Source organism: Falco punctatus, assembly GCF_963210335.1.
Source record: "Falco punctatus genome assembly, chromosome: 17".
NCBI lineage: Eukaryota > Metazoa > Chordata > Aves > Falconiformes > Falconidae > Falco > Falco punctatus.
The window spans coordinates 5,766,453-5,833,916 of record NC_137597.1 but is presented as its reverse complement, the minus strand read 5'-3'; the positions used below and the strand labels follow the sequence as shown (position 1 = coordinate 5,833,916).

General features: G+C 50.9%; 5 protein-coding genes and 1 long non-coding RNA gene across 9 annotated transcripts in view; 4 read left to right on the top strand and 2 right to left on the bottom strand.

Annotated features, from left to right (window-relative positions):
- The window catches only part of RHEX (regulator of hemoglobinization and erythroid cell expansion), a 10,250-nt gene extending 3,551 nt beyond the window's left edge, over positions 1-6,699 (bottom strand). Inside the window, exon 1 of one of the 2 annotated variants that reach the window (XM_080367636.1) lies at positions 1,888-6,699. The gene's annotated coding sequence lies outside the window, so the exon portion shown is untranslated. The other variant, XM_080367637.1, reaches the window with a different exon arrangement.
- On the top strand, positions 6,628-13,729 carry CTSE (cathepsin E). Of its 2 annotated transcripts, XM_080367616.1 has the most exons (8): positions 6,628-6,957; positions 7,751-7,868; positions 8,795-8,913; positions 9,006-9,205; positions 9,474-9,596; positions 9,693-9,834; positions 9,935-10,033; positions 10,199-13,729. In XM_080367616.1, the coding sequence occupies exons 1-8, from the start codon at positions 6,838-6,840 to the stop codon at positions 10,361-10,363; spliced, it is 1,086 nt and encodes a 361-aa protein (XP_080223742.1). In that variant the 5' UTR covers positions 6,628-6,837; the 3' UTR covers positions 10,364-13,729. The 2 variants fall into 2 exon arrangements, with proteins under 2 accessions (XP_080223742.1, XP_080223741.1); XM_080367615.1 differs by lacking the exon at positions 6,628-6,957 and having other exon boundaries at positions 6,992-7,868.
- On the bottom strand, positions 12,689-14,081 carry LOC308054576. Its single transcript, XR_013924150.1, has 2 exons — positions 13,736-14,081; positions 12,689-12,939 (listed from the first exon to the last, which is right to left on the bottom strand). It is a non-coding gene; the product is annotated as an uncharacterized lncRNA (long non-coding RNA).
- A 24-nt stretch (positions 14,082-14,105) lies between these two features.
- Positions 14,106-18,310, top strand: RAB7B (RAB7B, member RAS oncogene family). Its single transcript, XM_080367619.1, has 6 exons — positions 14,106-14,276; positions 15,762-15,823; positions 15,957-16,083; positions 16,367-16,582; positions 16,978-17,103; positions 17,560-18,310. The coding sequence occupies exons 1-6, from the start codon at positions 14,265-14,267 to the stop codon at positions 17,638-17,640; spliced, it is 624 nt and encodes a 207-aa protein (XP_080223745.1). The 5' UTR covers positions 14,106-14,264; the 3' UTR covers positions 17,641-18,310.
- Positions 18,311-23,676: 5,366 nt separating this feature from the next.
- On the top strand, positions 23,677-49,171 carry SLC26A9 (solute carrier family 26 member 9). The gene is made up of 20 exons (XM_080367639.1): positions 23,677-36,013; positions 36,957-37,096; positions 37,417-37,527; positions 37,824-37,999; positions 38,454-38,618; positions 39,199-39,351; positions 39,748-39,830; positions 40,116-40,263; positions 40,999-41,112; positions 41,545-41,622; positions 41,954-42,049; positions 44,284-44,390; positions 44,963-45,032; positions 45,273-45,365; positions 45,823-45,939; positions 46,514-46,831; positions 47,041-47,095; positions 47,460-47,605; positions 48,395-48,472; positions 49,103-49,171. Exons 1-20 carry the CDS (start codon positions 35,763-35,765, stop codon positions 49,148-49,150), a joined length of 2,547 nt encoding a protein of 848 aa, XP_080223765.1. The 5' UTR covers positions 23,677-35,762; the 3' UTR covers positions 49,151-49,171.
- Positions 49,172-52,894: 3,723 nt separating this feature from the next.
- PM20D1 (peptidase M20 domain containing 1) lies at positions 52,895-65,702 on the top strand. Of its 2 annotated transcripts, none has more exons than XR_013924147.1 (13): positions 52,895-53,203; positions 54,576-54,662; positions 55,259-55,491; positions 56,917-57,003; positions 57,799-57,932; positions 58,371-58,490; positions 59,257-59,332; positions 59,566-59,627; positions 59,885-59,963; positions 61,059-61,130; positions 61,946-62,114; positions 62,815-62,927; positions 63,743-63,881. XR_013924147.1 is itself a non-coding variant. In XM_080367601.1 (13 exons), the coding sequence occupies exons 1-13, from the start codon at positions 52,999-53,001 to the stop codon at positions 63,870-63,872; spliced, it is 1,554 nt and encodes a 517-aa protein (XP_080223727.1). In that variant the 5' UTR covers positions 52,895-52,998; the 3' UTR covers positions 63,873-65,702. The 2 variants fall into 2 exon arrangements, 1 of the variants encoding a protein (XP_080223727.1); XM_080367601.1 differs by having other exon boundaries at positions 62,828-62,927; positions 63,743-65,702.
- The last annotated feature ends 1,762 nt before the right edge of the window (positions 65,703-67,464 follow it).

Below are 67,464 nucleotides of genomic sequence, written 5' to 3'. Positions count from 1 at the left end.
CACATGTAACATAGCGCACAGACATAAGTAGTTTTTTGAACTGTAATGAGTATGCTAATAGTTTCTCAAAATGCCACTAATATGTGTAGATCGGCCCTATAAAGATGAACCACGAACAAAGTCGGTGTGCATGTTGGGTGGAACCTATCCCTCCACATTTGGCACCGAAATGCTGTCGAACACTCAAAATCAGGCATTAGAGAGTTTTGTCTTTGATTTTCCAGTATCACCACTGGGCTTCATGCTGCTCCACATCAATTTGAAAGCAGCGGTCTGACATCGTGGAGCTAAAATAAAAGTACCCAGCCTTCCCTCTGCGGGAGGCTCCTACCGTGCGGGCGAGCATCTCTCATCGCCACAGGCTCTCCCTGCCGTTACCACTGAGCTTAATGGTTCCATATACCACCCTGGTGTACCTGCAACATGCCTGGAGCTTCTGGGCTCCACCGGGGTGCTGATAGTAACAAGAACTGAAATTTACTCTTCTTTCTTTAATCCTCTCTCACATTTCTTTTTTTTTTTTTTTCTTTTTCTTTAAAACCCACAAAAAAATACTTGATAATTCTAATCCGGAAAAAAAACCCCAACCCATAGAAGAAAGTAACCAAAAGAAGGACACGGGTTTGGTGTCAAGCTCTTGCATCAGTCAAGATCCAGACAGAAAGTTCAGGGGCCCTTCACCACCTCTGCATTTGGAACACCTCGGATTTAATTCCAGGTGAGCGCTTAAATCCTATTGAAGTTCAGGAGACTTAAGGCACATAATCAGAAAACACACACACCTGAACTGGGCCCCTTGGCTTGGGGCTTTCGGCCAGGATCCTGAAGAGATTTACAATAAGGGACAGCAACTGAGGACACTCGTTTTGTGAGCTTTCAGTTGCAAAAAGGCGCTTCACATTTTCACTCAGTGCCTATATACTTATTAATCATATATGGCTAACATGAGGAGATATTTGCAACTAAAGCTTTGATACGATGATTAAAGGAGCCATAATAATACGATTGATAGGCTGATAGATAGATAGATAGTTAGAGCAAAGGCATCACCTGTCCTATGGACCAGATTCTATAATTTCCTCTATGACACATTTCTAAGAGTAATTCATCAAAAGCTTTTTACGATAAGCTCCCCAATCTCCTGTGGAATTCCACTTACCCCACCAGGCTGGCCACTGCCAAGCTAAAAGTCCGTTTCTTGCCGGAATTTTCCCCCTCCCTTATTGAACTGCTCTGTCCCCCAATATCCTTCTCAGCCGGCTGTCATTCTTAAATGGCTCATTTCCTACTGTGGGGCGGGAGACGCTGCTGCGGCAGATAACAATCTGAAAAATGAGCTGTTCAAAAGGAAATTGCAAAAGAAGACCCGAATCCAAATATCAGTAGCAGGCAGCTTCTTTGCTGAGATGGGGTACGGCCAGATCGAAGAGATGATATGCATACGCGTATTGAAATGTCTATTTTGAAGATAACAACTAGTAAGATGCTGGCAGCATGTACTTTTTTGGTGTGCCAGGTAATTTGCTGTGAGCCTCCCCCCCGCCTCCAGCCCCCAAGATATTAACCCTTTCTCAAGCAAAACGCCTTATTGAAATCAATCAAGGCTTGTAAAAAGCTCCTACTCGGCTGGTTACCGACTAGTAAATTCAAGATGTCTACCCTACGTCTAAAGGTAAGCAAAATTGTGGAAATGCCTCAAATTATTTTAATCCTGTTGGAGTCCAGCTTTGCTGCCCCAGGTTAAGGCTAAAGCTCGGGCTGGCGGTGACACATCCCTGCAGGCATCCTTCAGACGCAGACACCAAACCCAGCTCTCGCCCTGATGAACAACCCCGCTGCTTCCCAAGTCATCCCGTCGATGGAGCGCAATATCCAGCCACGTTTTACCTGGGAGACCAGAGCTTTCTGCACCTTCCCTCTCCTGCAGGACTGGAGCAGCCAGGGCCTTGGAGGGAGCCGGAGTTAAGGATGTTTTGGCAGCATTTTCGGTGGCCGTGCAGCTGGAGGGGTCCGGCAGGGAAGAAGGGCTTGCCAGCTCGGTGCCGGATGCGGTCTCGCTCTACCCCGATGGTGATGGCAGGAACAAGCCCACATGAGGCTCCATGACGCTTCCTCTCTGTCAACTGGCTCATTTAAATATATTTGGGTGTTTCTGTGCTGTTCTGTGGCCATTTCTGCTCCAGGGCAGAAGCGTATCCCTCTATCACAGGAGTATATCCGTCTATCCCAGGAGCTGATCACTGTATCCCTCTCTCCCGGGCATTTCTCCCTCTCACTCCATCCTCCAGCATCTTTGTGCTGAGATGCAGCTGAGCTTCCTTGGAGCAAAGCATCCCTGAGGGCAGAGAGCCCTGACCAGCGGCAGCGTGGCCGGCTCAGCCCACAGCAATTCAGCTGCCACCCAAAAAGTGCTCTGGGTGCTTCCAAGTAAAAGTCTTCTAGAGGGGCAAAACATTTTAAATCATAAGGGACATGGTGGCAGAGCCTGGCATGGCTCGGTGCCTGCTGGGGGTGAATGGGCCTCCACCTGCCTGTTTTTTGGGAAAATTTTCTGGTCAGTTACAACTTGCGGCATCACGTATTATCTGGTGCTGGAGGTGCCCTGCCACAGCCCGACCTCTCTTGTGCTTCTTTGCTGGCAGGAGATGGGCAGGGAGCAGAGGGACCCCACTTCTCACAGGGTCCCTGGCTCATGGGGACGGTGCCCACTGGTGTTTAAACATGTCCGCCACCCCCACGTTCCCATAGCAATCCTCTCCCAGGGGGATAACACCCCAGCATCTCAGCAAATCCCCCCAACTTCATAAAGACAAAGAGCAGACGGGCTCCTGAGAAGCCCTACGTACCCCCAGTTGCCAGGCACTGTCGGGGTTCGCCCCCAGGAGCTGCATCACGAGTTGGGGTCCCCTGCCAGGTCCCCGCTGCGAGCTGCCCACATCTCCCCCACCCCCTGGGACCATGAGCACCACATCATCCCCCTGCTCCATCCCAGGGGGCTTGGTCCTGCTTCACCCACCGCTTCTGTGACACAGGTGAGGACTGAGCTGAAGCTTGCTTGGCTTTTTATGGGTTTTTTTTGAAGTCAAAGTTTGCCATTGCAGGGTTTCAGTCCTTCAAGTGTTCAGTGATGTACAAACAGATTAACAGGTGGAAAAAGCATTTGACAGAGAAAAAAAAAAGGCTTTTCAGAAAATGCTACTTGGGTGCGATTCGAATCAGTCAAAGCTAATTGTGGAAGTGGCTAAACTAAAGGAAATACGAAGAAAGAACACAGATAACATATTTTTAGCCTGAAACCAGATTACTTAAAATGAGTAAAGCGCCGCACGCCGAACTGGTGAGGGGTATGCTTTCCGCATGAGGTGCCTATAAGTAACCTATTTCTAACGTATCTGAGGGCACGGATGCAAAGCTGGACGGGGTAAGATGCACTTTATGACAGCTGCTGCCTGGAGCGATACACGACCCTATAGAAGCTATATTAACTTACAAGACTTGGGACGTTCCAGTGGCTGGCAGTCACCTCTCATTACATTTCTACCGAACGCAAGCCTTTTTTCTGCTGTTTTATTAACAAGACGGATTCAAAGGCTCCCAGTCTTATAAATAATTCTGTACGTTTGGCTCCCTCACTCTGGGCTGTCCCCAGTGTGCCGGGAGGTGCCGTCATGCCGCAGGAGCCGGAGGATGGGCAGCGCCGGGCAGGGATGGGCAGCACCATGGCAGACCCCAGCTGAGGTGAGAGGCATCGTATATCGGTACATTTATAACACATAAAGTGTATTTCAAACATCAAGGTGCAGCTGGAAGGATGTATGAAGCAAAGCCTTTTTTCCCAATTTTCTGGACAAATATTGCTCAGTCTTGCATTGGCTCCTGAAAGAAAGAGGGGAAAAGCCATTTTGCTCAGCTAGGTATAAAACTTTTGATTTCCCTTTAAGAGTTTGGATTTTAAAATTACTTTTAAAATAGCTAAATGAAAGTAGAAATAAATTTGCTTAACTTCAAAAATTTCTAAACGAAAGGCTTGGCCTCTTCATTTCTTTCATCTTCACATTTTAACACTGAATCTACTGTCACGAGTTTGCAGATTATGATGATCCAATTTGGGTTCTTTTCCACTAAATAAACTATTTTGCTTAAAGTATTTGGCTTGTCTGTACTACAGCTCACACTCACGTTTATCTCAGAAGCCAAATGACCCTTCAGGCTGGATTTTCTTACAGGATTTTCGGGTTATAAACCATGTCTGTAACAATCGACTTGCTGCTTTTGGCTGATCTGGCACTTGCTGGGAGTGCTTTTCTTTTCGGAAGCTGGTTGTTTTTTTTTTTTAATTCCTTCTATGAATATATGATTAGGACAAGAAGGGAGGCCGGTACATTAAACCGCATCTTAAAAGGGAAATAGATGATAACTTTATATAAAAGCCACTCAGTAAAAAATACCGCAGCTCCCAACCTGGGCATAGGGAAATGCAGGGAATTTGCATTTGACTTGGATAAAACAGCCGCATCTGCCATCAGCATTGACTCTGCCGTGTCCCATGTCTCCACGCTCACACCGCAGAAACCTTGGATAAGATTTTTTTAAGCTTAAGCTCCTTGCAGAGGCAGGGAGAGGAGAAGCCTGGCAGCATCTCCCAGGGATGGAGACACGAGACTCCCCCTACCAGGAGCCGCGACTCGGCTCTTTCTCAGCCGTTCCCATTAGTGGAATTAGTCGCATGTGGCCACGTTGGGCTCACGGCCCTGCTGGTACCTGTGCCCCACAGACAAGGACTTTAATTTCCCAGGGCGAGGACTTTAATTAGATAAAATAGACTAGCCAGGATGAATGGAAAATTGATCAGCACAGCGCTAAGGGTAGAAACCCCATTAATTACCTGAACGGCGCTCGCTAGGTAGAACATCTCCCTTTGTGGCACCCGTCCCCGCTTATTACAGGGCCATAAACATGGAAAAGCACCACAGAGATGACACAGCATCATCACAAGCCTTCAGCCGTGTGTCTGAGAGATGCTGGCAGCAAGAAAGCCCTCGCCTCCCCCAATGCACCTCCCTTCCATATCTGAAGGTTTTATTTGTTCGTTAGCATTTTTTATTTGCATTCAGAGGCTTAATGAGACGGCCATCCTGTGTTAACAAAAGTCAGCCACCGGGGAAGAGCCCATCAGTGGCTGTAAAGCGATGTGTAACTGCTGCAACTTCTTCTTGACCAGGCTTTGATGGTGCTTGACCACTATTTAAAAGGGAAAGTTACAGATTCCCAAGCAGTTCATCACAGCTAATTAGTCTTTTTCTTTTAAAGTTTGCTCGGCAGCTGCCCAATGCTGCCAGCACATCCCTTTCCCGCATCCCCCCTGCAGCTGTCGGGGCGTGGGGCACCCCATGGCTGTGGGCAGGACCTGTGGGGCAGCTGAGGGGCAAAGCAAAGCCCCCATGTAGCATCTGGGGGGGCTGCCCTGGCTCAGCCCAGCCAGGTGATTTCCAGTGGATAACGGGCTGGCACTGGGATGGAGACCACATTCTGCTCCTACTGTGGGACCTTTGCTGCCCCCAAAAGCAGCCGGCACAGCCCCCTGCCCAGCACCCGGCAGGTCCCCACGCATGCCCTGCTCTGTCACCACCAGCCCCCCACCCATAAAAACAAACTTGACCCCAGGGCGCTTGCTCTGCCTCGCCTGGGATGTGGCCCGTGATTCATTTCAACTGCCAAAGCCCTGTGTTGACATTGAAAGGGGTGTTATCGCGGCGCTGCTACGCCGGGGCGAGGGTGTACCTGTTGGTATAAGAACAACGCCGCAGCACTACCCACACCGGCAGAGCCCAGCCGAGGCCAGCGCTGCCACCGAGACGCCAACATGAAGCGTCTCTTCCTCCTCGCCATGCTCTGCTTCTCCCTGGCCAGCAGCTTGAAAAGGTAAGGGGGTCCCCATGGTGCAGCCCAGCTCCCTGGGTTCTTGGGGGGGGGGCTTTGCTCCCAGGGTCCTGCCAGCGTTGAGCGTGGCAGCGATGATGGGGCAGAGCTGAGCTGCCCCGGCACAGACACCCTGCGGCTGCACCGAGTGCGGGGACCATGCGGTGGTTGCTGGTCTGCTCCCATCGGCTCTGCGGCCATCTCCATCCCTCCGGGCAGACCCCACCAGTGGCAGTGGGCTGCAGAGAGGTTTGCAGACCCCATCAGAGGAGAGGTTTGTAGACGCTAGCAGCAGCAGCAGGCTGCAGAGAGGTTTGCAGACCCCATCAGAGGAGAGGTTTGCAGACCCCGTCAGAGGAGACGTTTGCAGACCCCGTCAGAGGAGAGCTTTGCAGACCCCAGCAGCAGCAGCAGGCTGCAGAGAGGTTTGCAGACCCCGTCAGAGGAGAGGTTTGCAGACCCCGTCAGAGGAGAGGTTTGCAGACCCCAGCAGCAGCAGCAGGCTGCAGAGAGGTTTGCAGGATGAGCTGCCATTCACAGCTGAGGTCTGTGCAAGCAGACAGGGCAAACGCATGAATTCACCTTGGCCTCGGTCCCCTCTCCCAGCCTGAAGGTCCTTTTCCATCAGTCATGTTGAGCTCCTGCCCGCCCCATCGCTGCCTGCCAGCTGTGCCCTGACCTGCTGTCTCTGAAAACAGATCAACGCCCCCCCCCCCATTTTGCTGTGCCTTGGCTAGGAAGCACTGTGGTGGGGGATGCGGGGAAGCAGGCTGTGGACCTGCATCCTGGTGGTGCTGGGACCCTCAGGGTGGACATGGGAACCGCAGGACACTTGCAGCGCCCGCAGCCCCGGTGGGTGACCAGGACCCTTGCTCCCCCAGGGTGACCCTGGTGCGGCAGCGCTCCCTGCGGAAGGTGATGCGGGACCACGGGCAGTTCTCCCACTTCTGCAAAGCCCACAAGCTCGACATGATCGAGTACACCGAGGACTGCAACGTCTTCAAGGAGGCCAACGAGCCCCTCATCAGCTACCTGGACGTAAGCAGGGCGGCACTGAGGACCGGGGGGTGCTGAGTCCCAGCAGTGTGCCGCAGGCACCCTGAACGCACTCGTTTGCGAGTGGTCCCCAGTGCCCAAGTGCTTCCCACGAAGCCCACGGCTGCTCACGGAGCACGCCTGCAGCCCGTGCCCAGCGTGCCAGGGCTCGCTGCCTGCCTGGCCCTTTGTTCCCGGGAATGCGATGATGAGAGGGGACAAGGCGGCGCATTCATGGCCGGTGCTGCCAGCGCTGCCAGCCCTCTCCTGCCCGCTGCCCTCCCCGAGCCCACAGTGCTCTCGGGCACACGGCGGGGACACAGATTTCTTCCAAAACTCGCACGTATCGCACGCATCAGGGGAAACCCCACCCCAAAGGACCCAGAGCCAGAGGGGGAGGGTATTCCCCAGGCTCATCCCATTCCCCAGGCTCATCCCATTCCCCAGGCTCATCCCACTCCCCAGCAGCATGACAGTCCTGTCCCCAAAGCCCCTGCCACTGTATGAATCCCAGTGATGAGGGTCCCCTTGGGGCCCAGCTTTCCCGTTGCACCCCACAGGAAGAGGATGGTGCCTGCCCCCACTGTCCTGCCTTTTGTTCTCAACTTGCCTTATTGTTCCTTAAATATTTGGCTCTTTTATTCCACCTGGCATGATGCGTCTGTGTCCTATCAGACACTGCCCCCATGCCAGCCACCCCCCGCACCGAACCCCACCAGCTCTCTGCAGACCACCAGCACAGGCATTCCTCGGCGTTCCGACAGCTAACGGTGGTCTCCTCTCCGCTCTCTGCCAGCTGGAGTATTTTGGGCAGATCTCCATTGGGACCCCCCCCCAGAACTTCACCGTGGTGTTTGACACGGGCTCCTCCAACCTCTGGGTGCCATCCATCTACTGCGTCAGCAAAGCCTGTGGTGAGTAGGGGCCCCCCGACCAGCCATGTGCCCCCCGGCTGGCAGCGATGGGACCCTGGGTGACCCCCGGGGGTGTCAGCATGGGGTCATGCTGACCATGGGGTCAGCAGCACACACAGCCCGGAGAGCTGGGGAGGACCTCTCCGCCCAGCTGAGCCCTCCGAGGTCCACACAGATACAGCAATCTGGGGGGCAGCAAGCGCGGGGAGCCTCGGCGGGTTTGTTTGCTCAGGCACAGGTGGCGATCACACCACCAGGACCCAGCACCATCAGCCTGCGGGAGATATCGGACACGCTCTTTAGGCCATTCTTATGGGAGAGCCTTTAAACAAACAAGCAAAGATAATAGCACATAATATAGCTTGTCAGAAAAAGGCAGGGTGGCAAGAACAAGGCGGGCACAGAGAGCAGGGCGCAGCTCCAGGCTGTCTGCCCGGGGGCTCGGTGGGTGACAAGCACCGAGATTGTTGGTGCTGTTGGGGATCAGCCAGCCCCGGTGACTCCAGCTCGGCTGCCCGGGGACCTGGAGCATCTCTGAGCAGCCCCAGGGCTCCTCCGGTGCTTCCACCACAACCCAAGGTGGGCTGGGGAAAACAGCTGCATACAGCAGCACCTGCGGGGCTGCTTCTGTCCCTAACACTGATCTTCAGGTCTCGCAGAAATGTCGCACACGCTGACCCCGCTCCCCTTCACAACCCTCGCACCTTTCAGGCGCGTTGAAACGGGATAAGTTTTACCCCTCCTCAAAACACCAGCGTGCCTCACCGTCTCATGAGCAGCACCTTCCCTCGGCAGCGTGCCCCTGACACAGGCATTGCAATGATGCCACACAGCTTCGAGGCCAGTCGCTGTCACCAACCGTGGTGGCATCCGTGGCCGTGCAGATAAACAGCGTTTCTGCTGACGGCTCCCATCTCCCTCCCCAGCTGCACACAAACAGTTTCAGCCAGTCCAGTCCAGCACGTACCAGGCGGTAGGGACCCCCTTCTCCATCGAGTACGGCACCGGCAGCTTGACGGGCATCATTGGATCTGACCAAGTAGTCGTGAGTCATCTTTGGTTTCTCCTGCTCTGGGTAACGTGCCTGGGACTTGCCTACAGGCTCAGCATCACTGTCAAACCTCCTCCTCCCCGCAGATTGAGGGTCTCACCGTGAGCAACCAGCAGTTTGCAGAGAGTGTCAGCGAGCCAGGAAAAACCTTCCTGGATGTCAGTTTTGATGGGATCCTGGGGCTGGCTTACCCCTCGTTGGCTGTAGATGGGGTCACCCCCGTCTTTGACAACATGATGGCACAAAATCTGGTGGAGCTGCCCATGTTCTCCTTCTACCTGGGCAAGTACGGACACGGCTTTGCTCTGGGATGTTGCTTAGACTCAGGCATTGCTTTTAAGGAACAGGAGGGGCCGCTAAAATAAAGATGTTTTACTGACATAGTAAAGGGGGTTTTTGGTACCATGGGGAGCATTGCAGAGCTCAGGCCTTAGAAGAAAGCGAATGACCCTAAGCATTTGTGGGAAGCGAGTGGGTATAAATCCACCCCTTTAAAATGCGATGTGCGATGCAAGAGGGAGACAATCCCTCAGGTCTCCTCCTCTTCCCTCCAGGAACCCCGAATCCCCCCTGGGAGGAGAGGTGATCTTTGGTGGCTTTGACCCTTCCCGCTTCATGGGGACCTTGAACTGGGTGCCGGTCACCCAGCAAGGGTACTGGCAGATCCAGCTGGACAAGTGAGTGGTGCTGGTCAGGGAGGGAAGTGCTGGGCTGGGGCAGAAGATCATCAGGACAAGTCCCTCCTGGTCCTTCTCTCTTTCCTTCTCCTCCAGCATCCAGCTGAACGGGACAGTGGTTTTCTGCATGAACAGCTGCCAGGCCATCGTGGACACCGGGACGTCACTCATCACAGGTCCTACCAAGGATATAAAAAAATTGCAGAACTATATTGGTGCCACCCCTGTGGATGGAGAGGTGAGACTGAGGGTGGGGAGAGGAGGGGGGCAAAGCCCTGAGACCCCCACCTCACTGGGAGGGAGCTCGACCACTGCCGAGCCACCTGGCTGTTTTGCAGTATGCCGTGGACTGCAACAACCTCGGCATGATGCCTGACGTGACCTTCACCATCAACGGGGTCCCCTACACCCTCGCCGCCCAGGCTTACACCCTCACGGTACGGCAGTGGCTCTGGAGACACAGGTGGCCCAGAGCCGCATGTCCCAGAGGGTGACAAGCCACACTGCTTCATGCACGGGACCCGCAGGCACCATTCCTGCCTGTTCCCATGTGCACAAGGCTCTTGGGTTCGTCCCCAACTTTGCACTGTTCCTTTCCCCAGGACAAGTATGCTGGCACAGCCTTCTGCAGTAGTGGCTTCCAGGGCCTGGACATCGCCCCTCCCGCCGGACCCTTCTGGATTTTGGGCGACGTTTTTATCCGTCAGTTTTACTCCGTCTTTGACCGTGGAAATAACCGGGTGGGGTTGGCCCCCGCCGTCCCGTAGGGCTGTGGCATCCCATGGGGCAGGAGTGGAACAGGAGCCACCGGGCTGCTGCCTTTGGGCAGGGCAGGGTCACCTCACAGCTGCATCAGTGTCCCTGGAGGTGATGAAGGCACCCAAAGAGCCCAGGAGAAGTTCGGTCCATGCCAGGAAGCTATTTCATAATTGATATAAAAATGCCGTGAGCAGCTCTGTAATCTGCTTTGTAGAGTCTCTTTTAAACACAGGTCAATAAAAGCTTTAATAAAACAAAACCTGCCATGCTCATGTCGGAATCAGTGCAGCAGCAGCAGCCCCGCAGATCTCGGCTGGGTTGCACCAGAGCAATAAATCCTCCTTCCCCATCCCCTGCCCTCCTCCCCGGCCAGCTAAAAGCCTCGGTGCACCCACGGCACAGCCCGGTGTCACCGCAGCTTCCCCGCTCTGGAGGGAGCCTTGGTGGTGCAGGAGATGGGCAGCACTGGATCCGAAAGGTCAGCCTCTGTGGTCCTTAGCTGAGATTTCCACAGGGGCAGAAGAGGACACTTTGTCCAGGTAGAGCAGAAAGTCCCCTGCGGCGGCTGTGGGCATCCCCGAGCTCTCCGCCGAGCCGGAGGGCAGGGCAGGGGCTGGGGAGCAGCGAGTTCACTGGGCAAATGTGTTGCTTCAGCAGCCTGAGCTGATGCTGGGTAACGAGAAGGTAACGAGGGGACTGGGGAGACACTGGGGATCTTTCTGTGCCGCAAAACTCCCGGAACAACCGGTGGTTTCCAGTGAATTGGGCTTTGATCCCTGGGCACTTGCAAAGAATCTATGGTTGGTGAGTGCTGGAAGCGAGAGAGGGCAAACCAGCTGGCAGGCTGCGGCCAGCGGCTGTGGGCTGGGCTGGCTCAGAGGATGGGGGTCTGGGGGGCCGTGGGGGGCTGCTGGCCCTGGGGGTCCCTGTGAGTCACTGTAGCGTGTGTGACTTGCTGACGGTGCAAGGGATGTGGGAGAAAGCATGAGCAATCATGGCTCATGCGTGATGCATCCCAAGACAGGCATGGAAGGCTGTGAGAAAGGGAAGCGCAGCGAAGAGTTATTTTTATCCGCGCCTTCGCCCAGCTCTCCTCGCTGACGCTGACGTGGGGCCCTGCAGTGGGCTGGCATCGAGGTGCCTGGGTCCCCGCAGCCGGGGCCAGGCTTTGCTCCTGCTGCAGCTTTCCCAGATCTGAGCAGACTTCAGGGCTGGGTCTGAGAGTGTTGGAAAATTCAGTTGTAAACTTGTCGCCTGCAATGAAAAAAATTACCTGCCTTACTCAGAAACACTGATTGTGCCACTGACCAGCATATGCCTCCTGTAACTGGTTCCTGTATTGACTTCACCTCAGCTGCACCTTCCCCAGGCTCAGCGCAGATAAGATGCCAGGGCAGCTGGACAAAGGTCTCCTCTCCCTCTTCCAGCTTAACTCTCACCATGCCAAGGCGCTGCTGGGCACCCACCCATCACTGCAGCCGTAGGCAGAGGAGCATACAGCTTCCCCAGCATGATAAGGGACCACCCAGTAGCCCCCGAATGCAGCGAGAGGTGGTCCAGCCTGGACTTAACCAAGATTTCTCCAGTGCCATGGGCTCTTGGGTTCACCAGAGCATCCCGTGCCTTCCTGGCACGTTTTGAGGGGTCCTCGCCAGCCCTCCTCCCCACACACAGCAGATGTTCCAGGGATGTTGCTCCAGCCAATATTGAGCATCCCAATAGGGAGCAACCTGACTCCCACTGGCCCCCGGGGAGCAGAGGTGCCAAACAGCCGTAGGGAACAGTTTGGTCACTTGGATGCCTTTTGCTTTCTTCCCCTTCCCTCACTCTCCCTGCCCTGTGAGCCTTGCCGCAGGGAACAGCCTGTCCTCTCCTTGTCCACGCAAGCCTTTCCTCTGGATGTGGCAGTCCCCAGCCTGTGTTTCGTTGTCTCTCAGCTGTGACATCTTCCTCATAGTCACAGGGCACGAACCCCACTCTTTTTCCTCAGAAGTGCTGACTCAGTGAAGCAATCAGGACTGGGTTGTAGCTGTAGTTGCAGGAACTGCTGAGCAACATCTTGGCCATCACCTCCACCTGGCCATCACCACCACTCCCACTGCCTTCACCCAGGGCAAAGCTCACGCCAGGAGCAGCGAGGAGAGCAGGAGCTTTGGGAAAATCCCTTTTCTTGTGAAATGAAACAAAAGCCGGAGCTGGTGCTGTGCCTGGGCTGCATGCCTTGATGGGTATGGCCCCTCCTGCCCGAAAGCAGAAGTGGTTGCAGGCATCAGCTGTAGCAATGCAACCACAAGCCCCATCTCCACTGGCATGGAGAGGCACTGATCATCTGATTGAGTGAGCAACCTCCATCCCACCAGGCCTGGGGGGACACGTGGAGAAGAATGAGGGCAGAAGTAGTCAGAGAGCAGGCTGGGCAACAAAGTCTCCCTGCAAGGGCAAAGGTGAGGCAGCACGATGAAAATAGGCTGAAAATGGGTTAGGAGAGACCTGCTCCAGGGAAACATCAGCCTCTTACCCACCGCTGGTGAGAACTGGCTCGGGTGCTCCTCCTGCCGCATCCCAGCTCCTCCCAGTGCCTGCCCTGTGGGGGGAAAAACAGATTTTTCTGGCCAGACAGGTCCTAAAATTACACCTGGGAATGAGGAGGAGAACGGTTCCTCCTGCTGAGTGCAGCGTCTTCCCTGAGATCCCATAAGGGATGTCTACAGAGGAAAAAAATCTACAAAAGCGGGCAGCCAGTGGAAAAGCAAAAGCAGGTGGCTTTGGAGGGACCCTGTGCCTGGACATGAGGTCCCTCCGAGGCCACCAACAGTTGTTCAGGTTGAGGGAGCCAGGAGGTGTCACAGATGGGGGGGACACCCCACTCCTAGTGCAAATCCCAAATCCTATCGAATGCTTGGCAAAAGCCCAGGACCTGCCCTTGCATGGTGGGAAGAACAGCTTTGCAGCCGTGGCTAGCAGGTTTTCCCATGCCAGACAGCCACGGCCACTAGCCTGATGCTCGGAGAAATGGCCAGAGGCTTCCTCGGTTGCTCCATGGTGGCAGCTAAGATCCCTGAAATCCCACTTGCCGGCTAAACACATCCTCCAGGAGATGCCACCAGCTCTGGTTATGGGGTTTCCCATCCTGACACGGTCCCCTCCTTTTAGAGTGCTTGTGGGGTGCTGGTGTTGGCCGTGGGTGCTTGGTGGGAGCCCCTAAGGACTGGGGGTTGCAGGGATGTGGCATGGAGTACCGCGGGGCTGCAAATGCTCCTGCTTCCCACCCTGCCCCTCTCCCGCCTGCAAAAGGAGACAAAGCTACGCAGAGCCCACAGCCCCCTCCAAGCCGCCCCTGCCCCTCCGCTCCCCCCCTCTGACCGACCCCCCAGCCCCACCTCGCCTGCTGCCATCCCTGCTCTGTCTCCAGCTCCCAAAGCCGCTTATCCCATCCCACGCCATCGGAGCTGCCCGAGCAAAGTCCAGGGTGGTTCCCACAGCCCCGGGGATGCTGCCGATAGCCCGGCTGGGCTTTTGTTCTCAGTTCTAAATAAATACCCCAGCAGGAGCATAGAGAAGGGGTCCCGGGGGGTGGGTAAAGGGGTCTGGATGACTCCGAGTGAGAGGAGAAGCCCAAAGTCAATCCCAAACCCCAGCGGAGGAGGGGAAGCTCGTTCTCTTTCCGCTCTCAGACCGAGGGAAGTGCCGTGACACCCCAGTGCCGCCAGTGGCTCCTCTCCCCGCTCCGGCAGGATCTCGGCCCCTTTCTGCTGATGTCACGGCACGGGGCCCGCAGCCTTCGCGGGGCAGGCAGGAGGGAAGCAGCGCCAGGGCCGGGCAGCCTCTCCTGGATCCTCCTCTCTCGCCTCTCCCCTCCCCGGGACGCCGCCTGGAGCGGAGCGAGAGCCTTGGCCAGCCGGCAGACGGATGCCCCGGCAGGTGAGTGCGCTGCCCTCCATCCCCTCTGCCCCCCCGGGGCTGTGGTTGGCACCATGGCCGAGCAGGGGACCCCCGGAGCAGCAGCCGGCGGGCACAAAAGGTTGGGAAACTCCATTTTGAGTTTTAAACCGCCTGGCTCCTGAGAAAGCATGCCGGCGCTGGCAAAGGACTGGAAAGTTTGTGCGTGCTGAGACACGAGGCTCTGCCTGTGCCAAGGATGATGCCCGCGGCTGGGCTGGGGTGACAGAGGGGGGTGGGAGACCCTGGTCCCCACGGCCGAGAGCCACCCTGGCAGGGGGGGGATGAGCCGAGGGGAGCGGTGCGGGGCTGGCCAGCGCATCGGTGAAAAATGCAGGGATGAGGCTGTCAGTAAGTGTTTCCATCTGCGCCTTGGCCGGAGCAGAGCCTGACGCTGCCAGGCAGACAGGGCTGCTGAGACCGCCGGGGGATGCTTGTCCCTGCCTGGGGAGAGGGTCTGCTGGAGGTGCCCAGGGCTCCTGCCTGGGGATGGCCAGGCACAGAGCACGTGGGGACAGCAGGACATGTTGGGGACGCAGCCTGCAGGGAGCCTTTTGGGGTGCTCCCAGGCTGGGTGGCATCCCTGGGCTGTGCTTGGGGCACCCAAGAAAGTCCATCCGGCTGCAATCTTTAATAAACATAATTTTCCCCAGACCCCCCCGGTGTGGGCCAGGTTTGGGAGGAGGGGCTGCACTTTAGAGGGAGAGGCAGGGAAGTTGCTCACAGCAGCTTTAAATGGTGATGATTTGGTGCGGCGCAGTGGCATGTCCGGACGTGCACTGACACCTGGGGAGCCAGTGCCAGGCAGTGATGTGGGCTGGGCTCGGCACGGGGGTGTCTACACCCACCACCGCCAGGACACGAGCGCAGCAGGGTGCTGGCACAGACATGGTGCTGGCATGGCATGGATGTGGTGCTGGCATGGCACAGACATGGTGCTGGCACGGTGCTGGCACAGCGCAGACACCGTGCTGACACAGCACAGACGTAGTGCTGGCACGGCATGGATGTGGTGCTGGCATGGCACGGACACAGTGCTGACATGGCATGGACACGGTGCTGGCACGGCATGGACGCAGCGCTGGCACGGTGCGGACACAGTGCTGACATGGCACGGACACGGTGCTGGCATGGTGCAGACGTGGTGTTGGCACAGTGTGGACACGGTGCTGGCACGGTGCGGACACAGTGCTGACATGGCATGGACACGGTGCTGGCATGGTGCAGACGTGGTGTTGGCACAGTGTGGACACGGTGCTGGCACGGTGCGGACACAGTGCTGACATGGCATGGACACGGTGCTGGCACGGTGCAGACGTGGTGGCAGACAGGGCCCTGGGCTGGCCGGGGTGGGAGTGGGGAGAGGCTGTGGGGGGCCAGCGGCTGTTCCCGCACCTCCGCCAGCACCACGGGGCTCGCCAGGAGCTGGTCCCATCCCTGCAGCTGGGTGACCCCCTCATCCCACAGGGCCCGTCCATGGATGCCAGCAAGAAGGTGGACCTGAAGATAATTATCATAGGAGCTCTGGGGTAAGGAGCGGCGCTGGTGAGGGGAGCAGAGCCCCACGTGTGCACTGGCCTGGGAGCCTGTGGGTGTGCAGCCCCGTCCTTGCTGTGACTGCCCGGCTGCGAAGCCTGACGCACCTCCCTTCCCTCCCACCAGCGTGGGCAAAACCTCCCTCCTGCACCAGTACGTGCACAAGACGTTTTACGAGGATTACCGCACCACGCTGGGCGCCAGCATCCTGACCAAAGTCCTCGCGGTGGACAACACCCCCCTGAAACTGCAGGTGAGCAGGGCTGAGACTGCTCGGGGTCCCTGTCCCGATCCCGCAGGCACGTGTGTCCCACCACGTCCTGCTGTCCCTACGGGTGTCCTGGGGTGCGGGGCTGGATTTGCAGGGCCTGACTGGCAGCAGCCCTGAGCATCCCTGAACTACACTGAAATCCCACATGAGTTTTGGGGGCTCAGCACTCCCTGAAGCTGGTCCCCTGAGCTTGGCAGAGCCCAGGGCTGCAAACACCCATGCCGCTCGTGTCGTGTGTCTGTACCCATGCCCTTCTCTGCCCTAGATCTGGGACACAGGGGGACAGGAGCGATTCCGATCCATGGTGTCAACCTTTTACAAAGGCTCAGATGGCTGCATGCTGGCCTTCGACGTGACCGACAGGGAGTCCTTTGAATCCCTGGACAACTGGAGAGATGACTTTCTGGAGAAGGTCATTCCAAGGGAGCATGATTTCCCCATGGTCGTGCTGGGGAACAAAATAGACCTCTGTGATCGGCAGGTAAGGGCGGAGGAGAGAAAGCGGGGTGCCTTTGTGCCCCAACAAGCGTACGAGTGCTGATCCACCGCTGGCAGAACCAGCCTTCTTCCTCTGCTCACACGAAATCCAGGGCTCCCAGCCAGGGCGCTGCTGGGCACCCAGTGCTGCCGCCCCCTCCATGCCTCTCGGAGAGCATAAGCAGCAACCCCCACGCCACCCTCGGCACAGAGACTGTCCCTACTGAAGGCAGCAGGAATTTTAAGCATCTCAGCTGCCTGCACTGCCAGCATCCTGCCCTCACCCAGCAGTGCCTGGGTGGGTGAGGAGGGTCCCCTCCGTCCCCTCCACCACCACCCCCGCAGCTACGGGCAGCCCCGCGCAGTGCTGCGCTCTGGCTCCAGCCGCTTTTCCCGCAGGTACCCAAGGAAATCGCTTCAGCCTGGTGCAAGGAGAAAGACATCCCTTATTTTGAAGTCAGTGCCAAGAACAACATCAACGTCGCAGAGGCTTTCGAGACCCTCGCGAAGCAGGCGTTAACAACGGTGAGCATCACTCCTGCACCAGCTCCGTGCCCGCAGCAGGGATTTGGGTGGGAGCCGGATTCAGCCCGGGGAGCTGATCTGACAGAACCCCCAGCCCACCCGCCGAGCTGGGATAGCTTCGGTTTATAACGTGTAGGAAAGCCCCAGGAAAAAGCGTCAGTGTTTCAATTCTTTAAATGGATCTTAAACCAGTTTTTTAGAAAAGAGTAAGACTTGCCATTTCTCTTCCCCACGGTGCGCCAGCACTGTCCTCTAGTGGCCAGCCCATGGGGACCTTCGTGTCCCCACGCCAAGCAAGCGGGGTGGCCTCACTCCTTGGCTGAGCTGGACGTTTTCTCCTTGGATTTTGTCTTTTATCACAAATCGGGACTGAACCTGTGCTCCCAGTCCTTTGGTCCACTCAGGCTGGCTCTGGGCTGATGCCACTCGCTCCATCTCTTCTCTGTTTTTTTCCAGTATAAAGGAATTTTTGAGAGTTATTTAACCGACTCCATCAAACTCACTCCCAACGACAAGCCCAAGAAGAGCTGCTGCTGATTCCGTGCTCCAGGCTGTCCAGCGCATGCATGGCCCAGGCGTGCTGGACCCCACAACCAGAGGCTGGAGCCCTGCCCGGGGGGTCTGTGCCCCCTGCCCGGCCACAGGGGCTGGCCAAGCCAGGGTGCAGGACGGCCACCGCTCGACGTGCCAGGGCCAGCCGGCCGCACAGCCCGGGGCTCACTGCTTCCCATGTCTCCGGAGCTGCTCTCCCAAACCAGCAGCCTCCCAAATCGTGGTCACGGTGGCCCCAGCCCCCTCAATCCACTGCCGTCTGGCACCTGAGCGGGTGATCCCCCTGCGGTGACAGTGCCAGGGAGCTGGGCAGTGCTCCTGAAGCCTTTCCAGAGACCATGACCTTGGTGAACCTTCCCGGTACACGGACTGGTGGCCCCGTGGCACTCACAGTGCTCGTGGTGTGTATGGGCTGTCCTGGGGGGAGAAGTGGGGCTGGTGGCCACGGCACAAGTCTGAGAGCAGCCGGGTCCCCTGCCAGGGTGAGCCACTGTGGACGTAGCCATTCTGTGCCTCAGTTTCCCCTGCTGTCATGCACACTCCCTGTAAACACCTTCCACCTCCTGCCTCACTGGTGAGGATCCTCAGTAAAGCACTTTGTCAGGGATTCCTTTTTTAAAAAAAGGAAATTAAATATTTCATTTTTATTTATATATATGTGTGTGTCACAAAATGCTCTTGTGGTTCAAGCAGGTGGCTTGGGTTGGGGCACGGGACTCATGCTGTGCCATGGGCTGTGCTCCACGCTTCCCTCCAGCGAGGCCAGCAGCTCTGAGCCTGTGCCAGCTTCTTGGGGCAGGATCATGAATTTTGGGGGCAGATTTTTTTTCCAGTGCAAATTTTGGGTCAGAGGAGGGAGAAGGTGTCTGGGGCATCATTCAAAGTGGGTGTGCAGCAGTGGCGTGGGGGCCTGGCCGAGGTGGCTGTCGGCAGAGGGAGCCCACTGGGAGCAGAGACCAGCACCTGCTTCCCTTCTTGCATCCATCCTGTTCTGGCTCGGGCACCTTTGGGAAGATGTGTCAAGGCACAGGCTGGGGCTGCTGGCGCGGTGGCCATGGCCGTCATGTGCCACCTTCCCCGTGGTCTTGGGAGCCGCACCCCTGGGGGCTGCAGCACCCCACTCGCTGCAGAGCTGCAGGGCTGGATGGACACAGGGAGACCCCCAGCTGGGTACCCTGCCCTATGGGTCTCCATGGGACCTCCCACCCTCTCACCACCCTCCTCCAGACCCATCCACACCAACCGCCGTGGTCACCCAGAGCTTCCCAAGGGCTGTGGGGGCTCTGCCCTGGCATTGCCCAGACCTTTCCACGGGCAGCTCACCCCCACCCAGGGCCACCGGGCTGGGACAGCGGCTGGGGACAGCACCCACCTGTGGCAGTGGCAGGGCACGGGGCTGGCAGGTGCCTGCAGGCAGGGCAAATCCTGAGCGAGGGCTCGGCACGGCGGGCACAGGGGCACAGCGCTGTGATTAGCCTGCCGGTCTCTGGAAAGGCACGTAGGTGTTCCCACCCTCCTCTTTACGCAATGCTCAGCCTGTTTATTTGGGCACCAGGCCGGGGAGAGATTTTGTCCCTTAATATTGGGAGGAGAGGGGCATTAACTATTTCCTCCCCGAGCTCTGCGTGCCCTTTCCCCCTGTATCCCCCAGGCAGCTGGACAACGGTACGTCCCCAGTGCTGGCTGTGCAGCCCCAGCCCTGGCCAGGCTCTGCAGCCTGCCTGGCCCCCCCTCACACCCGGCACTGCACAGCCCCCACCCCAGCACAGCTCTGGGCTGAGCATCACCCAGCGTGCTCCGTCTGTTTGGACCGTGCGTGTCAAGCACCATCCGTGTCAATGGGAATATTGTTTCTAATTACATCCTTTCTCCAGCAGCTCTCGGTGCTGGGGGCAGATGCAAACTTGATCTGTTTTATTCCAGCAAGCAGGATCTGGACACCCAGAGCTGAGCAGGTCAAATAAACGCACTCAGCGGAGCAGCTGCTCCCTCGGCTGGGGCTGAGTGGCTGCTGGCGTGTGCCCAGGGCTGCTGCAGGTGCCGGAGCCTGTGAGCAGCAGGAGCCAGAGCCAGGCGGGAGCTGCAGGCTTGGCTCGGGGTCCACCTGCAGACGGGGCTGTCCTGGCAAGGCACGGCCAGGAGCATGTCGCAGCACCCGGCTGAGCTGGGGTCAGACCTTTGACTGCAGGTACAGCTCACTCCAGAGCCCTTGTTTAGGCTGCGAGATGCTGGGCTCAGACTGAGGGGGCTGGAGGACAGCAGGGCCTGAGCACTTTGTGCCAGCCACAGAGCATCATTCCAGACAGGAATTAAGTCTACATAGAAGCTTGCAACCTTGGAGCTGACAGGATCTCGAATGACATCACCACCCTACGGAGATCCCAGCTAATGCACCTGGCAGATGTGCAGCACTACGCTGGAGCTGACTGCAACTGTCCAGCTTTTCTTTTCCCTCCATCCCTCCTGGCGTGATCCTGTCAGGCTGGCAGCTCTGGGACAGTCAGGATCACCCCAGGAATCCTCCTTCCAGGAGGACCAGGAGACTGAATGGGGTGGCACTGTGCCAGGCAGGATGCTGGCAGGAGCGGCCAGAGGTGCTAAGCTGGTAATACTATCCCATGGCCGACACTTGATAAAGGACAGGGGGAGGTTTGTAACGCATGGGATTAACAAGGTCAGCTCAAGATTTTCTCAGGGTGAAAATCAAAGGGAAAAATATTTGCCTTGTGTGAGTCAGTGAGTTCCTGTGCAGCCAGTGGTATCAGCTCACCTCGGCAGAGGGCCTGGCCCATGGTGAGAGTCAAGAAACCAAATCAACTGGAGCTCTCACCCTCCCGCTGTCCTACCCCACACTGTTGTATTAAAGAAGTCAGAGATGCTTTCCAGCCGCGATGCCGGGCTCTGCGCTTCACTCGGCTTGGCCAGCACAGCCAGGCTGCACCTCTGCCTTTACAGGTTCTCATTCACTGATTGACACGATGCGCAAAAATCAGTAAAACGCCAGCCTGAGGATGCTGACCACCGAACAGAAACCATCGTTGGCATGTACAGAAAAGCTCCCCTCGGTATTTGCAGAATTAGTACCTGACACTCACCCTAAATCCTTCCCTCCCAGCTGCGGTTTGCTTCAGTGCTTCTGGGGTTTAATTACTCCTGAAAGCCCTTCCACCCTCCACCATCCCATGTGCCCTACAAATGCAGCGTGCGCTCCATTTTATCTCGTGTAACCAGACTGGCTGAGTTCTGACTGGTTCCAGGTGTGGGAGTCTGGTTAGAGCCTGGGGATTTGCATTGCAAACCAGCTCTGTGGGGCCGACAGACAGCGGCTCCCCAGCGGCTCCTGCTGCAAACACGTCCCAGCAGTCCAGGGAGAGGCAGCAGCATCCGTCCGCCCCAGCCTGAGGCACCTGGTGCTGGGCAGAATTAAATTCTTTTAGTAAACTTGTGATAATTAGAATAAAGGCACTGGAAAGTAGCTTAAAAAGCTGCAAAGCAGATTTTAAAAGATTAAGTTTTCCTGTTCTAAAGCCCTATTAACCTGGAGTTGGGATTGAGAGTGATGCAGCGTCTCAGCCACTTCAAGATGTTAGTCCGAAAAGCAAACCTGATAAACCCCAGAGGTTCAAAGTTCCAGGTAAACTTTCAAACATGAAAAATAAAATCATGGCATCAGGCAAAACCTTACCTCTGCCCTCTAGTGCCACCGGGCAGCAGGTATGCAACCGCATCTGGAGGGCGTCAGCAAGTGTTTTTGCAGGCTGCGTGTGCCGTGCCTGGCCGTGCCTGGTCCCTCTCGCGTGCGGCAGCACCAGCCCCGTGCCGGGCACCGCTGGCTCCTTCCCGAAGGGTTTGGTGTCCATGGCTGGGCACGGAGCAGCGCCGGAGCATCCCGCAGCACACTGGCACCTCTTTACATGAGCACTGCTCACGCTATTAATGATTTGAATGACTATTCTTTGTTTCCTCGATCACTACCCCATTATTCCACCTCAACCCACCAGCAGTGAGCCCGTTGTGGGTGACACTGATGGGGCTTGTGTGACTGTCACAGCCCACAACTGCCAGGGCTGCGCAGCCAGCCCCTGCTTTAACCACGGGCAGGCAGGAGCCGACACCATCCTCTCGCCCTCTGCTTCTTTGTCCGCCTACTCACAGCAAATATCGATGCTTCTCCTTCAGACCCATCACACGGGAGCTTTTGTTACCATGTCCCAGCTGTGGTGAGCATCCACGTGTGGGGTTGTGCGGGGCCACAGGGCTCTGCCCAGCCCCAGGGGCTGCGAGCGGTGGGGCCGGGGGACGCGGCAGGGCTGCGAGCCAGCACGTAGAGAGGATTAGGGGCTGTGGCCAGTCTACCAGTCAGCTAACGTACATGCTGAAGTCAGCAGCAAGCCTGAGCCTCAGGCGTCCTTCCCACCGCACGTGGGACAGCAGCAAAGTGCACTCTGCTGCCAGCCGTCTGCTGGGACAGGTGGGGTTGCTCCAGCCAGCCTGGCATGGGGCTGCACCGCGGTCCCGTGGGGCACTGGCTAGGGCACTGCTCTGCTTGGAGGGTTTTCCACCCCTCGTTGCAGTTGATGTGCATTTTGCAACGCCCTCCAGAAATGCTGAGTGCTGTGGAGAGAGTCCCATGTGTGGGCCAGACCCACAGGTAGGGTGCGGGCAGGAGTGACAGCAGCAAAAGCAACTCCCAGCAGCCTGGGAAGGACTGGTTTCACTGGACTGGGACTGCTCCCTGAGCAAAGGGCCAGCCCAGGGCCAGGCACAGGCTCGCCAGCCCCATGCCACAGCAGTGGGCAGCTGGATGGTGACAGAGGGAGGATCAAGCACGCAGTGGTGCTCAGCATGGGGTGGATGTGGCCCTTTGCGCAGGGGTGAACACTGTCTTCGCTAAGGAGTTTTGGTGCTATCTGCACCTGGAGAGCAAGACCCACTTCAGCCCCCTTGCTGGTGTGTACCTGCTGCCCGATGAGGAGCTCCCTGCTCTCAAATTCACTTGCTTTTCACTTGAGATGAGCCGGACTGTCCTGCAGGAACAAGCAGCTCCCCAGAGCATGGCCAGATGTGAACCGCGGTGACTTGCAGCCTTTTGGGTTAACCCACTTTTGTGCTGACCCAAGGGAGGTTGCAGACACGCTTCCTCCTGCTGCACCACTGGGTCTTGCAAAGCCCAGCTGCATGAGGCCACCAGTGTCCCTGGGGATGTGGCCAGACCAGATGAGGAGCCAGGGCATGCATGGCCCAGGGCTACAGCCTCCCTCCAAGCCCTGGGCAAGGCTCAGAGCAGAGAACCATGCTCCCAACAGATTTCACCCAAGCGTTGCATCCCTCTGGCCTGAAATGATTTATTTAGCTTTAAATGCCCGCTGCCTGCTGACTCTTTCAAGGCAGACCGGCAGCCTGAGCTGGCTCCTGGCCTCGTGCCACCAGGGCCCAGTCATCAGCGCAGCGTGGCAACACCCTGCCCAAAACTTCTGGAAAAGGCAAAGTGGACTGCTGGCTCTTCCAGCTAAAAGCTGGATCCTGATCTCTGTAACCAGGGGTGACAGGACCTCCATCGCAGCCATCCTCACTTTAAATACCTGAGTACTTCAGAAGATACCGACCTCAGCGCCGCAACAATGAGATGTTTTATTTCATGGCTTATCTCCCGTCACTGAGGTTTGAGCATTTTGGCCTTGATGAGTTGCCCAAGGCCACAGAGCAGGCAGCCATGAACCTACAAACACGATGGCTCCTGCTCCTCCAGGACCTCGTTCACTTTCCACCCACACGCCCCCGGCTCCCATGGCTTCCCCGGCTTCGCATCGCCTTGCAGAGATGCCTGTGTAAAGGAGGGAGAAGCTGGGTGCTGCTGAGCTTCTCCCAAACTCCACACACCTTCCCACATTGTTTTGGGATAGATTCCTCTTTTTTTTTTCTTTTTTTTTTTTTTTTTAACTGGAAAACCTCCCTTTACTGGAATTCAATTGTTAAGCAAAAAAAGCCTCATTTTGGTTGACTCTCCTAATTCCCAGAGTGGGCAAAAAGCCTCAAGGGGGGAAGATGGGTGGTGGGGGGAGGCAGAGCCCCCAGCCCGGATTCCAGGCGAGCAGGATGGTCTGCACGGCAGCCTGCGGGCTGGGGGCCATCCCGCTGCCGCTGCGCAGCTGCTGCAATGCCATGCATTTTGCATTTTTGACTGAAGGTGTGGGCTGGGGCTGCTCCCCACCCAGCCCCTGGGAGCAGCTCGCCCGGCTGCTGAGCTCCGTTCATGCTCCCGGGCCTTGGGCAGACCTTGCTGAGCACACGTGTGTTCCCCTGGAGAAGGCAGCTATCTTGCACCTATTTTACAAATAAGATAACAGCCCTTGCTCAAGGTCACAGGAGGCAGAGCTGGGAAGAGGGCCATCAGGAGAGCACCGCATCCAGCCTCAGCACTTTGCCGAGGACAAACAGCCCAGCTCTGCTCGCCGATGCTCTCCAGGGGCTGCGCCTCTGCTGGGCAGGGTCTTCTCGGGGATGATGCTTGCTTGGGAGGCCCTTGCTGCGCTCCAGAGGGAGATCAGTCAATGGGGCTGACTCGAACCAACAGAACATGCTCTGCCACCTGAGCCAGGATATTTTATGCTGCAAAGCCTCCAATCTGGGGATGCGCTTGCACGGTGCGCTCATGCCAGACCTACGGTTGTGGCCCAGAGCTCTCCCGTGAGGTGGTCTCCCACTGAAGACAAGGGTCAGCACCAACGTGACAGGGCTTATTCAATAGACACATGCAAGGGGACACAGTTCCACCAGAAGGCTACTCCTTCCCCTGCCTTTGGAGATGTTCCTGCAGGGCTCAGGCAGGTTGTAAAGGCTGTGAGCAGATGAGACACAGCAATTCCCCCCCGGCAGATAACCAGAAAGCTGTAGTGCCTCTCCCCAGCTCTAAGTTCACACCATGAAGTAAATTGCACGGAACATCCACGTGCTGCTGAGCCGTAGGGGCAGCTTTGAACCTCCCAATGCCTTTCTGCATTCCACCTTTTATTTTGGTGCTGTAAATAATCCTGCTGTCTCCCTCTAGGACACTGCGTACTTCGTTCTTCCCTGGATAAAGCCGTTGACCCCTGTGCCAGCTGGTGAGACCAATCGCGTGTCCCTGCAGCGGAGGGGGAAGCTTGGGAAGCGTTAGAAGTTGGCGGTTCCCTTTCAAGCGAGACCTGTGTCTCCATCACCTGGCACCACGGAGCCGGCGGCTCAGCCATGTCTGCCAGCGAGAGCGTGGCGTCCAGCCCAGGCCCAGGAGCTGCATTCCTGGGCAAGAAGGAAATGATGATAACCAGCCCTGGGAATTTCACCACTCCAGCCAGGCTCTGCACGGTGACACGTGGCCCCCATGGGTGACACTGCTCGCTACACTGCGGATGCCCGGTGGGTACCAAGCCCTGCCTATCCTCTGCTCGCAGCTGGGAGACCAGAGCATCCTACAGCACTGGGCACGTCCAACGCCCTGCTCCAGGAACGGCCACCTCACTCCTGCAGGAATTTGGCAGCCCAAATCTCTGCTTTCCCATCTGGCTGAGGAACATCACTGATTTTAACAGCTCCTGAAGGGACAGACAGGGAAGTAGGACACCCCACCTAACTTCAGATGACCCCTGTGCAGGTGTCACAGCCTGAGCAACACATCAGCTATGTGTTCCATGGAGATCCACCTGGAAGCACCGGTTTCTCTCCACAAAGGCTGCCCAGCTCCACCTTCAGCATCTCCATCCAGACCCTGGCTCCTACCCACACCTGTGGCTGCACAGGCCCTGTTCCCTTGGGAAACCTGTCCCAGAGCTAGAAGCAGCTCCGGCTGCAGGTCCGAGGGAGGGAGGGAGACTACCTGCAGGTCCCAGCACCAGCACAGCTCCCAGGAACCAGCCCCTTCTGCCCAGGGGATGCACTGCCTTTCCCCACCTACTCTAACCTTGGGGCTCTAAGGAACCCTCCCCATAATTTCCATCAGTAAATTACCACTGAATTATTACCCTCATTAAGTGCCATATATCTGCTAATATCAATCACCTGCAAATAAATCCACACATTCCAGTACTTGGTATGCTGTTATCACACTAGAAGATAAACAGCTCAGCAGTCCGTGCACCCAGGGCTCCATGTTTGACTCAGGGGAGATCCTGTGCTGTCCTTGTATCTCCCAGTGCCTCCCGGCTTTCTGGGCAGCCCCAGTGCTCCCCAGAGTCCCCAGACACTCCTCTGTGCCCTGTACATCATCCTGGCTGGTCCGTTGGTGGACACAGCCCAGCAGAGTGGCTTGGGCCACACTCAGTGAGTTTGGCCGAAGCCGAAAGAGGCAGAATGGGAGTTACAGTTACTGAAACTGGAATTTGACCAGGACTGCAACCTCCTGTTGCAAGAAATGCCAAAGAACCGTTGATGGCTGTACGGGGCTGGTTTCTCTATAGGGCAAGACCTTGCAGTTCCCTGATCACACCCACCAGGACTTTGGAATAGCAGCTTTTGCAACAGGGAGCTGCTAGCCCTCCCCGTGAGCCCCCCTGTCCCCACGTGGCAGGAACCGTCTGTCCGTGCAGGAGGGACACCTGGATTTGAAGGGGACAGCAAGTCTGAAAGTTTCACGTAAGTCACCCCCTGTGAGCAAATTACCTTGCACAGGACTGAGAACTTCACAGGGTTTTGCCAGCGCTGGGTGGGCAAGAAATCCAGCCAGTTGGACTTCTGCCCTGCCAGTGTCCCAGCCCAAGCCCCAAGCGTTTTGCCTCCCAGTGTGACTGCATTTTACTGTCTGTCTGCCAGGGATCAGTGGCATTCCCTCGGACCTGGCGTCCCCACTGCTGACTTTGCTGGGTCCTACACAACGTGCCTGGCCAGGGCCTGATGCAAGGAGCAGACAGCTCGGAGGACAAGAAGCACCAGCAGCCTCCTCGCCTGGGGCTGTTCCCGTTTTGCTCATGCAGTGTGCCAGCTTTGGGATTTTACTTTTCGTATCGGCTAGACTGAAATGAAGCTGACGTTGCTACCAAAGCTCGGAGCTGGGCTCGTCCCCCAGGTGAGACCTGTCCCTTCTGGACACACAGGCTGGCTGCACAGCCTCTCTGCTTGGCAGCTTCTCGTTTTCAAAGGCAGACGGATGTGATTGGAGTGGAAGCTTCAATTCAGGGCTCTGTGGTCCTATTCCAAGCTCAGATACTGATCTCAAACGGGTCATTTATCCCCCTGTGCTGATGGCCACTTCTCCAGCTCCACAGCTCTGCCTGCATTGGGATGTCAGTTTAGGCAAGTGAGGGGAAAAAAAGCCTTTCATTGGAGCTCTGCTAGGAAAATGCCAGTTCAATGATGGCAAAAAAAAGTCCCTTTCAGCATTAGTTGATTGCCCAGGCAGTTTGGCAATGCCAGCATCGCCTCTGCAGCAGAGATGCTGTTTCCTTTCTTTCTGTGGTGCCTTGTGAGCAGGTCCCCTGTGGCTGGGACCTTTGGGTGCTGGTGTTCTGGCTTCCCTGGATTTGCCCCACAGCAGGGACCACTGTGTGCACTTGTGGGTTGGTCCTCCTGCCATGTCACGCGTTTCCGTTTCAAAGGGCTCCATCCATATCAGGCTGCCCTTTAACAAAAAACACTTGATATGGGTTATTAATGATATTTACAGGATAACTGCTTGGCAATTATTACCTCTGTCAGATGGCAATGAATCAGTCCCCTTCCACCAGCATCCTCTGACAGGGTGTTCCTCTGGCATGCTCCAGACACAATGATCGATTCCCATGCAATGGGGTTTCTTGGCAGTAAACACTGATGCCTTGTGCATGCACAAGGTACCAGAGATTTTTACTCTGAGAGCCTCTGGGAGCGAGCAAAGGCAACATCATTGCTTTCTCCCTTCCTCCTGCCCCAGGCATGGCCCCTCCTTCTCCCCCCTCTCTCGGTGCCCTGCCTTCTCTCTCCCCTTTCCCTTTTCCCATCATTTTCCACACACACAAGCTAATAAATGCTCAGAGGTGGCAGCACACCCCACCTGCCCTGCATCTGTGCTCTGGGCTCACACTTGGAGCAGGGAGGGCAGCAGAGCCATCCCCTATAAGCAGCTCATGCCGAGCTGTCCCTGAAGACAAAAGGAACATGAAAGATCAATTCCTTCCACTGCAAATAACCCCCTACAGCTTCCTTCTAGTGGCTTATTCCTTTGGTGATGTCCCCTGTTTGATGTCCCTATCTATCGCATCATCTGCAACGTCCCCAGGAGTACCTGGCTCCTGCACTCTCGACTCCCTCTGCGGTGGCAGGACACCATGGCAGGAGGGGACAAGTCCGTTCCCCTTGTCTGAGCTGGCTGCTGCCTGCCAACACACATGCCACACCAGCACCTTTGTCAGTTCAAAATGTGGCCTCTCCCGAGACATCAGCAACTTCCCAGGCCAGGGATCGACTGGTACCTCTGCAGGGTGGCTCCCAAGTCCGCAGCTCCCACAGCCCATCCCAGCACCTCCCTGCTCCATCCCTGTCCACTGCCAGGGGCATCTGAGGAACTTGTCAAACTCCTGCAGAGAGCACGTGGCGAAGGTGTGGCTCCTGCCTGGGGACCATGCCTGCAAGGCTGATGACAGATAGCCCAGCCTGATCCGCAGGGCACATCCCTGCACCATCGAGGGCTCCGACCTCTTCCCGGTGCAGGTGCAGGGGAAGGGAGCCCGTGCCCTCTCTCCTGGGCAGGCAGCGGGGGCTTTGCCTCTCTTTCCCACTCCTCTCATCCCTTTGAACCTGGAAATAAGAAAGAAACTGCTTTCCCCTGCCAATCCCATCTTCAAAGCCCGAGCGGCGGGGTCCGGCGCTGGCACAAAGCACACCATTGTCCATTCCGGAGGCGGAGAGTCGGCCAGAGCACAAAGGCCGGGGAGACGCTACCCACCGCGCCGGGAAGCTCGCCCAGGCCAACAAAAGCATCTTCTCCTGCCCTGAGTCCGAAGTAGGCGAGGGAGGGGGCCTGGGGTGACGGTGAATATGAGCTATTGTCACCGAGAGCCCGGAGCATGGAGGGACCTGCAGAGGTGATCAAACGGCCCAGGCCTGAGTGGGAAGGGGTGGGGTGAGGGGGGACATCCAAAAAAGCCCTTGTCCCTCTTCAGATCTCTCCTTATCTCCCCTGGCTATCTCCTGGGCTTAGCCTGGGTGTACCTGCTTGCAATTACCTCCTGCAAGCCAATCAGGCGCTGAGCACAGCCCTCGGTCCCCTTGACTGAGGTGATTTATAAATGACTCACTGGCTTATTTGAGCACAGACTCCTGCACACCTCCTCGGGAGCACCTCTCTGCCAGGGCTTTCTTGCCACATCTGCAGCTCCCCTCGCAGAATCGGCCCTTTCTCTGCCCGGCGAGGCGCAGGTAACCCAGCTCCAACAATCGTGCTCTTTGTCTGGGTGGGCGTGGGGGATTTACACTCTGGTTGCACAGCCACTGGGTGTGAGTTTCAGTATTTGGAGAACTGGTACTTCTTTTTTTTTTTTTTTCCCCCCTTTCTCTTTTTCTCCTTCTTATTGCAAAGGGGATTTACAGCAGCAGATTTACTCAGGAATTAGCAACACCACCGATCCAAGAGCTTGATTTATGAAGAGAGGCTGGAAGAGCCAAATATGTGAATTAATTATTGCTAGAATAAATCCTGCCATCTTATCCTGGCTGGCTTGTGCTGAGATCTGTGGGGGGATTTGCTTGGTATAGGAGAGGCAATACTGATGACAGACCCTCTGTTTCTAGGTCCTTGTTATAACCAGAACTTTCTATGCATGGGACTATGTAAAGCAGTCCCTGTCCCAAGGATGTTGCAGCCCAAATTAGACTTTGCACGTACAGGCACAGGGAGAAAGGATGTGGACCCTGCAGGCAACGGCTGAGGAGCACCCGCTGCGCACCGGAATCTAACCTAGACAAGGGGTCTTTGCTGTTCAGGAGATCCTGGTGCACGGGTGCATGGCTGTGGGCATGCAATCCAATCAGGAGGGAATTTTAAGGCTGGGAATGACAAGTGCTCCCAGACTGGGACCTGTCAGACTGGGTGCAGGGTCTCCAGCTCCTCCCAGTGCCATTTCATAGGATGTTTAGGTCCAGTCTGGGCAGGTTCCCTCATATACAGGCAAAAGAAAATACCCCCATAAGCTTGCTCCGTTGTGGTAAACTGCTGTTCAAGCAGCTAAGATGCTTTCTGCTCTGCCCTGATAAAACTTGTCTACTCCTTATTTGTAAGCGAGCTGAAAACTTAAGTTGGGGACCTGTCCTTCCTTGCCTTGAAGAGAAGTCCTTGGAGTGACACTTGTGGCTGGCCACACAGTATTTCTGCCCGAGGTCAGAGATTCCCAGCAGAGAAATGCGTCCCATCCTCTGCCTCTGGGGAAGGATGGACTGGGTGATCCCAGAGGTGTTTTTCCTTCTCCAAGAGCGAATCCGCAGGGGCAGGGAGCATGTGCAGGAGCGAGCTCTCAGCAGGCATCTCGGATAAGTGTTCGCAGGCAGAACAAGAATGCTGCAGTCTGCAAACTTTTTAATTCCTTGGGATTTGCATTGCCCACCTGCTCTTCACAGGCGGAGGGCGAGGTCTGTCAGAGGCATGTGGAGAGCAGAGACTCGTGGCAGTGAGGGATGCCGAAGTTTCACTCCTTTCCTGCACTTTCCAGCCTTCCCTCCTCTCCATCCCAATGGCTCCTTGTGCCGAGGGAGCTCCAAGGGGATGTGGAGGATGGACACACTGCTTCCCAGGGGACAGACTCAGATGCCATTAAGGGCAGGCACTGCTCCCAGCACCGCTGTGCCACGCTCAGCAAGGTGACACCTCTGGGGGACCACAGTGGCTTTCGGAGGACTGTGGTGGGGTGATATCTACATCCCAGACCGCAGCACCCCAGGCCATGTGCCTGCTGCCTCACCCCAGCCCAGCCCTCCCTCGGCGAGGTACGGTGCTGGATGCAACTACAAAAGTAATGGAGAGTTAGGGTGGGGTTGAGAACAAGTGGGTTAATCAAACAAATCACAGAATGGGCCAAATCTGGGCTCATTTGCACCGGTGTCAGTGCAGAGCAGATCCCCCATGCCCGTGGCATTTGCTGCATTTACAACAGCATTAAAAGGAGCAGAAGCCGAGCCACTGGATATAAGCTTTTTACCTAATAAACAGCCTTTGAGACAAACGCTTTGGCTTCACCTTCAGTAGCTGGCAGATGTCTGCAGATCTTATTATTCTGGTTACCAAGCGCAGAGCTAGTTTGGTTAGAAACTCGTGTGAAGTGGTACATCAAACATTGGCACCGGCCCAGCGCCGGCAGAACAAGAGAACAGTGCAGTGCTCCTGCCCGGTGCCTGCGCTGGGCTGGGTCGCTTAAAACAAGAAAAGGGCCATCTGCCTTATGGAAATCACCTATTTAACACTCCAAATATTTAATCTAAACAAAAAGAAAACATTGATTTAATGCCTGGCTGCTTCGTGGCAAAAGTGTAGGAGTGGAGGAATGGGATGGCTGCTCCCGAGGGGCATGTTAAAGCCGAGGCTGCAGCACGGTGCAACGTGATGGGAAGGTGGGAGCTGGAGGGAAGCGGAGATGTCTCCTCCCTGCCCCTGCAGCCGTGGCATACGGCTCCCTCCGTGCCTCACCGCGGTCGGGCAGGACCAGTTATCGCCTCCCAGCACCTCTCTCCCTCCTTTCCCTCTCCCTCTGGCTTTTATTCCACTAGCCATCACAATGGTTCCTGCATGCTGCTCATGGAAAATTGGCTGAAACAGCAAAGTTTTGACTGAACTTTATGGCACTCTGGCATTTTGTCTTTTCTGAGGCTAAAAGGTGTTTTTGGGATAGGATATTTTTCATAACTGTTCTATAAGCTGTCCTAGAATCAGCTTTTTCTATTTCCAAAGGGCAAAGGTTAAGAAAAAGTTAAACCCCAGGGTCAAACACTGTGTGTATTCAGTGTGTGGCACCGTGCGTGCAGCCAGCTGCTCAGCCTCCTAAAACACAACCTCCACTTCCCTGCTTCTTCCCCTTCCCCAGACTACTAGGAAAGATGTTTTTATCTATATACTCACGCCAGAAATATGGGACTATAGATCCAGCTTTACCAAGATGCTTTCTTTCTGTATCAGTTCATTTGGAGATGAACCCTATGGCAATTCAGAGCCAAAGGTAAAACAGAACTAAATTGGATCAAAGCAATTTTAACTGTGAGCAGAAAGGTGTGCCCAGTCAAACCGCACAGCTGAAGACACTTGCCCAAATGAACGTGCTGGGGGTCCCGTGGTGATGAGCTCCTGGTGTGGCCCATCAGCCAGACTGATGCCAGGAGGTCAGAGAGAGTGAATAACCCAGGAGCACAGGGGTTGATCCACTGGGCTGATCGGCATCTGATAGCAGAGGTGAATTATACAACATCCTTTTGAAATACCTGAACTGACTGACAGCAGAAACCTCCTTTTCCTCCTGCCTGTGTGCTTTGTGAGCCCAGCTCACACCAGAGGTGTGAAAGGGAGAGGGAAGCGGGTGTGCAGCATGAGGGTGAGGCAGAGTTCAGCCTGAGGGAGCACCCGGCACCGCAGTATCCAGCACCACAACACCCAGCACCGCAGTATCCAGCACCACAGCACCCGACACTGCAGCATCTGGCACCGCAGAGCCTGGCGCTGCAGCCACCCTGTCCTTCCCCATGCCGTGCCTTGGTGAGGAAGCACAGCACAGGTCTCAGGGGAGGAGGTGACGGCTTCCTCACCTGACCTGGTGAGTCCTGGGCTCTTTCACCGTGTTGCCCCAGGGCTTCCATGGCACCTGCAGCCGGAGCTGTGAGCTGCAGGTTGGGAATCACGGTGGACACAGTGCTGAAGGCACTGGTTCAGTGGGACAGGAGTCAAGAGCTTGTCCTGGTGTCGCAACCAAACCCTTGCACCTGTGCTTGCCTTCTCCAGGCAGACCTTGTCTTCTGGGGTAGGGGCGAGTTGCTTTTTATAACCCTGTGTTGGGCAATGGGGCTGGGAGAGAGGCACTTTTAATGAAGATTCATGCGAGACTTGGAAGAGAGCAGAACTCTGAACTCCATCAGCTGAGAAGTAATCAGCAAGATCTGCAAGTGCATCACCTCATGCAGGGGGAAGGGGGGGATGGAGGGGGGCAGACAAAGGAGGAAACATTATTTCACTGATTTTTTTTCTCCCTCAAATTTAGCAGAGGCTTTCCCTGAATGTTCAGCTCTTGCACTGGAATCAGTTGGGGCCCTTATATCACAGGACGAGATGCTTTTCCACTTAATTTCGACTCACACTCCTTGGACTGGGCTCCCTTTTCTATGCCTATGCCAGCACAGGAAAGTGGCTTTGTGCCAGTGGCTCCTATCAACACTAGCCAGAAACTTCAATGTGACTTTCCTCTTCCCAAACACAGCTATCACCAGCACGGGGACAGAAGATAAGAGCTTAGTAAGTGTATTTGCAAGATGAACACTGGAAAAAAGGTCTGTGCCTGACGTGCATAGGCTGGTTTGAAACGGGCAGGCCAGGGATCAGCCAGGTATGAACAGATGGGACTCTTAGCTGATGACCTACGGGGATAGTATCTTTCACCTGCATCATATTCTTGGAGAGAAGCGGTTCTGCCTTCGTTTGCTTGCTCCAAGTATCACACCACAGTTATGTACCCACGTGCCACAATTTCTCCAAGACCCCAAGCTCAGTAGACGTACCAGTGAGGCCAAACTTCATGTTTCTCAGCATCACCCACTCTAGCAACACACTGGAGGAATGGGCTTCCTGAAGAGCTTGTAACAGGGGCTCTGCACTTGAAGCTCTTCCCCCAGACCTCATCCTTTATTTCCATGCCCATACTGGAACAGAGCTCTTGAAAAAACTGGTCCCTGTCATGCAGCAACTTACTGGCACTCTGTTTTTCCCTCCACACATGTTGCATTGCTTCAGCATCCTGCCCCAGCTGCAGGATTTAAAGCAGCTCTGCAGCTTGCCGTCATCTTATCCCATCAACACCAGGACAGCTGGCCTTGCCCTTTTTTCAAGGAGCAGTCACACAGTTCATTCTCTTTAATTCCAAAATCTCGAAGGTTTAACCTGCTGTTTGATCTAGGGCAAGGCCAGTGATAAGCCAAGTCAAGAACTTGACTCTGTCCGAGACGCTGACATCATTAGTCTGTTTGTTTAAGATGGAATTTAATCATGGGGGTATTTTTCCCTCTACTTGCCTTGTTTATTATTTTTCGTGATTGCCAGCACTTTCACTCAGTGGGGGAAATTCATTAAAGAGCTGTGATATAATTGGCTGATTCAGTCTGTCTGATGGCAGGCACACTGCTCGGCAAGTCATGGAGCCAAGAAATAAAGCTAAGGGAGACTTCTTGCATCAGAAACTCGGGTGGGTTTATCACCCTTCAGAAGCCTGTTGCTGAGCCTGGACCTGGGCCTCCAATTATTCACGAGGCAGAACTAGAAATCTAGAGCAGAGCTGTGGGGCTGGGACCTGGGAAAGGCTGGGCATGCTGGCAAGTGCTCAGCAACGGGCTCTGGAGACAGGAACAAGGCTTGTGCAGACTGATGTGGGAAAACCAGGGAATGACCATTTATCGGATGGGCTTCTGGCATGCATGTGGGGACTGGAAAAGAGCCTAGGACACCGCTTAGCTTTGGCTTGCAGCAATCCTCCAAAAAGTAAAGCTTGTAATTGCTCTTGGAAGGGTGTCTCTGGCTGAAAAGGAGCAGCGGGGTTGCCAGGGTGTGCATGCCTGCAGAGGGCACTGGATTAAGCAGCTGGCCATGCAGGAAGAGGGGCACATCTCCTTCACCTAGTGGGCCCTCCAGAGCCATAGGCTGGGGTCCTCCCAAGCCAGCGTGGGTGCAGAACAGAGCCTGGAATCACAAACACCCCATTGCTGGAGCTGTTTTACAGCAACCTCCGCTTGATTTCCCCTGTGCTCACTCAAGTAGCCCTGGCAGGAGTGGGGGTTGATGACCTCCCTTTCTAAACCCATTAGCTCTTATTTGCATAATGATTCTGTTGACCTAAATTCTCCCAAAAGTTTCATCTGCCTGCATCATACTTTCCTGCCTGCCCTGGACTGCTGGGCTGCTCTGCTACATATTACTCATGTCTTCCAGCCCCCACTCTGAGGTAACTGCTTATCAGCAAGGACTGACATTAGTCCTACAGATGGACATTTTGCTCATCCTGGTTCCACTGAACTCGGTGTCAAGGTGTGCACTGATTCAGCGGTACTTACAGGGTCAAAAGAGGAGAGGGGAGGACCTGGTACATTCAAATTACTCCATGAGCTCTCAGCAACCTGGATGTTGTTTCTTGATTTGTTCTCTTGACTGAATCACCAGCTTTTCCCACCCCCTCTTCTACTCCTGTGTTGGGCAATGACCCACTTAGATACATGCCATACCACAAATAATTACCAACATCCTTGGTTTATAGCCGACCACTTCCTCCCTCCACTCCCAGCCTCTCCAGTTCCTAATGATTCTCCCCTCTTCTTAGGTATTGCTGTTCATAGTAAAATAAGGATTGTCTGAAGTTCATCACCTTTCTTTGGTGAGACCCAGCCACCGGGCAGGACTAGTCCACCCAGATGTTTCGGCATCTTCATCACTGAAATGAATTAGCAACAGTTATCTTTCTGCACATCACTTCCTAGAATAAACCAAGGATTCATCCACAGCCTCTCGCATCGAGTGCGAAACAGGAAGGCTGATGAATGCAAATGAGACCACTTGGCAGCATAGCCAGAACACCTCAGATGGAAACTGCCTTTCATCATGGTGCCAGTATCTACCATGGCAATGTCAGGGCTGCCCAGCATTGCAGTCTCACCACCCCCACTGGCAAATGGTGAAACTGAGGCATGAGAAAGGTCAAGTGACTTGCCGGAGGCAAAAAGGCAGTCACTGGCAGAGCTAAGATTAACACCCATGCTCATCTGCCAGACAATCCAGGACGCGCTCCGGTCCCCTTCACGTGGCATCGCTCATTAGCATCACCTCAAAATAGCTGGGAAAAGCTCCCGGTGCTGGGGAGCAGTAGCCCCCGGTGCTGGGAGAAGCCACTCCCAGGACCTGCCTCTGCGCCACAGGGAAACTATTTAGGGTGGAGATGTTTGGGGAGGGCTCCCAGACGCTGGAGGTGTCCGGTCTGTTATATTGCAGGTGGGGCCAGCTCCAGTCACATTCTTGGCTTTGCTTTTTCTTTTTTTCTGGGAAAAATTTAAATGATCCAGCGATGAACCACGCCAGGCCTCGCTATGTCATTGAACGTCCTGCATATTCGGTCAGCCTCTTCGATGAAGAGTTTGAGAAGAAAAGCAGAACTTACCCCGTTGGGGAAAAATTGAAAAACCTCTTCAGGTAATATAGAATGCTATAGCTGGGGCAAACATAAACCAGATTTGGTCTGGAATTGGGGCATAACTTAGACCTGGGGATATTAGTTCCCATTTTTCTCCTGGGAAACCTTCTCCATGATCTTCAGGGCTTTGATGGACGAAAGGCACAGGGGAAATGCAAATTGTACTGGAGCAAGTGAAACTGGTTATTCTTTTCACTGCCTCAGCTGTTAGGCTGTAAGGCAATTAAATAAGCAAAACAGTTTGCACTAAGCGCATTTGGGATTTGGGGTTCTGTTTTCCAGTGGGTTTTTTATAGTGAAAAAGGTAAAATTGGTGATGTAAATACAGGTGTGTGAATTATTTCTTTAAGCTTTCCGACTGGGATTTTATTTTATCAGCTTTCTGATAATAAACAGTACTGGCTTTCCTTAAAGATCAGTAATTGTGTAAATAAAGATCGATAAACCTACTGATCGCTGTCTTGGAAATCTAGCTCCATTCCTTGGAAAAGGGAAGGCAATAATACAAGAAAGAGAGAACATACATGTTAGCAGGCAGAGATGTGAGATATTGCATTTGTCAACCCAAGAAGCAAGCTTCTTTCAGACACGCTCAGAGTTTTTTTGACTGAGCACCTGAGAAAGTTCATCTTTGGCTCTGTGCAACTGCCTCATGACTCTCTGAGCTGTGTTTCTCCCCTACAGCTCACCTGTGCCCTATGTGAAGGGTATCAAGATATTGGGGAGCTAAATCCTTCGAGAAGGTCCCCACAAAACTCCTCCACGGCATGTACAGTTAGTTAACAGCAGGGAAGGGCTGTGCACCAGACACTGGGCTCAGGATTTGGCATGGGAAAAAGGTTGAGACATTCCAAGGAAGATCCTTCTTTGCTCCCTTGCTTGCTCACTTCCCAGGTCACTTCCTTCTTTACTTATTTGCATTTTTTGTTTTATCTCCTGTAGATGTTCAGCTTCCAGATTCAAACTTATCCTCTTTAGCCTGTTCCCAATACTTGTATGGCTTCCCAAGTATAAAATTAAGGACTACATTTTGCCTGATGTTCTCGGTGGGCTCAGTGCAGGGACAATTCAAGTGCCACAAGGTGAGAGACAATGACTTTCTGGGTCACTGGGAGGGGACACTTTGCCACTTCAAGTAAAGGTCTGTAGGTGACAGCTGATGGGCAGTCGGGGGGGGGTTAGCTACCTTTACTGCTGACATGCATAAACTCAAGTTCCACCTTGAACCTGGTTGTCCCTATATTTCTCTGCGGTGCCCTTCCCTGCCTTCTTTGGCCTCTCCTGCCCAGAAAGCAGCAGTCTGTGCTGGCCACGGCACCTTCTTGGAGGTGATGTGAGTGTGAGCGGGGCAGGGGGCTGACACCAACTGCACGGACCTGCCCATTTCCCTTATGTTTTCCAGGGATGGCCTTTGCGCTGCTGGCCAACCTACCTCCCGTCAACGGGCTCTACTCCTCCTTCTTCCCCTTGGTAACATACCTCTTCCTCGGCGGTATCCATCAGATGGTGCCAGGTAAGAGTCTGCAGAGCAATTTGCTGCACAAGGCAGTTCAGTTGTGGCTGGGAGTACTCAGTGTGTCCCAGAGTAGAGGTGTTTGGGCATGTTTGGTCTGTCAGCGGTTTATGGGATCCCTGATTCTGGCTGCACAGCGGGATCCCACCCCAGTGAACCGCTGCTGGATGCTGCCAGGGAGCTGGCTGCGGTGACGGGCTGGGTGACTCGGTATGGACAGCCTAACCTGTCCAAGTGCCTTCCAGGACAGGATGCTCTCTAGTGAAAACTACTGACATCACCGTGTTGTGCTGTAGGTACTTTTGCAGTCATCAGCATTATTGTTGGCAATGTCTGTAATGAGTTGGCTCCAGAGTCGGACTTCCAGTACTTCAACCATACTACCAACGAGACCAGTGTGAATACCACAGCCCTGGAAGCGGCCAGGCTGGAAATCTCTGCCACGTTAGCCTGTCTGACAGCCATCATACAAGTAAGGACTTGCTGCACTGCCTCTTCCGTGTCCTTTGGCCAGAGCTGACCCACACAGAGTCAGCTGAGCTCTCTCCCTGGAGCAGAGATGGTGGTAGCAGATGCTAGAAAAGGCCTCACTCCTCAGTGGATGATACCTCAGAATAGAGGTTTTGGGGGGATCCCACCCCAGCTGCGGTCTTGGTATGAAATCCTTCAAACAGACTAGCCAAGGGTGAGGCCAGCCACTGGGGCAGGGTGGCAGCCAGCAATGACACCCCAGCACCCTGCACCTCTCCCCTCCCCATCCCTGCTCTGGGACAGGCTGCTCAGCCCAGCCCGTGCCGTGGCTGCGTGGGAGGGATGCACCCTCTCTCCCAGCGGAGCAGCCTGCCCGGCATGGGCACGCTCAGGCTCTGCACCTCACCCTTTCAGGCTGGCATTCTTCTGATAACGCCTTGTCTGTCCTACCCTAGCTGTGCCTGGGATTCGTACAGTTTGGCTTTGTTGCTATCTACCTCTCAGAGTCTTTCATCAGGGGCTTCATGACAGCAGCAGGGTTGCAGATCCTCATCTCCGTGCTCAAGTACGTCTTCGGCTTGACAGTCCCATCTTACACCGGGCCCTTAGCTATCGTCTATGTAAGTGGGTGCTCTGGACAGGGGCCTTCCCTGCACCTCCTCCCCCAGTGACCACCACACCACAGGCATCACTGCCACCCATGCAAGGGAAAGGGGGCTCGGAGAGAAGGAAAGGGTGGAGGGAGGGGCAACGCAACTATCTGCACCCCTACGCGGCTGCCACTGCATTTCCTATACAGTATGATCTGAGTCCTCATCTGCTAGTTTCTAATTAGAAATAATGAAATGGGTCTGGGGCTTGGGGACAATATGAACTGTGTTGCTTTACAGCAGGAGTCTTGCACAATTGTTAGCAACACAAACTTTTCCTATGAGCAGGTTTACCCATTCCTGGACTTTCCTGCATCTTCCATAGATGCACTCTCCATTGATGCAACTAGGACTGCACTTAACCGGACAGCAGAGACCCGGGGCTGGTTGCTGGTCTCTCAGCAGCAGGGTTTCTAGCACTTGTCTCATCCTCATCACATCTCAGGGTGTTTGCTGTTGATTGTGATAAGAAATGCTCTCCACTGTGCTGTGTACTTCGTCCAGAGTCTCTGTTTCCCCATGACACTTTCTCCTCTTCTCTCCCCTTTAGACATTCATTGATATTTGTAAAGGTCTGCCCAAAACCAATGTGGCCTCCCTGGTCTATGCCTTGGTCAGTGCTTTGCTCCTGATCATTGTCAAGGAGCTCAACCTAAAGTACATGAAAAAGATCCGGATGCCCATCCCCATGGAGATCATCATCGTAAGTGATGCACGAGCTGTCCCTTGGACCCTCCAGGAGACAGTCCCTCCCCTCTCCTTACAGCCCTGGGACACCCACTTCTGCTCACAGAGGGCCCATCACGTAGAGCATCTTTGCACTGAATATGACATGGCCCCCATATGGCTTGGGGCCAGAAACTGGGCCATCCTCATAGAGGATACCTCCGATGCCCAGCTCATCCCTGTTAGACTGTACCTGCATCCTGGTGATGCTGAGGATGAGGAACATAACTCCTGCTGGGGAGGTTCTCTCCTTTCCTAGCCTGAATTTGGTGCTAATTTTCTACTGTCAATCCCAGGAGCACAGCAAGCTCAGTGCTTCTGAGAGAGCTCATGCTCTTCCTGCTTACTGCTCTTTTATCCTCTGTACTTTCAGGTAATAGTTGCAACCGCGATCTCTGGCAGCTTTAACATGCCCGAGAAGTATGGCATGCCAGTAGTTGGGAAGATCAGCATGGGGTAAGTGCATGTGCAGGTCTGACACAACTTCCAGATAAATTTTATTCCTCCTCTTCTTCCTCCAGCCTGGAAAACACCTCACTCTTCCCTGCTGTATGACAGTCCCCTTTCTGGACTGTCAGGCAGCACTGCTTGAGCCCTCTTACACCACTGCCGCCATCCACTCAAGCTGTCCACAGTGTAGACACGGATTATGTCATTCCTGAACACACAATCTCCTCACCCACTTCACCGGCCTCCAGACACCAGTGTCACAACTGCTTCTCGCCTCCGCTCTGAGTGCAGGTTCCCAGCGCCAACCCTCCCCCTGGTGAACAAGTGGAAAGACATGATCGGCACAGCCTTCTCGCTCGCCATCGTGAGCTACGTGATCAACTTAGCCATGGGGAGAACGCTGGCAGCCAAGCATGGCTACGACGTGGACCCCAACCAGGTAACGCTTGGTCTGGAAGGACGCAGTCAAGGACCGTTCCCCTTGCTCTCAGGCGTGAAAGGAAAACCTCGCTGCTTGAATGGCAAGCTTTCAAACGGGCTCTGCTTAAAACAGACGTGCTGCTCCCATGCACACAGGCTCGCGTGGCAGCTTGCCATGTATGGGTCAAAAGGACATGGCAGATTCATCTCCCATGGACTGGAGAGAGCCTGCAAAAGGGAAGAGAGCCTTAGTCTGAGCTCTCTGCTTTGCTTTCCCTCCAGACCTGAGCCTTCAGCCCTGAGCACTGGCACAGACGGCATTTTTGCAGGTTGTTGGAGCACAACGAGGCACATGTTATTTCTCACTGAGCAGAGAAAGACCTGGATTCCTGGTGTGTCACCTAGATACTGCGAGAGGCAGGACATTAAATAATCCTCTTTTGTCATCACTGGCACAGTGGCAGCTTTCAGTAACAGCCATGCATACCACATGAAGCCCTGCCCTTAGTGTGTCAACAGATGACAACGTGTTTATGTGGAATTGTGCTTCCAGGTTTCCCTGCTATGCCACAGCCCATTCCAGCTCATATTGGAAGGAAAGGGTCTGGGACACACTGCAGGGAAGCCAGGTCCCTTTCCTGGCCCCACAACCCCAGGCTCAGGCACCTGCTCTCCTGCCTGGTAGCTCACACACGTTGGCAGGGCAGGACAGGCAGCTTTCCTCTCTGATGACCACATTCCCCCATCTCCACAGGAAATGCTGGCCCTGGGCTGCAGCAACTTCTTTGGATCCTTCTTCAAAATCCACGTGATCTGCTGCGCTCTCTCTGTCACTCTCGCCGTCGATGGGGCAGGAGGCAAATCACAAGTCAGTACCCTCTTTCTCCTCCTTTCTTCCCTATGTGACCCTATTTGACCAGCTGCTGCACGCTGCCAGCCTGACATCGCTGCTGCAGGTCTGCAGAAGCTTCATATCTGAGTGCTTCACGTTGCTGTTGTTAAAGCAGAATTTCTTGCCTCCCACCCCCATTTTGTTCCATGGATGGTTCTTTGGATTGGTCCCAGATGTAAGGCTGTAAATCTGCCTTCCCAGTCTGGCTCCCTCAACTGAGCAGAGCTACCACGTGAGGGAAGCTCAGGGTTATCTGCAAAGTCCTAGCCTGTTTCTCAGAGGCAATCATCTGCTCACATAAAACACTGCAGTGAGCAGTTGTGTCGTTGGCTGAAGCAGCAGAAAAAGCCCAGAGGGGGGTTAGGAAGACCCTGATGTTTGCTGAAATTATTTCTTTCTTTTCTGCAGGTAGCAAGTTTCTTTGTGGCCTTGGTGGTTATGGTGACTATGCTGGCTCTGGGGATCTATCTCGAACCTCTTCCAAAGGTAATAAACAGTGTGGCCATTGCATCACATACTCTTACACACCCAAGCAAAGGCACAGTCTTGCTCCAGAAACGCTTGATGCAAATTGCTGCACAGCACAGTTTGCTCCTGGCCTGGGGTCCTGTCTGCACTGAGTCTCTGGAAGCAAGAATAGTCTAAAGTAGCATGCTCAGGTCCAAGTGAGACCTTTGTGAGCGTCACTGTTTCCCATTCCCTTGTGGTAACTGGACCAAGGAAGGCAGATGCTGCAGAAAGTATCTGCTGCAAAACGTGGCGTATCCACACTGCACATCCACATCCCTGCCGATAAATGACCCCCTCTTCTCTGCAGTCTGTCCTGGGAGCCCTCATCGCGGTGAACCTGAAAAACTCCCTCAAGCAGCTGGCTGATCCCTTCTACCTGTGGAAGAAGAGCAAGCTGGACTGCGTGAGTGCCTAGGGAGGGATGGGAGGCACCCACCTGCCTTACCCTGGCAGCTCAGCCCACGTGTGAGGCAGAGGCAGGGCAAGCTGGCTACCCCCTCGGCAGGCGCTCGGGGGCAGGAGGGTGGTATGAGTCCACTGCAAAGGTGGGTTTCGCTCTCTCGGTGGGATCATGCTTCCAGCCCCTCGCCAATGAGGTGCTGAGCCGCGGCAGAGCCTGTCCTGCCCAGCTGAGCACTCTCATGCTTAGCGCACATATCAGAAAGGCCTGAACTATTACCTGCTCTGTTTAAATGCCAATCAAGTGCAGAAGCCTGTTTGCCCAGAACTAGCCAAACCGGCCCTGCTCAATATCTAGGAGTCATGACTTAAAAACTCACACAATAGCCCTCCAGGGTGAAGAGAGCCCTTCACAGCGATAAGGACTCCAGGCACTGGTTGATGTATAAACCCAGGCAGGGGGTGCGGGGGAGTGAGAACGGAATTTGGAAATGTCTGACATAAAAAGACAGTGTTTGAACAGGACTCCCACGGCTGAGTGGTGTCTGTGGACACTGAGCCAATATCCTGTCAGGTCCCAACAAACCGCCTTATCGGAGAAATCTGGAGTCCAAAGGGGCTGACCTGAATCATCAAGAGCTTTCCCAAAATACTGTTCAAACAGGTGCTGGAGAAGAGACAGGTTAGCAGTCCAGGCAGAGACTTCACAGGGCTGTGATCATGACGTGAAGGCACACTCCAGCATAGGGCATGAGCTACAAAAAAATGGTCCAAGCTTAGGAGTGAGCCCGGCAGACTGACCAGACCAGGGATGTGCGAGGTCTGAGCTGACATGGCTATGCAGGGAAGAACCGGCAGAGCGGGAAAGTTGCTGATGGGAAGATGTGATTCTCTGTCAGGAATCGTTTATGGCAGTTTAACCACATCTCTGAACAGGTTCTGCTGATGCCTGGTGGGTAGGATGGAAGGTCTCGGTCAGCTCTGGCAGGTCATCTGAGGGCAGGTGAAGTTATTGCCCTTTATCGGAGCTCACAGAGGGGAGCACAGCACTCCGCAGCCCCCAGCCCAAAGTCCGGGCAGACACCTGAATGGATGATGGACTGAGCAGAGATGCACGGTGCTGCCTGGGGAACACCCTGCCAGTGTGTCTCTGCCAGATGTGGTCACTGCAGCGGAGGTGAAGGGCAGTCAGAAACCCCTCCGGTTTGCCCTGACTGTGCTGTGTTTCCACTGAGCTGCTGGAACAAAGCTCTTGCTACCAGCAACCACAGCCAGCCTACAGTTCAGAGAGCGTGGGGACCAGGCAGATGCCAATGGAGCGAACTGCATTCCCCTGACCTTAATCTCCCTGGAATTTGAACTAGATTCAGTGTCCTGTCCTAAAATGGGAAACACCGTTCCTGGGTGTTGTCAGACCATCAGCATTCATTACCTCAAGCCTGGTTGTGTTTCAGTGCTAACTGCAGCATCACTCCATAGATACAGCCCAGCTGGATGGAGGGAAGCACTTACTTGCCATTTATAAGTACGATGCATATAAATTAAGATGCTGAAGTCATCAAAGTTACTCTGATTTGTCCAAGGTCAAAGTCATGTTTTGTCAGTCTTGAGGGTGGGTTTATAATAACCTCATAAAGATTCTCAGAGGACAGGTTTATATGCTTAGGCAGGACTAATTTCATATGGAGAGAGGTGCTCAGGTGCTAATATATAAAAATGACAAATGACAGAGCTCTGAGCTGAGAGGTGGAGCCCGTTTTGGTATGCTCTGTCATACTTTGTCATCAAATCTGTCCTGTGTTCAGGTCATTTATTGTAGGTGCTCAGACGGTTTTCAGAGAGATGCTCATTCCTTCTGAAATGCTCTGACAGCAGGAGTTTTGTTGCGGCTGGGAGCAGTTATTGAGCAGCAGATGGTCTGATCTGCAGGAGCCTTTTCTTGACTAGTTAGGCTGATACCTTCTGAACTGAATGAGTGGTATGGGTGCTCATGGAGCTGTGAAGAAACACACTAGCTGCATTTACAGCTGAAAAACTGGGGCTTCTGGCAAGCCTCCCAGCAATGATGTTTCACATGAAAGCAAGTAATAAACTGTATCATTAGAATAGCTGCAGAACTCAGGTCTTGGTCTTTTGATTTGGGGTCCAGAATATCGGCACAGAGCTATTTTCCAACTATCACTGGGCTCTAGCCTATGGTAGAGTAAAAAGACCTGCCATGCTCTTCTCTTTCTGCAGTTGGTCTGGCTGGTGAGCTTCCTGTCTGCCTTTTTCCTGAGCCTTCCCTATGGAGTTGCTGTGGGCGTGGGATTTTCCGTGCTGGTTGTGGTCTTCCATACCCAGTTGTAAGTACCAGTGCAGCTACAAAAAAACAAAAGAGAAGAAAAAAGGTCCCAGTTGCAGAATAAACAACAGATTATTTTTATAACCGACCTCTGGCCCATGTTTCGAAGGAACGCGTGGCAGGAGCCTGGGGGAGTGCAGGTGTCCTCCCCGGCCCCTGGAATGTGCAAACAGGAATGGCAGGCGCTAATTTACTGCCTGCATTCCCACTCCAGCGCATGGTTAGCGATGTGCACATCCCAAGGCAGGGGGAAGTCTGAAGGTATTTACTTCAGCACGAAAAGCTACCTGCATAGCTCCCAGCAAAAAATCCTGCTCATACAATGAGCCTCATATATGTGCGGAGACTGGTGTGAAGCTTTCACACCATTTTTAATCCATCAAAGCCCTTTATTAATATTTCCCAGTCTGGGATCTCAAACTGCTGACTCTTTTTTGCCCTGTAGACTCTGCAGGGATGAAATCTAAGTATTTTCATAAAGCAAATTTTCAAATCCTGGTATGGAATGTGAAGCAAAGCAGTTTTCTCCCCCTGCAACACTTATGCTAATTCTGATGGCCTCTTTTCTCCTAGCCGTAACGGCTCTGCCCTGGGCCAAGTAACTTCCACTGACATCTACAAGAACCCTAAAGCCTACAACAAGGTAAGCAGAAACCAAAGCATCCTCAGAGGAAATGCTGTTCTTTGCCACTGGTACCCAATGTGATCAGGAAAGCCAAGCCCATCTCCGTCTCAACAAAGTTGTTTGCTGCTTGTGTCAGGGGTAGCAGGGGAACTGCTGTTCAGTTTGACCTTCCCAGTTATCTGCTACCCAAACTCCCAGCCACCCCCCACCCCCCCAACACCCTGTCACGCCTGGTTTGAGCTCTTGTCTCTGTTGCAGGTACATGAACTTAATGGGATTAAAATTGTGACCTACTGCTCGCCACTATATTTTGCAAACTCAGAGATATTCCGCGAGAAGATTATAGCCAAGGTGAGCAACGCCCTAAGAAACTTCTGCTTGCAGCCAATCCCAAATGGCCTTTGCTTTCTCCTGTATCGCCATATGGAGATAATTAAGCCTAGGATGATCAAGAAAGATGGTCACATCCATCCTCTGCTCTTCCATCCTTTCCTCCCTGATCTTCAGGACTGTTTGTAGACCTCATTTTAGAGGTTATGTGTGAATCCTGGCAGGTATCCTCCTCCAAGCTCTGCCAAAGCAGAGTCATCCTGCTTCTCTGCTCTCTCCTCCCTGCATGTGCAGGTACTCTGAAACAAAATCTGAAAATGTTGTTTGGTTGCCATCAGGATCACCTCACTCCTGCGTGCAGCCAGTGCCATCCTCCTGTGCCACGTGCCACAGGCTGGGAAATAGCAAGAAAGAAATATCAGCCCCTGACTATGAGGCTGAATAGACTTTTTCAAAGAAAACTCTCTCTTCTCCACAGACCGGGGTGGATCCTGGTAAAGTGTACTTAGCCAGGAAGAAATATGTGAAACGGCAGGAGAAGGGGACAGCACAACCACCAACAAAGCTACCAAAATTCCTACTGAGGCAGAACAAGGTAACTCAGTTTGGGTTCCTGTGTTGATGAGTAAGACCCCAAGTCCCCATCAGACAGCTCCTCTTGTCACAGGATTTTCTGCACTGTCTTCCCAGTCACTTTTACCACCTCTTGCCTCCTTTACTTCCCACCCACATCTCCATTCCTCCCAATGGCCAAAACCTTAAGATGCAGGAGAACTGGAAATGGCTGGGAGCAAGAAAGCTGTAGAGATGCCTAGAATGAAAACACGGTGAACGATCTGCTAGAAACCAGGCTTGCCCTCTTTCTCTAAGGATGCATCTATGTCAGTATTTCAGTTCAAAAGTGTCCTCCTGAAGCATGTTTCCCAGTCATCCCAGCTTCATTTGGTTTGCATTGCTCAGAAGTCTTGAAATATGTGAACAAGAATAATTTACAATTAACCTAACATACTCCAAACCCCAAGGGACATTCAGTCTAGCTCCAGGCTGGAGTTAGTCCACATTAAAACACTTCATGCCACTGAATACCTTAGGCACATTCACATGTCAGGATCTCAGCTTGTGCTGATTGATGTGCCCTGCCCTGACTGTGCATTTGTGCTTTGCTGTAGACCTTGTCTTTGCAAGAGCTCCAGAAAGACTTTGAAAGCACCTCTCCAACAGATACCAATAACAACCAGACGACTACTAATGGTGCCAGCATCTCCTACGTTACATTCCGTCCACCTGCCAATGGTGCTGGGCAAGTGAACACCTCCAGTGAGCTGGGCAGCATCTCTACCCTACAAGGAAGCACTTTCAGTGTCATGCCTACAGCAGATGTTGACCCTGTGATGACAGCACCACCCTATATCAGCTTTCACACCATCATCCTGGACATGAGTGGAGTGTGTTTTGTTGACCTCATGGGCACAAAAGCACTGGGCAAGGTTAGTTCTGTATTAGAAACACAGCCAAACAGCAGGTACTTTCTACTGTTTGGGGCAGCTCAGATACCCTCCTCAACAGAAGGTTTGTGTGGCTTTCTCCTTCAGTATCCCCAGGACACATGTAAAGCCCTGGATAAAAGACTGTGTATAAACACAAAGCTGGAGCAGCAGTGTTATTAATCCTCTCTCTCCCCTCTCATCCCTTCTAGTTGTGTTCCAGTTATCAGAAGATTGGGATTAAAGTGTTCTTGGCAAACGTGCATGGTAAGGATCCACAAAGAACACATTTCCATGTGATCTTCTCCTATTTATGTGCTTCTGACAGACAGGAGATTTTTTTGGGGTCTTTATGCAGACTGTGCAAGTTGTCAGCCTTTTGTTGGACCAAACCAGAACAGATGATCTGTGTGAAATAGCTCCTTTCATTTGGGAAGTGATATGACTGGAACATGTCCACATTCAGCATGTAGAAAAATAGTTCCCTACACTCTCGTTTATGCAGCAAACCTGCTTCTTCCCTATGCATCCCAGCCTTGTTTTAGCTCCAAGGACCAGTGTCAGCCATGCACACCTTCAAAGGCTTTCTTCTTTTCTTTCCTTCTTGCTCATGTGCCTTTCTGTTCTCCAGCCCAGGTGTACAATGACATTAGCACAGGTGGAGTCTTTGAGGAAGGAGGTCTGGACCAAAGTCACATCTTTTTGACAATCCATGATGCTGTTTTGTTTGCACTGGCAAATATCAAAGAAGTTGTCCACCCGCCCATCTTAGAAGAGGTAAATTTGCTCCCCAGTTTTTCTCCAGCTCTCAGTGTTCCACTATTAGGTTTAGATGCTGTGGCACCACAAAGGAAGAACAACAACTCACTACTGCACCTAATAAAGTTTCTTGTTTATCTCAAGTGGTAAAGGTCTAAATCCAACAATATATTTCATATCCTAATTCTCATGTATAGGTCAAGCACCTACTGATTGAACCGATTTCAATGGAAATTCAGAAAGGTAAATGTGTTCAGCAAAGCCCTAGCTGGGAGATGAATGTTATCCCAGCCTGGAGAAGCCAAAAGAGCTTTCCTGGCACTATGTCCTCCATTTGGTGTTGCCTGGAACATGCAGCTGCACACAAAGGCATAATTTGGCTCCCAGAAATGAAGGCAAAGCACATGCACCTGTCCTTGAACAGCCTCAACATCCATGAATACTTCACTGGAAGGGAGGATAAAAGGCCAAGGCAGGAATGGGGCACATGCTGACAATACAGGGTCAGACAGGCTATTTCCCCAAACATGGATTGGTTTATTGCATAACTGGAGTTGGAAACAGAGCAGTGTTAGCCAGTTATCTCACGAGAATAAGTTAAGGTATCTCATATCTTTGCAGAGAGATATGTAAATGCCAGCTCAGTCACAGGATATAAACAACTGAGACACAATTCCTTCTGTACTCCTTCTTCCTGGGCATTCCCCCGGGAGCACGTGTGTTGTTTTAAGCCTGGGTTAGTAATTTTTTTTGTGCCTTTCAACGCTGCACTCTGCTAATTTGTGGATTTGATTCCTTCCTGCACAGAGGCCAAGTCAGACAGAGCTCTCCATCTACGACGAGTCTGTGGACGAAAGCAGTGCAGAGTTCAAGAACCTGGAGGAGGTTAGTTCTAATGCCAGGGGTCACTTCTTCAGCTGTGGACATAAGGTGGAAATCAGAAGTTGTGGCTGGGATTGCTTAGATGGAAAGTACCCTGTGCCATTGCCAGGCAAACTGCTAGTAACAGTAACGCTTTGAAAAGGTAGCTGGAAAAACAGTTTTAAATCCTCATCATGAGGAGCTCTGGCAGGCACCTGGATGAAGGAGCAGCTAGGTTACCCCACAGGCGAACCCTTTAATCCATTCTGGGCCACAGAGCTCAGGTTCACAGTCAGACCCATGGTGTCCATGCAGTGGGGTGAACTTGGAAAACCAGGTTTAGCTCAAGCCCAAAAGAAGGGTCACTGGTCAAGTCTTTCAGCACTGACTTTGTTAATGCTGAAGTGATCTGCAGGCACTGAAGCCAGGTCCCTGGGAGGAGATACATTCCAATGCTGACCTTCCCCATGCTATCCATGCAGAGCTGGAAGCAGAGCAACCTCCCCACCGCCAGCTTTCCCTTGAGAAGAGGGGCTGGGAAGGGTTGGAGTTTCTGGTGGCATTTTTCTGTGTGACCGAATGGCTGCTGAGCTGCATTGCTGGGTTTGTGCCATGGCACCAGCTCTAACCCAGCATACCTTGTGTGCCCTTTAGGAGATGTTTGGAAGCATGTTCCACTCAGAGACCCAGACAGCTCTGTGAGCGCACAGGGAGCGTCAGCGTGCGGGCAAACTCTCCTGAACAGGCTCTGCTTTCCCATCCCTTCGTGAAGAGCTGCACTTCTACCTGGGGTTACAATAAGTTGCAAAGCAAGAGACCGTCACACCTCTTGAACCGATAAACTCCTCCCCCGTTCCTGCTCTACTTCTGGTATTCAGAGCAATGGACTCTGGAGCAGGCAACAGAAATCTACGGAAGCAGGAACTCAGGAAATGCTCTCATCAATTACAGAAGAGAAGCGAGTTCGTTTGAAGGCAGGTGCCTTAATACATGGGACGATTAGTCATTATTGCCAAGTGCTCTCCTTTGTTTCACACAACTGCACCCTTCTGCCCACATAGGCATTACGTAATTTGGGCATCCCCCTTCTTTCTTATCCTTCCTCCCTCTTTTCCTGATGAAGTGAAATACAAGCAAATATGAAGAGCCTCTCAAGGCTTTGATTCACAAACAAAAGCAACTCTTGCAAGGTGTGGAGACGCAGCTTTGTAAGGTAATGTTGTTCTAAAATGTGCACTGACCTTCAGGGTTTCTGCACAGGAAGTGCAAGCCCCTGAATTTCCCTGCGCGCCTGTGTAGCACCACCTCTGCCTTTCCCGTGGCCCCTCTTCCATGACCCCCTTGTGCTGCTCTCTCTGTGACCCAGAATCCCAGAAATCACTGCCTCAAACCAACGCTGTATTTCTGACACCCCAAAGTACCTCGATACTCTATCTCAGTAGGGCTACTTTCTGGATTACATTTTTTTTCTTACTAATAGGACTAACTTGTAATCAAAAATAAGAATTCCTTGTTATAGTATGTTCATGCACATGTTGTCCTGTCTGCCCAGTGGGTTGAGTATGTGCTCAAAAGACCCAGGGTCCAGTTCAAATCCCCTTCGAAGTTTTTCAGGGATCTTTCTACTGACTGAATGGCATTTCAGAGAAGGCTCTTAAGACTGTGAATGGCATAAAAACATTAATCCTAAGGGTGTTCTGACTCTTCCCATCTTCTTGTTGACTGGAGCAACTAAAAGATTTAGTCCAGAACATGGATGGGTTCTTTGGGGAAAGATGCTTTTCCCAAATCATTTTGATCACAAATAGAAAATTCAGGGCAGAGAAGGAAGGCCCTTCTGCAGGCTTTTCATGATGCCAATGACAGAGAGCAGTAAAACTGAAATTTTAGTGTATTTTATGCCTGCAACTAGGGAACAGCCCAAGTGACACCCCATGCTATGCAGGGCTTCTGGTGACAAGCTCTCAAATGGTCACTTCAGCAGCAAGAGAAAACTCTTGCAATATTTCCGTAACAATTCTCTACTACATGTTCAATGATTTTCACTAAAATTCACCACAGGCTAATGCCACCAGGATCATCTACCTCTCAGGCAAACAAGCCTGCCTCACTAACCCAGAGATAGACAGCTGAGATCTTAGTAATTTCTAAAAATCCAACATTTATTAATAGTTGAGTGATGCTAATAACAACTGGTATTTTAGTTTCTTTTTCTGATGCCTTCCCTTCTTACTTGGTGCTGATGTTGTGACAGTAATGACAAGATGGCAATATAAAGCCTGAAAAATCTAAGCATAAGCCAAGGGTTAAAGGGACCCTTTTTTCTTCAGTGCATTTCAACCTCAAATATGGCTTTTATGAAAATAAGTTTATAAAAAATTTAAGATAAAGATACATACTGGTATGTCTTCAGTTGCAATGGAAGCAATTTCTTTTGTTTGAATTTCAAATCTTCCTACAAAGTACTTTCAGCACTGGGATAAAATGCAAGCATCAACAAGAAAAAACGAACAGTAATGCGAGTAAAACTGGACAGTCTGTTATCTTTCCATGAACGCAAAAAATAAAAAGTGGCCTTAATAATAAAAGTAAATTATATTTTAAAAAGTTATTTCTATTTTATTACTCTAAGATATTAAAAATATTAGCAAGCTTTAATGTACAGTTTTGAAGTACATATACATTATTGAGCTGATTCACTAGCAGATTGCTAGGAGGCTTTCTGGGGAAAGTGGGGCTTTCCTTACAGCTCCCAGATGTCCCATTTTTAAGGAAAATAGAGCTTCATGAACCACCATAGCTAGACAACCATTAAAGGAAACAACATCAGGACCCTGACAGTTTGGTTTTATGTAACACCTCATTAACTAAGTCACCATTTCTCTACCTCAGTTTCTGATTATGTGGTGCAGGAGAGAGTAATAAAACCAAAGGAGGTTAGTTTCCAAAAGGAAAAACCCGCTAACTAATGGTTATTACTTATTTTAGACAGCAGTGATTTTTTTCCAGAGCCATGTATAGCTCATTTTATAAGTTAAAATCGAGAGACTAATTCTCTTAAATGATCTTTGAGGGTGATTACTCATGGTCTTTTGTTACTGCCTGAGCGCTCTTTTTAGTTGCTCGTTTGAAAAAAGGCAACAACGAAATTCGTGCAATGGAAAAAGAAACTCTCCTACAGTAGCTAATCAATATTTCTGTACCTCTGAGGTGGCATCACATTAAATGAGGAAAATGCCAATTTCCAGTTCTTCATTCAGGGTTAACTGCAGCAGGCTGATTTCACAGTCTCAGGGCCTGACAGGCCAAACACAGGAAGCCTCAGAGCAACAGACCATGTATAAAAAATAAGACTGTATTTCTTGAAGTTCCTACAAGCATAATGGATGGGATGTCAAGAGAAATGGCTTGAAAGCAGCAGCACTGACTATATGCTCTGCAATTCTGATGACCCAGGAAGAAGAATACCTCGTTTCTGTAGCCATGGGCCAACTGTGGCAATATATGTAACATCAGTAGGCAAATGGCATTGTTGCAGGCACAACATGGCCAGTTCAAAGTCTGAATTTCCAAGTGCTCTGGCAAGAGAATTAGGGAAGCTCAAATTCATGCTGGAGTAGAAAACTTTTATCTTCCAGTGTCCCTTTACTGCTCTTTAACAGTGATGTTGATGTGTAATGGCTCTGAAGCCTTACCTGATAAATGCATGATGTATAACCAGCTCAGAAATGTTTGTAATTTATTTAATTTAATATCGGTTTTGTTCTTTTTTTGATAATAAAGAATGTGTGAATAATCATCATCTTCTGCTGATTTGAGAGAGGTTTTCCATGGCAGCTCCCATCTGGTATTAAGCATCTCGGGACAGTTTATACAATGGGAAGATGGGATAAATCTTCAAATTCAGTACAAGACAGCTGTGAAGAAGGGAAGAACGACTTTTCCCATCATGCTCCTTGGGGAAACTAGGCAAAAAGTAACGCATTTTGAAAACCAGGCGGATTTTAACCCTGTGAGGAGTGGGACTGGCACACCCCAGGGCCCACCACCATGCTGCTGGGGCCCGTCCCTGACTGACCACTGTCCTCCTACCTAATTTTGTGGCCCCATTGAACGTGTGTGTGTGGGTGGGTGTTATTGTCCACGGGCCCCCGAGCACCCCGTCATTTTGGCAGCAGCACCCTGAGCCCTCTTGGCCTCCCAGCAGGATCCAGGCACGGCCCAAGTCGCGGTAAGGGGACATTCCCACTCTTGCTTGCTGCTGTGGGCACTAGACAGCGTTCGCCACGGCTCCGAAACGTCCCCTCGAGAGAAGACACATTGGATTTCAGGGAGGGGAGGGAGAGAGAGAAAACCTGCGCGCCCTGCCCGCCCGCCGCCATTTCACTTGTGCCGAGGCGCCGCACTACAGCTCCCAGGAGCCCCCGCGGAGGGGGCGGGTCCGCGCCGCCCATTGGCCACCCCCTCGGGCGGGTGCGTGACGATTGGCGCTCGACCACGCCCGTCGCCTCAGCGGGGCGGGCGGCGGCGGCGGCCCAAGTCCGCCGGGGATGGCGGGCGGGAGCGGGCGGCGGCGGGCAGCGGCGTGGGCCGTGGGCCTGGGGCTGTGCGCCGGGCTGCTGGCGCTGGTGGCCGCCGTGCTGCTCCGCGCCTACGCCCTGCGAGCCCCGGCCATCCCGCGGCTGTGGGCCAGGCGTGGCGGCACCGCCGCCTTCAGTGCCGGTGAGAAGCAGGAGCTCAAGGAGGCGCTGCGAGGTGAGGGGGCCCGGCGGCCGCCCTGGCTGGTCGCACCCTCCCGGCCCGCCGGACCTCCTCGGGGGCCCGCAGCCTGTGTGCCCCCCTCCATCCCCGGGGCGAGGGTTGTTTCCGGCCCCGTTAGCCCAGCGTCGCGGGTGGGGCGGCCCGGGCCGTCCCGGGGCTGTGGCGGCCTCCGCAGGGAGGGGAGCCGGCAGCAGGGCCCGGCCGTGGGCCGCGTGGGAGCGGGCGGTGGGGAGGACGGAGGCTCCTCAGGTGCTTTCCACTTGGAGGAAACCGGTTGTTGGTTCTCCTGAAGCCAGCTTTCATCCCATGTTGATTTTTCTTAAATGTTTCTCTCTCATACACGCATAACGCGCCAGGCACCCCGTGACTGTGTTTGTCAGACATCCGTTTGTCCGCTGGATAAATCATTGTTGGGTTGGCTTTTTCTTCTTTTCTTTCTTACTGGCTGAAACCCTGCACACTGCTGCCGGTAACAAGTGATGGTGTGTTTGTGCTCTGACTCATTCTTCGGCTTAAGGCTTTGAGGGTATTAGATATGAGGGTTGGCAGTTTGCAGGAAACCACAATCTGGCTTGGAGCAGTGATAGTCCTGGACCGTTGCAGTAGGGGTTGGGTTCTGTAAATCTCCTGTGTTGCTGGTTTGTAAGATTTATTGCCTTGCAAATTCTGTTGACATGCTTTTCAAATGGGAAAATGCATGGATACAAGAGAAGCTTACTTTTGTGTTTCTTCCTGAATAACACAACTTCTAAAAGAATCTGTAACCTCACTTGACGGATGCCCAGGAAAGGCAGCTGTGATCTGGACTAAGTTATACCCATGTTTTCCATGACAGTGACTTGATGTTGGAGAGCAGCCTTGTCTCACCCTGTTTAATTGACAGAGCAAAAGGACTGACAAAAGGCTTGTCTGTTTATATAGCTTAATAGGTTGGAGCGGTATTAAAGAAGGTGTTCTAACAATCTTGCCCTCACAACCTGACTTACTGTTGACAAAGAACCTTGAACTGCCAGCAAAGCTGGAATAGTTTGAGGTATAAGGTCACCCTAGCAAAATGCAGCTGCTTCTGGACAGTAGCATTTCTAACAATATCATTCATGCTTCAGGATGAAAAAACAGAGTTGCAGTATCTAGAGAAATACCTTGGCCGAAATCAGAAGGAATACTGATGTGCTGCATGCACACAGCTCAGCTGAAGTAAATCAGTCTTTTTTGATGGTGATGGCTCTTACTATCCAGTGAAGTAATCTTTAAAAGCTGGAAAATATTCAGGAATGTAAATATTACTTGCCCTTTTGAAATGCAATTCAAGTATTATTTGACTGATTTTCATGTTGAATGATTTCTGTTTTGTATTTCATTGAAGGTGCTATTAAAATCCCAACTGTTTCCGTATCTCCAGAGGACTTGAATAAAACCGCCATGGCAGAATTTGGGAACTACATTCAGGAAGGTACTAAACTTTCCTTCTTGGCAATCTCTGCTGCCCAGTTTTATTTTCATAAACAAATTGAAGAGAGTATATTTCGTTCTTGAATACAGTGGAACATATTTTAATTTTGTTTTTCCTCAGGAAAGGACTGGCAAAAATGGTGTACATAAGTCACCTCTGCAGCAGTGTACTTTGGTGTAGCAATGGCCAAAACTAGAACAGAGAAGTTTCAAATATCTTTTTGCAATGGTGATTTTTGGTCCTTGAGATGGTTAAATGACCTTGCCATTAAAAAGAAAGGACATCTACCCCTGCTTCGGCCTACTTTTTTGGCAGTCCCATCATTGCCACCTGCAAAGCAGCCGCAGCATTGGTGAACAACAGTTCCTAGTTTTGTGTAGGAAAGTTGTAAATGCAAAGTGAGGTGGATTGATAGAAATGTGAGAATGAAGCTGCACATCTGCTTCCTGAAGGAAATTTGTTGTGGTCAGTCTTACTTACAGTGCTCCCTTTGAGGCTAAATAGATGAGTACTCTTATGGAGAATATAATGATGAAATTAGACATTATTGCTAATTTTTCTTTTTCATATGTTTTTAATTTTTTTTTTCTTAACAGTCTTCCCGGCTGTATTTTCTTCAAAGTTCATTCAGCATGAAATTGTTGGGAAATACAGCCATCTCTTTACTGTTCAGGGTTCTAACCCTGAATTGATGCCCTATATGCTGCTTGCACACATGGATGTTGTGCCTGCTCCCCCAGAAGGCTGGGATTTTCCTCCTTTCTCAGCTGCAGAGCATGAAGGTTTCATCTATGGACGAGGAACGCTGGATAACAAAAACTCGGCCATAGTACGTCATCTTGGTAATACCATTTCAGAGAGATACAAAGCCTGAGAAAGGCAGATTGGAGGAATCTACTCTCTTGAAATTTACTGTATTGTCTCTCTTGCTCCTCTTTAAATGCAGGATGTTAGTGATGAATTCCTACGCCCTGCAGTTTTCTCCCAGTTTTTCCTAAAGATTAAGTGGAGTGGTCTTTTATTACTGAAGAAAGCAGAGTTAAAGCTCTTAAGACACAGAAAAACACATTCAGAGATGCAGGTGTATTTGGGTAAATGCCATATTTAGATTTTACGTCAAATGCTGTGTTTGAAGTCAGGGATAAACCTTTTTCCCAGGTGTCATACAGGCATTCAAAGCCAATCTTGGCCCTTTAAAAAAGGCTTGAGTTTTGAAATAAACAATGTTTATTTAACATTATATTCAAATAACTTTGTATCTTTTATCTAGCCTGTGTCAGAACAAAGAGCTGTTATTCCTCCCAAATGTACTTAGTACAAAGTACAAAAAAGATTGATCTGTGAAGGATTTCTCATTTGGGAAAAGGCTGATAGAAAAATTAATAAGGAAAATAATCCTTTGTGACTTGCAAAGATTACTTCCACGTCAGCCCTGTATTTAAATTTAAACAGATGTTTAGCAAACCGGTGTCATAGATACTGTGGCTGCTTATTGTGGTATAGGCCATGATCCTAGAAAGTTTCTTCAAGTTGTTGTTTAATCATCAGTTTCAAAGCCTTGCAACTTAAAACTTCATTTTGGTGCTTCCTTCCATTGTGAACTGCACAAGTAACAAATGAACAATGAAAATCAGCAATTTCAGTGAATGTGGCAAAAGTGGGTGCTGACAAGGTAAACACAATATGATTTCTTCTAATGTGAAAAATTAACTAGCTTAAATTGAAAAACAGGTGAGATGGAAGTAATACGGCAAATGATAGATTGCATTTCTCATTCTTCAGATTTTCTTGTTCTTCTGTTTCTGTCGTCTTAGCACTTTTGGTACAAAATGCATTGCTCATTGAAATAAATGGATTTGGTACTCAAGTCCGAGCCAAACTGGGTGTAGAATAGGCAGTTTAAAGGAACAGTGAATTCCTTGGATAATTACAACTGTGACGCTTCCTGTGCAGTTTGTCACTGACTTCATCAGTAGCCAGAACAAGCCTACACTGTGTTTTGTGTATGTACACTGACACTGTTAGCACACTAAGTCTTAAGCATTATTGATCAAAAATATTGCAGTGTGTTTTCCAGAGAATATGAATGTCATCTGTAGGAGCTGTAGAAACAAAAGCCTAACTGTGATTGGGATGAAGTCTCCTTAAGGGCTGTGGATACATATTTCTTTTACGTTACATGGCATTCTTTTGCATTTATTCCCCTTGCTAACGCACAAGAATAGTAGAATACAGTCTGCTTTCTTTTCTGCAGGGTATTCTGCAAGCTCTAGAGTTTTTGCTGAGAAGAAATTACAGACCCCACAGATCTTTCTATGTTGGTATTGGACATGATGAAGAGGTATTTTCTTTCATTTCATTGAAATAGAGAGTTGTTTGCATTGTTCATGTATGCGATAAGGCTTAATTTTTAAACGTTGTTGAGCTACAAAGTCTTTCCTGTTTTTCTTGGTTATGTGGGTAGATACTGTCAGGCACGTGGTCATAGTTATATATTGATTGTTTGGCTTTAAGTGACATAGACAAAGGGTTTGGTGTGATGAGCAAAGAGAAAAGAACACAGCAGAGTGTTCAAATTCTTTTCTGCATGGAAGGTGCAGCAGCAGTCACATTTTGGAGTATATATAGTACATTAAAAGCTGGCATAAGATTCACATGCTTGTTACAAATGATCAGGAAGAGCTAACAAAAATATTTCACTCTGTTGTGGGTATGCCCACTAGTAGACGGAACAGACAGACAGATGAGGTGGTTTTGTTTATTCATTTTCAAAATATAAAGACAAAGAACTGTTAATAGTCAATACCTCTTTAAAATGACTAATCTGTGGAGCTTATAGCTCTGAGATACCATTGTGTGCAAGAGCTAGCAGGATTCATAGCAACCTTCAGTGACTCGTGAAGGAGAGATTTCCTCAGTGTGGATATAAATTCATCTGCTACTAGGCCGTTAACAATCTCCAATGAATTTTTCTAGGAAGAATCTGTTATTGATGGGTTGCAATAGGGCTGTTCACTGGGGGATTTCTTGCACTCTGCATTGTAGCACTGCTCACTGTCAACAGCGAGATGTTTTCCAGTATTCTTCCCAATGGTATGGCTTAATCTGATCAGTTCCTCTGACTGGATTCTCGCAGGTGTTTGGTCAGAAGGGAGCAATGAAGATTGCAGCTCTGTTGGAAGCTAGAGGAGTGAAACTTTCCTTCTTACTAGATGAGGGAAGCGCAATACTGGATGGCATCATTGCAGGAGTGGAGAAGCCAGTAGCTGTGTAAGAGAAAATACAGTTGACCACAAAGAAAGTGATCCATTTCAATAATTAATTTGTGGGAAATGACCTTGCTAATGTCAATAGAATATGCTTTCAAGGCATGTGGCAGTGTTGGTGTTGCTGAAACTACAGCAGTGGCACAAAATACAAGCAAAGGACCTTCAGCATTTGCTTGCTGTTCATCACAGCTCTGCTGACAAAAGCAGAATGTTCCACTTAGCCAGTGCAAGCATCTTAATTTTATGCTGTAGAGTCTGCTCACTGGAAAAGGAGCCAAAACATCAGTCCTCCAGATATCTAAAGATCTTGTTAAGGATTTGTTGTTGCTGTTGCTTTGGTGTTTTTTATGATACTCAAAATATGCAGAGTATTTCTTTTTACCTATAGTCTGTGCTTTTGGAGTTGCATTAATGGTTTACTTCTTTTATCTTTGACCAGAATTGCTATCACAGAGAAGGGTTCATTAACACTGAACTTCACGGTGGAAAAAGAGCCAGGACATTCATCCTTTCCTCCTAAGGAGACGAGTATTGGCATTCTCGCAGCAGCAATGTCCAGGTGAGGGCTGTCAAAAGACAGTCAAGCAGACTCATAAGTCACTGGTATGTGACTTTCTCTTTTAATATTTGTATTTAGAGTATTTTGCAGATTCTTGTTAAATATTTGAACTTGAAGTTTGTAGCTCACTTTGAAGGGCAGAAATGCAATTGCCAGCAAAGGGATAATGGCCAAGTGTCTGGAGTATCTTTTCGCTTCAACTGTCCCTGGTGTCTTGGTTTTAAAGAATCGACTGACAGTTGCTGCATCATGGTGTCTACTGTAATTTGCTCTGTAGCACCAGAGATTGCTTTGTTTGGGTTGCAGAATTTCTCTGGAATTTATTCTTGCACATACCTGCTACCTCTAGCTGGTAATTATCCAAGCCAATAAACATGGTGTAAAGTCAGAATGTGACTGTGTAAATCATCTCTTTACATGCCTATGTAGATAGCAAATTGGCTAATAAATATGTATTTTAGGAAAACTTGATAGGTCCAGATACGATAGAATTTGATGTGATATTTTTCTAGATTTCCATGTACTCTTTTATAAGAGTCAGGCTTTTGAATTTCTTCAGCTGTTCTTCAAAGGAAGTCTTTGCATGCGACTGGAATGCTCAGAAATCTATCGTGGAGCTGTGCTCACAGATTTACTTACCAGGAGAGGAAAGTGTGATTGTGTCTCAAATACATGGATACATTTCAGAAATTAAATTCCTGTCAACCTTCTGGAGCATTAATAGTCAGATACGTTAAATTTCAAATGTTGATTTGCTTTGCCGTAGGCTGGAGCAGAATCCCTTGCGCAATCTGTTTGGCCATGGGCCAGAACTCATGACTATGGAGTACCTTGCATCAGAGGTGAGGAAAGAACTGTGATTTCATTCTCAGATTTTCATATTAATAAGTGAAGAGTAATCTATCATATGAATTTAGAGCATAGTTACGTAGTTCCTGGAAAGGAGAAGACTTAAGCTGGCCTTTCTCCCGGATAATTGTTTCTGCTGGAATTGTTTCAGCCATAGCCAAGTGATTACACTGTCTTCTTGAAATCTAGAAACTTTCTGATTTGGGGTTTTATTTCTTCCACTTAGTTCAGGTTTCCTCTCAATCTCGTCATGAGCAATTTATGGCTGTTTTCACCTATTGTTAGCAGGTAAGAAAATATATCCTTGATAAACATTCCCAGCCTCTCACCATTAAAAGATAAGACCACTAACCATTTCTAGTCCTCCCAGGAAATCAGTTATACCATTTCATAGTTTACACAATGTTAGTGCTTTACTGTTAATAATCACTTTGTTAATTGAATAGGCCGTCATTCAGCTTATTGCCTATGTAATTGTGGTGCTTGTGTTTTATCGATACTAAACTCTGAAATATTTTTTGGTTTGATTGTTTCTTTTTTGTAAGAGTACTTGCCTGGAAGCCTTCCACCAATGCCTTGATTCGAACTACTACGGCAGTCACGATGTTTAATGCAGGAATCAAGGTAGCTTCATTTTGATTTTTCTCCATGTATTGTGATGAGACAATTAGGATGTTTGGTTTCCACCTATTTATATCCAGTTATAAGATCAGTACAGGTCTTGGTCTTAGGCCCTGTGTGGTGTCACTGGAACACCAGTTTCATTTTTACTTCAGATGTAGCTTGGATTTAGCTACAGTTGAAAATGTCTTCCTTTTGGAAGTATCTGATGTCTGTCACAAAAAGATCTCGGTGTTTATATTTCAGGGTGGACAAGAAAGAGTGTTTGTAATCATGTAAAGTATACATGATGGTATTTGAAACAGTCACAGTTGTGAACACTTCCCTAGCCCAGATGGGGTCTTGTGTTTGTGAGCCCGGGCCTGGCGTTTACCTTCATTTGAGTAGGGTTAATGTGCACCTTGGACTGAGAGATAATGGGTTCTGGCTGATACAACCAGATCTTGCCCTGATAAGGAGGTGTAGCTATCCAAAAATACTCTAGCCCTGGAAAATAAACAGGCTTTTTGGTGTGTCCCTGAAAAAAAATCTGTTACTGAAAAGCATCACTGGACAAGAGAACAAGATGCAGTGGCTGAACAGTGACACTGAGTGGCCAGGAGAGAAGTGACACCCTGATTTCTTGGGTTTCTTTTCTGAAGATTATATCTTTTTTGTTTAACAAAATTATAAATACCCATTGTGTCGAAAAGGAGAGTTATGTGTCTTCAGTAACATAATTTAAGCGACTTACATGTCTCATACTTGGGGAAGAGTAATATGAAATGAGGTAAAAATGTTGCTTACAAAACCCAACATAAACCTTCAGAATTTGTCAATATAGTTTCTGAAGGGAGAGGGTTTACCTGAAGAGGAAAACTTATCTATAAAACAGCTAACTTCATTTCTGTTGACTTGGTGAACATTTATTTGTGTAGTTACCTGCATTATAGGTGAGATTTACTGTATTTTAACACAGAGCACAGAAAGAGATAGTACGCTTAACATAAGTGGAAACGGTGAAGCATTAGTCTGAGGCCTGGAGCTGTCTGAGCAGTTTGAGTTTGCAGTTGGCGTTTTAACTTCATTTTAAGTTTTGGTCCTTCTTTTTTTTTCTAGATAAATGTCATCCCATCCTTTGCAAAAGCAACTGTGAACTTCCGGATCCACTCTGCAGAAAAGGCTGCTGAGGTACTCGCTGTACCCCCCAGTGCGGAGCTGTTCTCCATCACTTTCGGAGCAGAGTAGCACTTGGCCATTTACGGCAGCAGATCTGCTCTAGAATACTTTCTTTATGTCTCCCTATATCCATATGGGCAGTAGAAGAGGAAGATTTGGGAATTACTCTTTTATGGACACGGTCAGAAATGCAGATTATCTAATGTCTTTTCTCCTCCTTTGAGTTGGATTGTAAAGTGCATTGTTTACTACGGCTTCGGAATGGGGAGCACAGCAAGAGGTAGACCAAACTTGCAGTTACATCAAGCAGATTTCAGAAGCTTCTTTGTGCCCAAAAGCATGTGGATCGTATGTGCTTATGGAAGTTTTAAGTTTGTGACATGGGAGAATATGGGAATCTTGCACACTTCAGTAGGTGTGACATGCCTGTCCAGCCAAGGACAGCTGTGAAACATTGTTAGTAAATAGTATTGTCCCTTCCCAAGGTTTTGCTGAAAGCTTACAGCTGTGGAAGCTTTTTCTGTATTAGTTACTGGGACAACAAAGTAGCAGCAGGTTGACCACTTGCTTTTCCAGAGTGAAGCAGTTCAGGAATACCTTGAGACAGTGATGTGCATCTGATTGCGCTGGGGTTAAAAAAAATTAGCCATCCACTGAGTAAGAGGAAGAGAGGCTGCCATACAATTTCAGTCATAACTATGCATCTGTATTTGCAGCCACAATTGGCCATTCGTGGACAAATGTTTTATGGAAAGTGGAACACGCTGACATCTCGAAGGGGTGTGCTCTCATTTCTTTTGCCTGTTTAATCTCTGTTTTATCCATAGGTGCTAGAGACAGTTAGAAACACTGTTGCTGATGACAGAGTGAAGATTGATGTAGTGGAGGCCTTTGACCCACTCCCCATCAGCCCTTGGGATGACCAGACGTTTGGAGTCCATATTTTTCAAAGAACCATTCTGGATACTTTCCCAGATGTTAACAGTGTAGTCCCAGGTAACAGCAAGCACGTGATGATTATTGTTTCCTCTCCAGCTTCCGCCTTGTTTTTCTTTCCCCCATCCCCCAGTATTGACTTGCTTCCATATTCTGTGTACTTCCCCACCCCAGCTGTTAACTACTGGAAACAGCTGTTTTTTCCTCTTTTTATTCCCTTCCCTTTTTATGTTTTAAAAGGTTTAATGTTGTTTTTTAGTAGTGGAAGTAAAAAAGCAAACAGGAAACTGACGGAAACAATGAGCCTTGCATTTGACTCTCTGCACATACAAAGAAACCTCTTCGAGGAAGAAAGGAATTGTGAGGGAGAGTAGGAGGTCTTCTTGCTTTAGCTCTTCTTTTGTTGTTTTCGTAGCTGGCAAAGCCATTCCTTCTTTTCTGTATTGTTTCATATGATCCCGGCCCCTTCCCTTTCTCGCAGCTCCTTCCTAGTTCTGCAGAGTTTGTTGGACTGCAGTTTGAAGCTTAAACTTCTGTGGAGGCTGAGTATCATGGCTATTCTTGGAATGATTGAATTATATGTTCAGCTCCTCCTGTTCATGAAGAAGAAAATGTTCTTCCAGCATGTACCGAGAAATGGTTTCCAGTGGTTTTGCTTTTGCTGTACCTAGGGGTTAGATAGAACTATTACCAGATGCCTTTCCTTTCTTCTGGGAAAAGTGTGGGTCATTAAATTGCTGCTCTCATGCAAAGTAAACAGGTTTGTTTTCCAGGCACGTGTATTGGAAACACAGACAGCAGGCATTTCACTAACGTCACAAGCGCCATTTATCGATTTAACCCACTGCTCTTGAAACCAGATGATCTTCCCAGGTACTGTATTCTGTCTGCATGTGGGCAGCTGTTTGGGGTGGGGACTGGTGAAAGAAAAGATCGATACGCGTTAGGCAGAAGAAGGAAACCCAACCTTGTATACCTTGGCGTGGTGGTGGTGGTGCCTCACATTCTGTTTGGCCGCCCATTTCCTGCAGATTTGGGTGCTGCGCAAATAGGGGATGGTAATTACCCTGGGAGAGTGTTAGCCCTTATTCTTCTTTACTTCAAATGCAGACAAGACCTCAGTTAGGTGGCGGGTTCAGTAGTACAGCAGTGCTGTGAAGCTGACTGGATCCTTTATGTAGCGCAGCAGTATGGAAGGTGGTGTTCTGGTAGTTGCCCTTGCTTAAGAGATTTATCCCTATGTTTGGACACATGCCACTCTGAGCTTACTTGTCCTTAAAGCTGAAAGTTAGGTTTCCTGGCATCAAGTGATGACAAAGAACATCATCATGCAAGGGATTGTTTATTTATTTAGCATGTACTAGATTGGATTTATTGAGCTGCAGATGATACAGGAGTAGAGCGTTCTTGCAGCTGTACTGGAGGGTGACATAAATGGCCAGAGAGCTGGAATACCGTTTCTACTTTTCCACATACACCATGGACTTAGTTGTGCTCTGAGCCCTAGAATGAGAAAATTTGGTTGGCCTGAAGAACAGACATTGCAGTTACAGTGCAGTATTTGGTGTATATTGCTGTATTTTTATGTTGTCTATTGCTTTATGAAGTAAGCAGGCAAGTAGGGTGCTGGGTGTGTGCGGATGGGTCACAAACACACACTGGAATGTGAAATGTTCTTTTTCTTCCAGGATCCATGGGTTGAATGAGCGAATCTCCATTGAGAATTATGAGAAACAGGTCGAGTTCCTCTTTCAGCTGATAAAGAACTGTGATATTGACAAGGTTCCGGAGCCTCACGCAAACTCCCACGAGCTGTGAGAAATGCACCCGAGAAGAGCAGCTACTAAGGTGGACTCTGGGGTCTGGGTTGTAAGAGGCAGTTGTGTGTTGCGTATTGAGCTACATCTGGAATTTGCTATTTGTATTTTGTGGTTTACGTACAGATGGAAAAACTGTGGGTTGCTATGTTAGGCAAATGTACAGTTTGCTGGGAAGTGATAAGAACCTGGAGAAAACACGACAAATAACCCTGATTTCTGTTCATCCCTCGTGCAACATGCAGCCATTAAGCTGATGGTATTAACTTTTTTCAGCGTTTTCTGTAAATCTCTGAAATTGATAGTCACTTAAAAATCTAAGCTATAATCAGCAGTCACTCACCTATCAGTAAGAGAGGTGAATCTTCCTATGAGCGCTTTTGACAAACTCATTTTATACGGTTCATTGATTTTTCACAAATGATGTGTCTGTCAAAAGCTCACGTGAAAGGTTTGTGACATGGTGTAGGCTTCATGTCCCTAGGAGAGTTGCCCTGAGATTATTGCACTGCTGCTTGGTGCGGGCTTCTTCCCCAGGTAGTGCTCTCAACCAGCATCAACGGTGCTCTCAACCGCTGTCAGTGTTAACTTACTACTGCCACGTTCTGTGTGCAAGCGTGGGAGATTTCTGACTCTCTTTCAAAATACTGAGCTCCAGAAGTCCTAGCTGTGTTGCTTTAACTGATGTTGCCCTGATCTCAGATGTGCTGAAAACTTCTCTTCCTCCCTTGTCAGTGACTTTTTTTTTTTTTTTTTCTCTCTTACCCTGGGCCATACCAAAGAATATGTTTGCAGCTGGGTGTCAGAATAAGGAATTGCAGCATTAAATAAGAAAGTAAATTGTTGTGTCTGTTCACACATACTCTCCTTTCACTTGGATCAGTTTCTGTAGTGTATGTATCTCTCTTCCTCATCTGAGAACTTGATTGTGAAAGATCGGTAAGCCCTTCAGTTTCTTCCAGTTCAGTGAGAGCAGAGAGTCTTTGTTCCTTCACTGCCTATGCAAGCAGTTTTCACTTCACTGCAGCACTTCTGTTGACTCTGCTCTTTGGGAATCCTAGTGTTGACAGGCCATTGATGTTGACTCTGTTTCATCTTGTGCTTTTTGCACTAGCATGCCTATCTTTGTTAGCACTAAAAGAGTTAAGCATTTTGGCCTTTATAGTCTCTTTAGTTGGGATTACCATTATTAATTAAACAAAGAACTAAGAACCAGATGTTAGCCAAAGGAAGAACTGGGTGAAAGTTAAGTTGCTTTGTTACACTGACATGCAGGCTCTGCGCTGCAGGTACTAGTGCAGCTCCTCCGGTTGCACTGTTCCAGAGATGTGTGTCTCTTTCAGAACTTGAATTATACACTGGAATGGGTAGTTGTTCTACTCTAAATTCATATTGTAAAATGTACGGGAATGTACAGGAAATACCCTGAAACATATCCTGAAAAACAGCGATGGAACTGTGATTCCTATTCTTTCCGTTCACCATTCTCTTATTTATTTGCAGTCTGATCTTATCAGCATGGCCAATGGGCTAAAACTGTATCCATCTACTAAATAATTGAAACCAGATCAGTATGTTCATCTAATAAAACAAGGAATGCAAATTCTTTTCTGATTATTATTTAGTCTTTTTATGTAACTGTATAATTGCAGTGAAGTCATTTCCACACATGATTCGACACTAGAGCAAGTCATAAAGTTTCCATCAAAACACATCCACATATTTTCCAGCCTGCTTTAATATTTGCACCCTCCCTGGTGCTCCCCTTTCTATACAAAATTCGCTAACTCTGTTTGTGCATTATTGGGTAGTAAATAGCTTGCATCTTTTACGGTTTGTTGCGTTTTGTCTTTGTGCCCTAATGTCATTAATTTGTTTAGCCACATGTCTATGGCTCTTTTGTGAAGGTGTCATTCCTCTTGCAAACTCCTGTTGCAGACACAGCAAAAGTGATGTGTCAGGGTACAGCACAGAATAAAGTACATCCCTGGGTGTGGGAGGTGGAGCAAAGGTTTTGGTTTGGTGTTGAGGTTTTTTTTCCTCTGGCCAGTCTCTATAAAGATGACTGAATTTAAAGTCTTCACTTACGACTATGGCAGTGGGAGTTCAGTATCATTTCACATCTTCATTAATGACCTTCGTGATAGGACAATGCATCCGCAGTAAGTCTGCAGGTGATGCAAAACTGGGAGGAACGGTTGACTCGCTTGATGGTTGTGCTGCCATTCAGAGGGACCTCAACAGGCTGGAGAAATGGGAAAACAGGACTCTCGTGAAGTTTGGCGAAGGGAAATGCAGTGTCCTGCACCTGGGGAGGAACAACCCTGCGCTGGGGACTGGGCTGTCTGGAAAGCAGCTTTGCAGAGAAGGACACGGGGTTCCTGGTGGACAGGTTGAACATAAGCCAGCAATGTGCCCTGGAGGCAAAGAAGGGCAACAGCATCCTGGGTGTAAAAATTAGATGATGTCGTGAGGTCTCTTCCAATCTCAACCGTTCTGTGATTCTGTTGTAGGGCACAGGTTATGAAAATCCAAACTCGGGCCCTGTTGTTGTGCAGTGAGGCGGTGGTGGGATGGAAGGAGGGATTTGTTGCCAGTTGTAATACCAAATGGGTCCTAAAGACATAAATTATTCTTCCTGTTTTATCTCCCGTCCCTGACCAAAAATCAGTCATCTCAGTGTTTTGATAAGGATCATTTCTTCAAAGGACATTCATCTGAAGATTTTCATTTTGCTGCTGAAGAAAAAGTGAAGGGCAAACAGCGCTGGGAAGACAGGGTTGGTTTTGGCAGGTACTGTGCAAATGTGTGCCATGAGGTTTCTCTAATGTAGTTTGTTGCAGAGCCTCATTAAGTGCTGCTCATCAGCCAGTGCTGAAATCATGCAGCGCCTCTGCATTATGTTCAACAGAGCTTTACTGCAACCTGAAGTCATTAAATTGAAGTGCTTTAAGCAGACTGTATCTTGCAGGATCCAGTGGTGAAAAATCACATTCCTCATCTCTGCCCATTTTTTCCTGTCACTTCTGATAATTATCTGTGTTTTTTTCTTTCCGCAGCTTTGCCGTTCGTACTCATAAATTTCCTTATTTTATCATATTAACTGCTGTGTCATGCTTACCTGCCACAATTCTGAAGGATCACTCAGTGATTTGGTATCTACACGCTTCTGACAGAACAGTTTTCTTTGTTTTCTTTCCACCCCATTTTACTGCTTCCATGAAATGATTCCAGAGAATATCTCTCATCTTGACTGGTATTTGAAATCTTAGTGTAAGGGTGATGCACTGGCCTTTTCTGCTAGGGCTGTGTACAACTTTGCATTCTGTGAGTGGTTACTTGATGACGCAGAGTACATCATGAAAATGCAGATTAATAGCTCTCTGAGCTTTTTTTTTTTGTAATGAATTTTCTAATTTGTAATGCAATTACCTCTGATTCATCAGAGAAGGAAAAGCCTGCTTTTCTGCTCCGAAGACATATATTTTGGTGTCATACCTAATGGGATTTTGAACGCTGTATCAGTCCAATTCCAGTGTGTTAATGTGTTCCTGTGTTACATCCATAGCAACTTCCTTTTTTGCTCTGCTTTG

Bases quoted from the DNA above. Each gene is read 5' to 3' on its own strand.
- PM20D1 (XM_080367601.1), top strand. From the start codon at position 52,999: ATGGCGGGCGGGAGCGGGCGGCGGCGGGCAGCGGCGTGGGCCGTGGGC. The intron at 54,663-55,258 runs GTACTAAACTTT...TTTTCTTAACAG, and splicing joins TGGGAACTACATTCAGGAAG to TCTTCCCGGCTGTATTTTCT. The intron at 59,964-61,058 runs GTAGCTTCATTT...TTTTTTTTCTAG, and splicing joins TGTTTAATGCAGGAATCAAG to ATAAATGTCATCCCATCCTT.
- RAB7B (XM_080367619.1), top strand. The intron at 16,084-16,366 runs GTGAGCAGGGCT...TCTCTGCCCTAG, and splicing joins ACACCCCCCTGAAACTGCAG to ATCTGGGACACAGGGGGACA. The intron at 16,583-16,977 runs GTAAGGGCGGAG...CTTTTCCCGCAG, and splicing joins TAGACCTCTGTGATCGGCAG to GTACCCAAGGAAATCGCTTC.
- SLC26A9 (XM_080367639.1), top strand. From the start codon at position 35,763: ATGTTTGGGGAGGGCTCCCAGACGCTGGAGGTGTCCGGTCTGTTATAT. The intron at 36,014-36,956 runs GTAATATAGAAT...TATCTCCTGTAG, and splicing joins AAATTGAAAAACCTCTTCAG to ATGTTCAGCTTCCAGATTCA. The intron at 47,606-48,394 runs GTAAATTTGCTC...CTTCCTGCACAG, and splicing joins ACCCGCCCATCTTAGAAGAG to AGGCCAAGTCAGACAGAGCT.
- CTSE (XM_080367615.1), top strand. From the start codon at position 7,607: ATGATGCGTCTGTGTCCTATCAGACACTGCCCCCATGCCAGCCACCCC. The intron at 8,914-9,005 runs GTGAGTCATCTT...TCCTCCCCGCAG, and splicing joins TTGGATCTGACCAAGTAGTC to ATTGAGGGTCTCACCGTGAG. The intron at 9,835-9,934 runs GTGAGACTGAGG...GCTGTTTTGCAG, and splicing joins CCACCCCTGTGGATGGAGAG to TATGCCGTGGACTGCAACAA.